At 45.7% G+C, this 60948-nt stretch overlaps 2 protein-coding genes, 2 long non-coding RNA genes and 2 other non-coding genes across 8 annotated transcripts; 5 read left to right on the top strand and 1 right to left on the bottom strand.

Annotated features, from left to right (window-relative positions):
• Positions 1-4453: 4453 nt before the first annotated feature.
• Positions 4454-28441, bottom strand: LOC113902366. Of its 2 annotated transcripts, none has more exons than XR_003513800.1 (3): positions 28303-28439; positions 24820-24931; positions 4454-4673 (listed from the first exon to the last, which is right to left on the bottom strand). It is a non-coding gene; the product is annotated as an uncharacterized LOC113902366 (long non-coding RNA). The 2 variants fall into 2 exon arrangements; XR_003513801.1 differs by lacking the exon at positions 4454-4673 and adding an exon at positions 24494-24534 and having other exon boundaries at positions 28303-28441.
• Positions 28442-28477: 36 nt separating this feature from the next.
• Positions 28478-34500, top strand: RPL21 (ribosomal protein L21). 2 transcript variants are annotated; one of them, XM_027557533.1, is made up of 6 exons: positions 28478-28766; positions 32617-32695; positions 32959-33020; positions 33489-33601; positions 34108-34258; positions 34366-34500. In XM_027557533.1, the coding sequence occupies exons 2-6, from the start codon at positions 32629-32631 to the stop codon at positions 34453-34455; spliced, it is 483 nt and encodes a 160-aa protein (XP_027413334.1). In that variant the 5' UTR covers positions 28478-28766; positions 32617-32628; the 3' UTR covers positions 34456-34500. The 2 variants fall into 2 exon arrangements, with proteins under 2 accessions (XP_027413334.1, XP_027413336.1); XM_027557535.1 differs by having other exon boundaries at positions 28740-28822.
• Positions 33318-33388, top strand: LOC113902631. The gene has a single exon (XR_003513890.1). It is a non-coding gene; the product is annotated as a small nucleolar RNA SNORD102 (small nucleolar RNA).
• Positions 33635-33761, top strand: LOC113902635. Its single transcript, XR_003513894.1, has one exon. It is a non-coding gene; the product is annotated as a small nucleolar RNA SNORA27 (small nucleolar RNA).
• Positions 34501-43470: 8970 nt separating the features above from the next.
• On the top strand, positions 43471-45968 carry RASL11A (RAS like family 11 member A). Its single transcript, XM_027557532.1, has 4 exons — positions 43471-43674; positions 44046-44102; positions 44219-44298; positions 45263-45968. The coding sequence occupies exons 1-4, from the start codon at positions 43566-43568 to the stop codon at positions 45734-45736; spliced, it is 720 nt and encodes a 239-aa protein (XP_027413333.1). The 5' UTR covers positions 43471-43565; the 3' UTR covers positions 45737-45968.
• A 5011-nt stretch (positions 45969-50979) lies between these two features.
• LOC113902363 lies at positions 50980-55079 on the top strand. The gene is made up of 3 exons (XR_003513799.1): positions 50980-51020; positions 51238-51398; positions 54875-55079. It is a non-coding gene; the product is annotated as an uncharacterized LOC113902363 (long non-coding RNA).
• The last annotated feature ends 5869 nt before the right edge of the window (positions 55080-60948 follow it).

Raw genomic sequence — 60948 nt, 5'->3', positions numbered from 1 at the left:
AGCAAGCTGCTGAAGATGGTGAAGGACAGCTTGGTGTGCTGCAGTCCATGGGGTCACAAACAGTCAGACATGACTGAGGAACTGAACAACAAAATTCATTGGCAGGACTGATGCTGAAGCTGAAGCTCCAATACTTTGACCATCTGATGCAGAGTCAACTCATTGGAAAAGATTCTGATTCTGGGAAAGATTGAAGGCAGGAGAAGAAGTGGACGACAGAGGATGAGATGTTGGATGGCATCACTGTCTCAATGGACATGAGTTTGAGCAAGCTCCTGGAGACAGTGAAGGATGAGAAGCCTGGAGTGCTGCAGTCCATGGAGTTGCAAAGAGTTGGATATGACTGAGTGACTGAACAACAACAAACTGTCCAGCATGCTAAGTTGCTTCAGTCGTGCCAACTCTCTACAACCCTATGGATTGTAGCCTGCCAGCTCCTCTGTCCATGGGATTTCCCAGGCAAGAAAACTTGAGTGGGTTGCCATGCTCTCCTTCAGGGGATCTTCCTGACCCAGGTATCGAACCCACGTCTCTAACGTCTGCTGCACTGGCAGGCAGGTTCTTTACCACTAGTGCCACCTGGGAAGCCCCCCCATAATTTAATCAAAACAATGATGTTCTTTTGTTGGTCAATCAACAAATCAGTGACTGTCTTTTCAAGGCTGATTTCTAATTCAGACGAATGAAGTTGAACCATATGCTCTATGGATATACAACTCTATTTTGCTGGGCAGCATGGCATTGTAGCTAATATATCTAAAACTTTGTCATTGTTTAAATCTAGGTCTTCAAATAGAGGGCCAAAGGCACAGCCCCTTTATACTCTATTTAAAACTGAAAAAAATTAGTTCATTCCTTAAAACCAATATCAACTGGTCATCTACTGACCAATTTAAGAGAAATCTGTGGCCTCAGGAGTACATGGTCCTTTGGGGACGAACAGGTGAGTTTTACGGAAAACGAGCTGAGAGAGTGAAGCATGTCTGCCTGCAGGAGGGACGAGCTGAGACCAGCTTCACAACCTGGGAGAACAGGATGAACAGGGGTGAGGGAAGGGACCACAGAGGACACCCATCTGAGCCTGAGGCTCGTCTAAGGCTGGGGCACTGAGTGGTCCATGGTATCTGTGGAGATGAGGGTGGAGTGTTAAGGGGATGCAATCCAACCTACAATGACCAGCAAGGGCTATGGTCTCTGGAACCTCTATGGCTATCTCCATCCTTACTAAATGGGAGAAGCAGCCTACTCCACTGTTTCCTGGGACTTCCCTGGTGGTCCAGTGGCTAAGACTCCATGCTCCTGATGCAGGGGGCCCTGGGTTTGATCCCTGGTGAGGGAACTAGATCCCACATACTGCAACTACAACCTGGAGCAGCCAAGTAAATAAATACATGGACACATGTATATGTATGGCTGAGTCCCTTTGCTGTTCACCTGAAACCATCACAACATCATTAACTGGCTATAGTGGTACCCCAATACAAAATGAACTGTTTAATAAAAATAAATAAATATTAAAAAAGAGAGAAACCTGTTTCTCGTCCTTCCTATTCTCTATTTGGATTCTTCATCCTGCCGTTTTTGAGCCTAAACACGGTAGAGAATCTCAAGGAGACACCAAACTAACTGATCTGTAACTGGGGAGAAAAACCGTGACTTCTGGTGAGCACAGCGGTAACCCAGAATGGTTTGTTCAGTGCTTGGCTCCTTACTAAGCAGGGCCTGACTGTGGGAGGCTGGGGAGAAAACTGGGGAGCATCCTAGCTGATTAGAAAAAGTGCAAAAGCTGCTGAGTGTGACTTGAGAAGTGGATATGTTTTCAAATGGTTTCAATCAGCCACTCTATCTCCTGTGAAAAGGGGGGAACACAGAGAGAGAGCCAACCTTGGATACAAATGTGAGCCATTCCAGTCATACGATTACTCAACTTTGTGCTTCTGAATTGCAGTTTTTTAGTGACACGTATCTGTTGAATACTTCCGACACTTCAGGAACAAAAAGCTTGCTCCTTCGAGAAGCTTGCCATCTAGTTGAGAGAGAAGACGTGTACACAAACCACTTTAAGTCAGCTAAGTACCAACTGTGTGATTTGTAGCATTATCATTGTGCAGAGAAGAAGGTGCTTGTTTCTTCTTTAGGTCATCCAGAATTCTACCACTTACTGGAGAGTAGGGTCATCTGATCCAAAGGGAAAAATTGGAAAATCTCAGAGTAACATAATTATATCTTTTAAGTAACACTCACCTCCATCTTCTTCCTCAAACACCAACGAGCTCCAAGCCATTTCTGAGCCTCTGTACTGGCCATTCCTTCTCCCAGGAACACTCTCCTCCTTTACATGGTCACCTTCTCCAGGAGGCCCACTCTGATGCCACTGTGTGTAAATCTGTGATAACTGGAACCCTGTCTGTTTTAGAGCTATCCCCAAGGCCTGAGAAAGAACAGTTAAGTGTTCAGTGAATAAACGTCAGTGAATGAACAGAAACTGATAAACACCTACTCTTTAAGCATGTCCCCTCCAGAGCAGGTAGAACTGATTTATGCTGAATAATCCATGCAGTGAATGTGAAGTCTCTGAAAGCACTCAGAGACACTCCAGTGCTTCTCTGAGTCTCTTCCGTCTGGAGTTTCGCATTTTCATTTCAGCATTTGCTCAGCTCTTGTAAGAAAGTGCATCAGGAAAAAAAAAAGAGAGAAAATGCACTTTGTGGACTCTGAGAGTCTGAAGCACCTACATCTAACTTCCCCAATCATGACTCTGACTTTCTTGATTGTGCCTTTAGGATTTTTCTGTGGAGGCAGCATCTTACTTCATCCTGACCTCTCCTTATGACTTACTTCTCAAAAATGTCAGGGCAGTTTTTCTCTATGATTCACCAGAATTTAACCATGTACTTGGAGTTTGTATTGTAAACGTTTGCCTCTGACCTGTGATTTTATTGCCATTTTTGCATCTTACCACCCACCGGGCCTCCTGTGCACTTGACTTTGAGGAGCCTGCCAAGGGCACCTAGTATGGGGCAGTGTAGCCCCCGGGGGTTTCCTGAGACGCGCAAGCTCTGTCATCACTTGAGACAGACAGGCGTGACACCCACTTCTTCTTTTTAGAAGAATCTTCTATTAAAATAGCCGAGCATAGTGATGTTAGACAAAGGCAAAAATTCCAAAGTATATTTAGCATACAGAAACTCTTGTTGAACATACAGGAAACTGTTCATGGTGATTTCCCAGGACTGAGGAAGTGGGAATGGGTGCAAACTCTTTATGCTTTTTGAGTTTGGGAATATGCAAAAGTATGTCAATTTCAAACGTTGAGTAAATTGAATTTTTTTAAACCAAAAGATGTAGTTATGTGACAATATTTTAAAATTATTGGGCACAATCTAAATTTTTTTTTTTATTTTAAGTAACTTGTCAGTGGGAGCCTAGTTCAGTCTGGTCCATCTCTGCCTAAATAGAACACACATTTGACGTCTGACACTACCTCCTGTAAGACTCTGGACTCTTCTGTCTACACTAGCTCAGACTCTGTGAGTTAAGAAAGATAGCAGTCTCTTTACAGAAGGGCAAGCTTTTGTCTGCCTGCCTCAAGAGGGCTAGCCATGGGTATTTCTCCTGCTCTGGTGGCTCAGAGGTTAAAGCGTCTACCTGCAATGCGGGAGATGCGGGTTCGATCCCTGAGCTGGGAAGATCCCCTGGAGAAGGAAATGGCAACCCACTCCAGTATTCTTGCCTGGAGAATCCCATGGAGGGAAGAGCCTAGTAGGCTACAATCCACAGGGTCGCAAAGAGTCGGACACAACTGAGCTACTTCACTTTCACTTTCACTTTCTGTCAAAAGGAAGAGGTCATGGAGGAAATGAGAGATGGGAAGAAAGGAGGTGAACACAGAAAACCCTGTCTGTTCTCCTGTTCCTGGTGCTCCATCCTCAAGGCCCAAGTGGAAAAGAGATGATATTTCTTTTCATCTCTTTTGAGATCACCCTCATGTGATCATATAACCAATGAACCAACGACCACCATCACGTGACCTCCTGCCTGACACCTGTCCAGGAAACAATCCGGTGCTTTTCTCCAGAAGAGTGCTCATCCTCCCAGACACTTCTGCATCTTAACCTTTTCTAGGTGTTTTTGTAGGACTTTTTTTTTTTTTTTTTGCTTTAGCCCTTCCCAATTCCCTCTGGCCAATTCTACTAAGCATAGTGTGTGTGTGTGTGTGTGTGTGTGTGTGTCTGTGTTAGTCGCTCAGTCGTGTCCGACTCTGTGATTCTATGGACTGTAGCCCACCAGGCTCCTCTGTCCATGGAAGTCTCCAGGTCAGAATACTAGAGTGGGTAGCCATTCCCTTCTCCAGGGGATCTTCCCAACCCAGAGGTCAAAGTCAGGTCTCCTGCATTGCAGGCCAATTCTTTACTGTCTGAGCCACCAGAGAAGCTCACCAAGCATAGTAGAAAATTTATTTCTCTTTTGAACAACAGTTACACACTGGAGCAGATATATCTGCTTACTGGCACAAAGCTTAAGCAAAAATGACAGATGATACCAGAATTTCTTTCAACAGGTCTTCCAGGGAACAGGGAAACGCACGCCCATCTGTTCAAGGCTCAAGCCAGGGGCTGCTGCTTCTGACAAACTGGCCACACCTGGTCCCACTGCTCCCTCATCTTCGCTGCCTGCAAGCGGCAAGGAGCTTTTTAAGGCTTCAATAGTTAATCATTCGTAAGAAATAGGAAACAGACATCGAAAATAATAAATAAGGGAAAAACAAAATTGTATAAAACTCTCTGGTAGTTAGCAGTGGTCGACTTCTGAAATACTAGAGGGTTTCAACTTAAAATTAGGGCGTCTCAGACTTCCCTGGTGGTACAGTGGATAGGAATCCGGCTGCCAACGCAGGGAACGTGGGCTCAATCTCTGGTCTGGGAAGATCCCACGTACCTCGGAGCAATGAAGCCCATGTACCACAACTGCCGAGCCCACATGCCCCCAAGCCTGTGCTCCGCAGGAAGAGAAGCCACTGCAGTGAGAAGCCCACACACTCAACGAAGAGAACCCGCTCACCGCAACTAGAGAAAGCCCTCGAGTGTCAATGAAGACCCCATGTAGCCAATAGTAAGTAAATAAATTTTTTTTAAAAGTATTTGGGTGTCACCTTGGTTGGATCCCTCCCCTTCACCCCCACAGGGTGTCCAGTTTGTGATCCTGAACAAACTCTTCACCCTCTAAGCTCCAGTTTCCTCTTTATTGCAAAGGGGAAGACCCTGACGTCATCAGCTTGTTGGGGAGATTAAACGAGATACTGCATGTAAGGACTGGCCTCTGCTGGCCCCCAGGCTGAGTGACATAAGAGAGTGCATGACCGTTCTCATGAATTCTTTCCGCTTTTCTCTTCAACAAGATGATTCAGTCAGAACAGTGTGTGGTTGCTTGATTCGAAGAGCAATGAATTCACAGTAGCCAGAGGTGGAAACAACCCGTGTCCATCAATGGATGAATGGATAAACAAACTATAGCAAATACACATAATGGAATATTATTTGGCCTGGAAAAGGAACAACGTTCTGATGCATACTACAGCATGGAAGTGCTTTGAGGCCATGATGCTAAGTGAAATAAGCCAGTCACAAAAGGCCATAATGTATAATTCCGCTCACATGAAGTACCTAAATGCTCAGAGGCTTCCCTGGCAGTCCAATGGTTAAGACTCTGTGCTTCCACTGCAGTGGCACAGGTTCAATCCCTGGCCAAGGAATTAAGATCCCATGTGCCATGGAATGTGGCCAATAAATAAATAATAAAATGGGTTGAATGCATAGAGACAAGGAGAATGGTGGCTGCCAGGGGACAGGGAGGAGGGAAATGGAGAGTTAGTGTTTAATGAGTACAGAGTCTCTATCAAGGATGATGAAAAGGTCTGGGGTATGGACAATGGTGATGGCGCACAGCAACATGAACACATTTAATGCCATTGGACTTTGTACTTAATAATGTTAATATGGTAAATTTTATGCTATGGATTATACACTTCACCAAAATAAAAAATAATCACGAAAAATACTCCCCAAGGACTTATACACAGACAGGGTCAATGCATTCATTTAGACTGAGTTCCTTCGCCCTTTGGGCCCCACACTGACCTGCCTACAGCTTCTCTTCTGCCACCCCGTATGCCTCCCCGCCCTAAGGCCTGCCTTCGAGTGCCCCCATGAGTCTGCCCAGGCGTCCCCGCTCCTTTCTGAATCACTACTAGGATGCGGAGGCTACAAACACACCAGGCACACCTGTGGCTCAGTGTAAAACCAGGCCTCTCTCGGTTCCTGCCCCACTGCCCATCTGCTTCAGCACTTCTCTTTCACGGGCTTCCCTGGGCCCCGTGAGTCACCTGGACTCCTCTTTTCCACCTGTGCTGACCCCTTGGATGGAGTGACTCAGCCCTTGGATTGCCCGCTTGGCTGGGCACTTGGCCTTGTGAGGTTCAGCTTCCTGTGTCAGTTCCCTGATGACTCTTCAGAGTCTGCCAAGCAGCTGAAGTCATTCTCTGCTTGTCTCCAGCAGAAGCCACCGGGCTCTGAGGCTAGGAACATGAGCGTCACCCATTTCTGCCTTCCCTCCTCTGCCCCTCCATCAGGGCCACCTCAGGAGTACCTAGTCTTTGGAACACGCCCTTGCATCCTGCTAGAAGCCTCTGCGTGCACCTCTGGTCTGGCTCCATCCTCCAGTCTGGTGTGCCCCCTCTATTCTGTGTTCCTCCTCCAGTCTTGTCTCTCTCCTCTGGTCTGTGTCCCTCCTCTGGTCTGGTCTCCCTCCTCTGATCTGTGTCCCTCCTCTGGTCTGGTCTCTCTCCTCTGGTCTGGTCTCACTCCTCTGGTCTGTGTCCCTCCAGACCTTTCTCCCCATCATGGCCAGAGCTGTTGTCCCAAACGCAGATCTGGTCATGCTGCTCTCCTGCCAAGAAGCCCCACAGGCCCCAACCCTGGAGGACACGCCTGGGCTCCTTGCTCACCAGAATACACCCCTCACACAGGCACCTGCCATACCAGCCCAGCCCCTCCCTCACCACAACACACAAACATCTCCCCATCCCTGAGGGCTTCCGCCAAGGCACACATAGCATGGTTTGCCCAGAGCGGTCTCTGCTTACACCTGTTGTTCGGTGTAATTATGAATAGCCTTCTTTTTACTCTCCACAGTGTCCTGGTTTGGGCAACAAGGTACGTGGTCACTGCATTTGCCCTAATTCTTCATCCTTCATGATCTGCTCCCTGTTGGAGGTGTGGGAAGCCTTGCCCACTCGGCTTTCTCTGTGTGACTTCATGACAGTGTTCACCGTGGTGCATTGTTAGGGAACTGTCTGTCTTCCCTGCTAGACTCCTTGATCTTAGGTGTGCTCAGTCACTCAGTCATGTCCAACTCTTCATGACCCCACGGACAGTAGCCCGCCAGGATCCTCTGTCCACGGGATTTCCCAGACAAGAATACTGGAGTGGGTTGCCATTTCCTCCTCCAGGGGATCTTCCCGACACAGGGATCAAACCTGTGTCTCTGATGTCTCCTGCATTGGCAGGTGGATTCTTTACCACCAAGCCACCTGGGAAGCCCATCCTTAAGTCTTGTATATCTTCTCGTCCCCAGCACTCAGAAGAATCCCTGACATAAAGTAGGTGGGCAATTAAACTTTGCCAAAGAGGAATGGAAAAGATGAATTCATTCATTAAGTGAGAATTCTGTGCCCAACACTGTTCCAGGTTCTTGGCAAAGCAGGTGACCATCCACATTCTCGTGGAGTTCCTCCACATTTAAGTGGAGAAAACAGACACAAGTAAGTTTCTGAGCAGATCACTGGCAGGGTACAGGTGTGGAATTTGCTGGGTGACTAAGCAGGCTCGCCCCCAGACCTGCTCTGTAGGTCAGCTCTCCTTGAGGCATGAGACTGTCTGGGGGATGAGGGCCACCCTGGCCAAAGCAAGCATTCGGTCAGAAGGGAAGAAGCAAAATGTGATGACGAGAGGGGGTTCACGGAGATGCTAGGATGCTGGCTTTGACGATGGTAGAAGGGGATAAGCCAAGGAATGTGGATGGTCCCTTGAAGCTGGAAAAGACAAGGAAATGACCCCTCCCTAGAGTGTCCAGAAAGGAATTCAGCCTGGCCCAGACTTTGAGTTTAGCCCAGTGAGGCATGTGTCAGACTTCTGATCTTCAGAACCAGAAGACAAAACATTTAAGCTCTAAAAAACAGGGAGAAGAGAAGAAGCAAGGAAGAGAGGCTAGGTAAATGTGTCCACTGGGAGTAGGACTGGGGGAACGATCCACCTCCAGGCCAGAGCTGCCTCCAGTAGTGTCTTCTTTCCACCCTGTCAGCGTACTTCTGGGACAGTGCATTTAACGGTATGTTTGAATGTTACTCAGAGTGTTATTGTAAAGCTCTGGGTGAATACCCTGCCTTCCTGCCCAGGCACATGCCATGTTAGAACCTGTTCACACTAGTTACATGCTCAGGACCTGCCAACCTTGTCCTGAAAACTTTCCTCGACCATCCCTGCTCCCTAACTCTTACATCAAACACCACTCATTGTCATTTTTAGTAATTAGAATACCAGATCTTCAGGAAAATACCCCCAGAGAGATTGCTCCCATTCAAATATAAAAATGAAAACAACTCAACAGACATGAAAAAGGCAATACCGTCTGTTCTGTCGACATAGTTCGAACAGAAGAAGCCACCCAGGGAAAGAGTCAAGGTACCAGATCTCTAGGATTAAGCATACCCTGGAAAGCCCTAAATATCCTTCCTCCTGGTTCTACTATGAAATGGTCTGAGAAAGTCTCAACCCTAAAACCAAAGCACATCAAAGAAAATTTCTTCTGTTTTCTTTTTTTCTTCCCTTGAGAGATGGTGGAGTAGCAGTTCTGTGGATGAGAATATCAAGCAGGCATTTTGATGATGCAGGTAATGAAGCTGGTTGGAGAAAATGGGAACTGCACTGGAAAATACCAAATGAATTCTTTTGTGTTCTCCTGTTCTAATGCCTGGGTCAAAGCAACCCAAACCAACCGCAGTTCTGCAACACCAGGTGAGTGTTCCAGGGAGGCCAAATCCTGCTCCATCCAGCAATCCATCACCTGTTTGAACCTAAAAGATCTCACTCTTTATCTTTCTGCCTTCTTTCCATGCCACTACTCTAATTTAAATAATTTCCCTGCTGCCAAGACTGCAGTAGATTCTTCTTTCCTTTTTGCTTTTTGTTATGAAAATTTTCAAATATATTAAAAAAGCAGAGGGAATAGTAACCCAACTTACCCATTGAATAAACAACCCAATTTACTCATCATCCAATTTTTCTACAGAAAATTTGCATGTAGTAAAATGCATGGATTTTAAGTGTACAATATGCTTTAATAAATCATATGCTTGTTTGAGGCTTCCCTGTGGTACAGTGGTAAAGAATCTGCCTGCCAATGCAGGAGACGCAGGAGATTTGGATTCAATCCCTGGGTTGTAAATATCCTCTGGAGTAGGAAATGGCAACCCCTTCCAGTATTCTTGCCTGGAAAATTCCATGGACAGAGGAGTCTGGTGAGCTACAGTCCATGGGGTTGCATAGAGTTGGACAAAAAACTCAGCATGCATGCATATACTTGTTTGACTGCCACACCCTATCAATATAAAGAATTTTCCCATCACCCCAGAAAGTTCCTTTGCCATCACCCAGTTTGGCAGTTATCAATACAAAGCCGCGCTTGTTTCATCTGTACCCCTACTCCTGGACATCTCAGGATGACTTTGAAGAAAATCCAGATATCTTCTTACTTTATCTGTAAATATTTCTTTGTATTTCTTTGAGATCACCAAACTATTATTATCACACCTGAAAGAACAATAATTGTTTAACATTGTCAAATACCCAGTCTGCATCTATATTCCCCCAATTATCTTTTAATAGATTTACACTTGGTTCTTCATCTTTGGTCTATTTCATTGATTTTGAAAACCACTTCAGGTGAACATTTCCAGTCCACCATGGTGATTATCTTCTGTGTGCTCCTTAGTCTAGCATACTTGGACTTGACAGATAACTTTCCCATTTAAATTCCAATGCTCCTCTTCATGCAGCTTATCCTCCTACCAAAGAAAACTAGGTTTTATATGAATAAACCTGTTTCCTCATGGCTGGGAATTTGATTATGTGTCTCTTCCCTTTACCCTGCCCACAAACGTTTGTTAAATGTTTTCTGGACACCTACTAAGAACCAGGAACGAGCTTATAGCGAGGGAATCAGTAGGGAACAAGATAAACCTAATTCCTACCCTCTGGGAAATCATGGCTTCCTCCCCTCTCTGCCTGTTGGAACTTCAGTTACTTTAAGTGCTCGTTGTTCAGTAGTGTCTGACTTTTCGGGACTGCATAGACTGTAGCCCACCAGGCTTCTCTGTCCATGGGATCTCCCAGGCAAGAATACTCCAGTGGGTTGACACTTCCTCCTCCAGGGGATTTTCCCGATCCAGGGATCCAACCCTCGTCTCTTGCATCTCCTGCATTGGCAGCATGGTCTCTGTCTCCTCTGTTCTGTTCCTCACTGATGACTCTCGCTCTGTTTCTTCTTTCCTACACTGGGCTCTATTTCTTACTCCACTGAACGCAGATTTGTGGGCTTGTGACCCTAATTTAAGTCTTCCCTCAGTCTCTGGTCCCCCAATCATGTCCCTGGTCAGGATCTCAGAGCCCTGTCACTTCAAATCCATTCATCTCACATCTTTGACCCTGAAGCCAGAGTCCTGGACCAGAACTGATCTTTATCATACTTCCCACCCACCCCCCCCCCTCCTGCACTTACAAGCATTAAAAAGCCTCTGCAAATTGAAAAGGAATGGTTGCATATTATTCTTTTATGTTCAGCCATAATTGTCTTAACCATTGTCCTAATACTGACCTTACATTAGTTTTCAGTTTGTCACTGTTATGAATAACATTTCAGTGAATATCTTTGTAAATAAATCTTTAGGCATATATCAGGTGACTGTCTTAGGTCTGGTTTGTGGAAGCAAAAGTACTGACATAAAATATGGCACAGGGACTTTGCTGGTGGTCCAGGGTTTAGGAATCAAGCTTCCACTGCAAGCAGTTCGATCCCAGGTCCAGAACTAAGATCCCTCATGCCCCAGGGTGTGGCCAAAGAAAAAAAAATTAAACATACAGCATATAGATTTGATACATAGTGCTAACTTGATTTTAGAGACAGTGTGCAAACATACACTCCCACAGCAGAGAATCTATGTCTGTCTTGTGACATTGTTGCTAACCTTGGGCATTGTTGGCAAACTAGAGAACAAAAGGGAATTTTGGAATAAAAAGGAGCTTTTTCAACAGGATCAAGAGTATCTACAAAAAATATACAACTAGCATCATAGTTAATGGATTCAGACCAAAGGGTTTCTCCCTAAGATCAGAACAAAGCAAGAATGTGCACTCCAACCAAATCTATTTAACAGAGCATTACTTTAAAATGTTTGCTAAGGTGAGATATTTTAAATCAATGTGTATTTTAATTTGTATCTCTTTGTTTTTGAGAATAACTTTTGTTATATTTATTAGCTGTTTGTACCTCTTCTTTCATGAATTTTGTATCCGTAGTCTTTCCCTATGCTTCTGTTGGTGTCCTATGGTTTTTTAAGTTATTTTTGTGAGCTCTCTATATTTTTGTCTGGTATATTTAGTTTTACAAATCTGTAGTTTGCTTTTTTGAATGCCACATTTTTGCAATACAGAATTTTATTTTTTTAATAGTAATCAAAACTATGGAGTTTGTCTCTTTTTAAGTGGTTTGGAAAAGACCCCCATGCTGGAAAAGATTGAGAGCAAGAGGAGAAGAGGGCAGCAGAGGTTAAGTTGGTTGGATGGCATCATTGACTCAATGGACATAAGTTTGAGCAAACTCCAGGAGACAGTGAAGGACAGGGAAGCCTGGAGTGCTGCAGTCCATGGGGTCGAAAAGAGTCAGACACAACTGAGTGACTGAACAACAAGGAGTGGTTTTTATGCTTCACCATTTGTTCTTACAGTACTGCACGATACTATAGAAACTCTACTGCTCCCATATTCAAGTACTAGTTGGGTAGTTCAAAGCTATAACTAATTTAGCTATGAAAAATAGCTTTTATATCCTGCAGCTGATATTATTTGTATCATTACAGTGCATCAGCATGAAAAAAAAATGGCTCAGAGAATCTAATTTGCAATATTGGTTCAAAGTTACAATGTGTAGGATTTATACTCATGAGTCACACTTTCATATGTGGCTCTCAATTAAAAAGATGGTGAGATCGATTATTCAAGAAGCAGAGGAGCATAAAAATGTATGACAGAATTTCATGGGGAAAGATAGCTTAATTTGGACTGAAAGTTCACCTTACTAATTGTTCAAAATGCAAATGGAGAAGAGTTTTCTCCTGTTAAAGAATAGCTAAAGGAGAATTAAAAAAGAATGGTTATTTTCACATGCCATCAATCAATAGTTTATTGAGTATATTGAGTATTGAATTTTCCCAAGGTTATTAGTCTAAAAGGGGATGATTTTTAAATGTTAGTTTATTAAGTGACATCGAAGAATCTTTTATTTGACTTTATTTGTAGCTTAAGTCATGTATAATATCTGCAGGTTAATAGCTGAGAAATTACTGTATTTTTATTATACTTCGTGTTCTTTTGTCTCGTGATGAGTTTGGATATGAGTCAGTAAGACAAGTACAAGAGTAAGTACTTTCCAGAATTAATCTAAGCATTTGATGAATAAGATTTGTATGATATCAGTATTCTCAACATAAAACAAAGGGAGAGTCCAGATGAAGCAATTTAAGAGAATAATTTAGACAGAAGTACAAGAAAGAATCGTGGATTACTGAACTTCAAAAAGAATGCATCTATCAATCACAATTTCAAAATACATCAGTGGAAAGAGAGGAAAATTATGCTACCCAGCACTGTTGAAAGGTGCTCTGATGTTGGAAACACGCACCATTCAGGCCCCTGGCTGCCTTGCTCGCTCTGCTTCCCCTCTGCCCAGTTCAGTCCAGGCTTTCTAGAATTTGCTTTCTGTCTCAGCAGTGTGCCTGCATGGAGCAGGGACTCAGTGAATGGTAGCTATTACGAACACCTTTTTGATAGGTCCTTGGGGAACAGAATCCACATTCATATAAAGTACCAAGACGGTGGGCTCTGGGGCCAGGCTGTTGGATGCAAATCCTGTATCCACTCTTAACCAACTGTGTGACCTTGAGCATGTTATTTACCTCTCGGTGTCAGTGTACTTTCATTGAAAAAGAAAATAAAAGCAGCATCATACTAGCATGTATATCAGGATTAATATCAAGGCATACCAAATACCTGCTAGAGAGTAAGCATTTAGTGGTGCGTCCATGCTCAGTCATGTCCGACTCTTTGTGACCCCATGGACTGTAGTCCACCAGGATCCTCTGCCCATGGGATTCTCCAGGCAAGAATGCTGGAGAGAGTTGCCATTTCCTCCTCCAGGGGATCTTCCCAATCCAGGGATCGAACCCTCATCTCCTGCGTCTCCTACATTGGCAGGCAGATTCTTTACCACTCAGCCACCTGGGAAGCCCAGTAAGCATTTGGTACACTTGAGCTATTCTTACACAGAGGAGAGGAAAACATAACCAGCTAGATAGTCTCTGTATCATTCTCTGCCAGTGAAACAAAACAAAACATATACAAACACCTCCTAAGGCCATTGAGTCAAGTTTAGCTGTGTGAAATAAATACATACTCTTGCCACTACATACACACACACAGATACACACACACACACAAAAGGCTTATGAAAATAGAAATGAATATCTCTCACACACAAAACAAGCCAGAAGGTAGGCAGCCCAGGCTGCTCTAACATGATCGTCTGGATCCAGGCCAATAGTTGTACAGGTCTCTCTCCGCAGACAGCATCCTCATGGCCCCTAAAGGTGCTTGGTCCCTACCATCTCATCTCCTTTTCCAGCAAGGAGAAGGGAGAAAGGGTCGCAGGGCCTGCGCTTACCCTTTAAAATTATTTGTCAGTAGTCACATGCAACACTTCCAAAATCATTCCGCTGATCACAGCCCCATTGAGCTAGGAAGGAGCCTGAGAAAGAGTCCCTACTCTGAGGGGTCACTTGTCCAGCCAGTAACTGGGGGTTTGATTACAAAGGAGAAAATGGACATCAGGGAGGACAGCAGCCTATCAGGTAAGGACCTGGTTCAGAGCAAGAAACATAATGGGAATATTTGAGAGAAATGAGGGTAATCCCCCAACTGTGTATTTGCATCCTTATTTGTCAGGACACAGTTGTCAGTGGTTTACTTCATTGTGTTTTATGTTTTAATCCTAAGAATTATGAAAAGGATTATGGTCTCATCCCTCCTGGAAATGCTCTGCAGAAGAGTATCCAACTCATTCGGACCTCAACTTTTAGAGAGGAAAAGCACTTAGGGAGGATTTCAAAGAAAAGCCATCTGATGACTAAGATGACTAACCGCTCAGAATGATAAAACCGAGGTCGGACCTTTAAGAAAGGGGTGTGAGTCATCCAGGGAGAGAAATGGCTCCAGAGTGACTAAAGAATGATCTCCTGCTACAAAAGGACTCTGCTCCCGAGGAGAGGGGAGGGGAGGAGGGGAGCAAGGATGGCCAGCCAGCTGTTCATTTCCATTGAGACTGGAGAGACACAAAGGAGAAGCAAAAGTGACTTAGGGTGACCCATAAGGAGAAGTGTGCTGACAAGGCGGCATTAAATACTGCAAGTATTTAATACCTCGGCATGTGCTCCTCCCCCCAGAAGGGGCTGGCGGCAGGTAGAGACAGTAGGTGAACCCCCTGAACATCAAAGGTCTTCTCTCCCATGCCTGTTTCCCTCATGGTATAACTATGTTTCAGAGCTCAGAAAAGGGATACTATGATGATCTGAAAGGTAATGTCTGGTTTTGCCTGTGCATGAAAAGTAAGAACAACACAATGTCAGTGTATTGCAGAACAGACCCTATAAGGAGAAAGGAATGAATCTCCCATAATTTAAGATACAAATTATAATAATAATGTTTGGCTTTCCAGTCAGGATGCACTTCATCCTCTGCATGTGTTAAGCAATGCCAAACAAAATATACACAGAGAAAAGAAAAACAGATAGAACATAGCTCAGAAATAAGACAATTACTTATGAGGGCAAGAAAGAGAAAAGAGTTAGAGCCGAGTGGGACCTGGGTCATGGGTCTCAAAACAGGCAGTGGCAACTGGGAGTCTCCTCTATCCATGGGATTCTCCAAGCAAGAATACTGGAGTGGGTAGCCGTTCCCTTCTCCAAGGGATCTTTCCAATCCAGGGATCCAACCTGGGTCTCCTGTATCGCAGGCAGGTTCTTTACCACTGAGCCCCCAGAGAAGCCCTTAACATCAGAATCCAATTATTCACTCGTTTATCAAGTGTGCACTATGTCATGCTGGTTTCCATTTGCATCTCTGACCCCGTCTCTGCTTTCTCTGCTCTGCCTCCTGCCCCACGGTCTAACCTGTAGGACTGGGTTTTATTTGGATTTGAGTACCTGGAGGCACCAGCAGGAGCTTGGAGACTGGCTGGCGTGTTTATAACCCTGGCTTCCTCTTCAGGGTTGCTGTGGGTTGGCTGCTCCAAAGGCAACACTTTCTGGCACCTCAGTTCAGTTCAGTTGCTCAGTCATGTCCAACTCTTTGAGATCCCAAGGACTGTAGCATGCTAGGCTTCCCTGCCCATCACCAACTCCCAGAGCTTGCTCAAACTCATGTCCATTGAGTTGGTGATGCCATCCAACCATCTCATCTTCCGTCCTCCCCTTCTCCTCCTGCCTTCAATCTTTCCCAGCATCAAGGTCAGTTGGGAGCTAACCCCCTGGGAAGTCCAGGGGCTGCTGCATCATTGATGGTCCCAGGGGCCTGGGGCATGCTGGGTTGTCTTCTTCTGCAAGTGGGAGATAGCTGCTGTGCCCCGCCCCACACCCCCTGGGAGACACGGCACCGAGATATTAGAGGCGACTTCAACCACGTGTTGCTGTGTGCCCCTCTGACCGACTCACCAGGTAACCTACCAGGCTGCCCATTTTGAATGGGCACAGGGTATGAAAGGTTCTGAAACAAATCCAGGCTGTGTTACAAGCCCTGTGAGCTGCAGACCCAGTGGCCTGGGAGAATCTGTGGCAGACGGAGATGCTATGGGGGTGGGGTTGGGGGTGGGGAGGGCCTGGGAAGACCCAATAAGAGCCAAGTAAAGCCAACTGCTGATAAATAATTTTTTTCAGTAATTTTTTTGTTTTTACTTGCACTGATTCTTCATTGCTGTGAGCGGATACTTTCTCTAGTTTCAATGAGTGGGTGCTACTCTTTGTTGCAATGAGTGGGCTTCTCAGTGCAGTGGCTTCTCTTATTGCTGAACACAGGCTCTAGGCTCACAGGCTGCAGTACTTATGGTGCATGGGCTTAGTTACTCCTCAGCATGTTGGATCTTCCTGGACCACGGATCGAAGCCATATCCCCTGCACTGGCAGACGAATTCTTAACCAGTGGACCACCAGGGAAGTAGTCCTGCTGATAACTATTTTCGCAGTTGAAAAGCAGCTCCTGGACAGTTTGAGGGCCCCAGAGGGACTGACCATTTGACCCCTCACACCCAGGGCATGCCCAGCAGTGTGCTGTGAGTGATGCACTGAGACCAGGCTCTGCAGGTCTAGAAACCTCAAATCGGGCGGTCCACGCTCCGTGGCACCTCTTCCTACAGCTTGACTGCTCCCCTCTCAACACACACTGGTGGACCGATGGAAAGTTCCTTGCAGCCGCTTGCAAAGAAGGAGAAATTGGCTGGATTTATTCATGGATGTACATGGTAGGATGGAGCCAGACAGCAGGGATGAGCCAACGAGTAGGGGTGGCCTGAAAGAAGGGAGGATGGGGCGCGTCCTCCTGCTTTACTGTAGAAAAGAGAAGGAGGTCTGAGGAATGATCACCTGACTCATGGGCAGTGGTAGCGGGTTCACCACATGATCGGGGATTTGGAAAAAATAGTTTAGTGGCGGGAGGGCGTGGGAGAGACGTGTGGCTGGAATGTGTTTTGGAATGTGTACAGAATCTGTACAGGTGGCCAGATTACAATTCCACAGCCTGGCAGGCTTAGACAACAGCCATTTCTTTCTCCATGTTGTGGAGGCTAAAAGTCCCAACAGCAAGGTGCCATGAGGGCTGGTTTCCGTGAAGACTCTCTTCCTGGTTAAGAGAAGGCGGTCTTCTCTCGGTCCTCACCAGGCCTCTCCACTGAGCGCCAGTGGTGAGAGAGCTCTTTGAGGTCTCCTCGTCTTTTTTTCCCCTTTGTTCCTCATTTTTGTTTATTCAAATTTTTCCCAGCTTTACTGAGCTATAATGAACATTTAGCCTTCCTCCTCTTCTAAGGACAACAGTCCTGTTGGATTAGTGCCCCCTCTGTAGGGCCTCATTTAACTTGAATCACCTCCTTAAGGGAGAAGGCAATGGCACCCCACTCCAGTACTCTTGCCTGGAAAATCCCACGGACGGAGGAGCCTGGTAGGCTGCAGTCCATGGGGTCGCTAAGAGTCGGACACGACTGAGCGACTTCACTTTCACTTTTCACTTTCATGCATTGGAGAAGGAAATGGCAACCCACTCCAGTGTTCTTGCCTGGAGAATCCAAGGGACAGGGGAGCCTGGTGGGCTGCCGTCTATGGGGTCGCACAGAGTCGGACATGACTGAAGCAACTTAGCAGCAGCAGCAGCAGCAGCAGCATCTCCTTAAGGGGCCTCCCTGGTGGTTCAGATGGTAAAGAATCCTCCTGCCAATGCAGGAGATGTGAGTTCCATCCCTGGGTCGGGAAGATCCCCTGGAAAAGGAAATACCAACCACTTCAGTATTCGTGCCTGGAGAATCCCCATAGACAGAGCAGCCTGGTGGGCTACAGTCCACGGGGTCACAAAGAATAGGACACGACTTACTGGGTAAACAACAACAACAATCTCCCTTAAGGCCCTTCTCCAAATACATAAACTCATGGATATGAGGAGGGGAAACCTAGCCCCTAGCAGTAATCAGGTGGTCAAGTTGATCCACCCTGTGGACCCGTGGCAGTCTTTCCTCGTCACCCTCGAGCCTGATCCAGGGGCTCATGAACAAAGGACATAGGAGGCAGGGTGGAAGCTGTACACGCCAGTAGCTTATTCCCTTTCCAACTCTGGTCTGGCTTCTTCAGGGGCTGAATGTCCAACCTGCTGGCATCTGATCAACACTGAGACCCTGAGATGGCACCGTGCCCCAAGGAGTCGGCAAGAGACCCCTCCAGCAGAATCAGCCTCAGTGGGATAGATCTTTGCTCCAATCATGTGCTTGCCTTCCCTGCCCCCCAGGAGTTCCACCAGCACTAGCATTCCCGAACTCAGAGACTGTCTTCTCTATCACCACAATGTTGTAAAGAGATGCATTTACAGAGGCTGTCATTTGCCAGTGGGATCTTGACCAAGGAACTCACTGGCTTTATCACATGCTTCATTCTCTAGGACAAAAAAAATCTAAGTCACTCAGTCGTATCCGACTCTTTGTGACCCCACGGACTGTAGCAAGCCAGGCTCCTCTCTCGATGAGATTTCCCAGGCAAGATTACTGGAGTGGGTATCCATTTCCTTCTCAACCCAGGGATTGAACCCAGCATTCCAGGCAGATTCTTTACCATCTGAGTCACTAGGGAAGCCCTTAGAGGAATATTTTTAGGACCAGGTGACATAATTGATTACTTCCAATTCATTAATGATGTATTTTGAATCACCCATTCATTCAATTATCCATTCAATCTCCAACTCAATGACTTTAGAGAAATTATGTCTATGAATTCTTCATTTTTCAAATAGTTTTCAGCATCTTCTAGAAGTATCTACATTCTTCCTGCTGGATTTTCACAGGGCTACTACATAATGGCATTAAACTCTGAATAGCAGCCTTCCCACAAATTTCACATGAAGCTGCTCCTTTTGAAACTAGACAAAATAGCAAAGGAGAACAAAATTAAACAGTCTAGACAATGAAGGAAAAAAATCTGTTTTCAGTTTATATTTTATTAGAGGTGACCTGCCAGTCTGATGCCATGTTAAAATTACCCAGAGTAAAAAAGGAATGTGTAGTTCTATGAAAATCTTCTGTTTATTTTTAAGCAGTTCCCTAATGAGTTATTCATATAACTAAAATTCTAGGTCACTTCATCCACAGAGATAGACTCTGCATCTATTCAATGCTTGCAGAAAAGGAGGTGGAAACACCATTTTCATCCTGCTATGAATGTCCTTATGGATGTCTCCTTGTGTTCATGTACAGAAGCAGTTGTAGGGTACTTACTGATAGAATTGCTGAGTTATACAGGGAATGGGAACATTCACCTAGCAAAGTGTTATCAAGTTCTGCCCAGGGACTGCCCTGGTGATCTATTGGTTAAGAATCTGCCTTCCAATGAAGCGGAAGCGGGTTCAATCCCTAGTTGGAGAACTAAGATTCCACATACTGTGGGACAACTAAGCCCACCAGGCGACAGCTACTGAGCCTGCTGACCCCAAGGAAGATCCCACGTGCAACAACTAAGACCTGATGCGGCCAAATAATCAGTATTTTTAAAAATTACCCATAGTAACACTGAACCAATTGGGCTATTTTATTGCTCCCATCCAGTTCCATTTTTTCCATCTCTATTTCCAATTATTTCTTGAGCATTTACTTGAGCTTTGCTGGTGGCTCAGGTGGTAAAGCATCTGCCTGCAATGCGGGAGACCCGGGTTCAATCCCTGGGTTGGGAAGATCTACTGGAGAAGGAAATGGCAACTCACTCCAGTATTCTCGCCTGGAGAATCCCACGGCCGGAGGAGCACGGTAGGCTACAGTCCATGGGGTTGCAAAGAGTCGGACACGACTGAATCACCTTCATGTTCCACTCTCTAAGCAGTAGATACAAAGTGACTAAGTCCTTACCCTTACGAAACCTACATTTAAATTTTTTGGAATCCACTGTGCCAAAGAAATCAGACCACTACCCTAAGAAGTTTCCTATCCAGTTTATTCTCCAGTTTCAAATATCTTCTCCTAGATCAACTAAAAATAAATAGAATTTTACCAAATTATTTAAATTGAGCCTTACCAATTTCGTGTACCTAAATCAGCTTTCAAATACTACAGAAACCAACTGTTAAGTATCACAGATGCTTGAAAACTAGTTTGAAGAAAATAGTTGGCAGTGGGATTGCATTTGCAAAATGTGAAAGCTTTGTGAAAATTAGGAGCACTAAAATAATGTCTGACAAAGATTGTTCACATAACACTTTTTGCTTCAGCTACAAACTCCAGCGCTAAAATTTTTTCAAAACCACTTTGTATCAGTCATTTTGCAGGAGCATTTTGATGTCATTGTAGTTCATTACAATGGTTAAAGTTACTGTCAGTTTTCCAAAAAATTCTATTTCGGAAATTCCTGGCATTATGAAACTGGAGCCCAAGTAATTTTTCTAATGGCTAAAAAGGTTTCAGTCTTTTGTCAGCAAGTACTGTAGTCAAAATATTTCAACCACAAACTCTTCTTTATTCCCTGAGAGTACAGCCAAGGACCTGAATGATAGCAGAGAGGTGGAGACAGGACATGGCCAGTCAGCAGAAAATTCTGAGTCTACTCAGAGGACCAAAGCCTAATTGCTCACCTATTTCACTTGACAACCAAAAAGGCTGTTTTGAGAAAACTTGTGTGGCTTTCTTTTTAAAGTGTCTCCAAGAGAAATTTTAACAAGTCTCATCAAGTGCTAGTTCCATATTTATGTGATTTTCCCAGAAATTTGACCTAACAAGCAGTTTCACTGGAAATTTACAGACATAACAGAATAATAGTGAAGCAAAATTAGCCTAATTACAGTATAAATTAAAAATCCAAGTCAGTTCAAGGCAATTCAGCAGCTGTACAGTTGCCACTGGAATTCTGGTAGGAATTGCATTTAATCTATAGCTTGCTTCAAATAGTTTGGACACTTTAACAGTATTAATTTCATTTCAATCCTTGAAAATGGACTTTTTTTCCACTTATGTGTGCCTTCATCAGTTTATTTCCTTAATGTGGTATAGTTTTCAGTATACAGGTTTTCATTTCCTTGGTTAAAACTATTAAGAATTTTATTCTTTTTGATGTAGTTAAAAGTGGGAATTTTCCTTAATTTCTCTGATAGTTAGCAATGTAGATATATAGAAATATACCAGACTTTTATGTATTGATTTTGTATCCTGCAAACTTATTGAATTCATTTATAAGTTCTAACAGTTTATTGATATATCTTTAGGGTTTATTTGTATATACACACACATATTGAAAAAAATATGTATTACTTACTAAAATATAGAGTATTACTCAGCCATAAAAAAAGAAAGAATTCTTACCATTTGCGACAACATGGATGACCTTGAGGGCATTAAGCTAAGTGAAAGTCAGAGAAGTACTGCCTGATCTCTCTTATATGTGGACTCTAAAATTTTAAATTAAAAAAAAAAGACAAGATATAGGGAACAGATTGGTTGCCAGAGATGGAGGGGGATGAAGGATGGGAGAAATGGGTGAAAGGAGTCAAAATGTCACATTTTCTTTCAACTTTTTTGGTCAGCCATGCAGCATGTGGGATTTTTGTTTCCTGACCAGGGATCGAACCTGGACCCCCTACAGTGGAAGTGCAGCATCTTAAGGGCTGGACCGCCAGGGAAGCCCCCAAAGTGCAACATTTTTCTAAATAAATAGGAAATGAAATAAATTAAGGATAACTTAATCCATTGTGCTTGATTCATTTACACTTAACTCATCCAAATGCATTCTGTAAGACCCATTTATCATCCAGGAAATCTTTTGAACCTTTCTAAGACAAAGTCTTTTGTCTCTGAACCAGTAAGTTCTAATTTTCCACATGAATGAAGCCTGGGCCTTGAGAGACCGATTGATTTTCAACTTAGATTCTTGAAATTTGAAGTGAAATAAAGACTCAATATTATGTTTATTGCTTTGAGCATTGAATAAGGTCATTAAAAAAAAGAAGAAGAAATTTCTCAATGCAGGCCCAGGTACCCATAGTCAATAAGGGCTAACAATAGACATGAAATTGGTCTATCAGCCCTACTCAAAATTATTATGAAGCAAGAATACGGGATCAGAGGGATAGTCTCTTTCTTCCTTCTCTACAAATACAAAAAGTAAGTTTGCCTGGAAGAGATGGGAATGGCTCCAAGTGATGGTGTTACGTGGAAAAACTAATGTAATCGTTAGGAATAAGTTGACTCCAACTGACTAGTTTTCTCCTTGAATTTATTACAAGTCTGACAATCTCCTAGATGCTTCCTGCAAACTAGAAAACCCTACATTGTATCTGTTTCCACACTTCCAAGCTGTGCCTTACTGTCAAAGCATAACTAGGTCTCCATAAATCACTGCAATGGCTTTCCCAGCTTTCCTTTCAATACACTTTCTGCCTCAAGGCTCCTGATATCTGATTCAGTTCTTCCTCATGGTGCTCTGGCCTTAGCGTCTACGGCAGTTGAAGATATTTTAGAAGCTGGAGGAAGTAGGATTTGGGAACAGAAAAATCTGGATGCAGATAAAGTAGATCTGAGTTAGGGAGTTGAGATTCAGTTTAAATGCCTAATCCCATGGACACACGCTTGTTTATGCCTTTTTCATGGAGAGAATCAAATTCTGAAAGGGTATACTCTGTCTTACTTGATTTTTAAAAATTAATCAATATTTATTTTTGGCTTCCCTGAGTCTTCGGTACTGTGTGGGCGTTCTGTGGTTGTGGCGAACAGGGGGCTTCTCTTGTTGCAGAGCACGGGCTCTAGGCAGGCAGGCTTCAGTAGATGCAGCATGTCAGCTCAGGAGTTGTGGCACACAGCCTCAGCTGCCCTGCAGCATGTGGGATCTTCCCAGACCAGGAATCGAACCTATGTCCCCTGCACTGGCAGGCAGACTCCCAACCACTGGACTACCAGGGAAGTCCTGTCTTACTTGATTTCTTTTTTTTTTTTTAAAGAGTTTCTCTTGTTCATATTTTTTTTTTTTTGCTTCTTCTCAAGATCTCAAATGAAAATTTTAATGGAAAAAAGATTATTTTGCATAATTATTCTTCACCATGTGTTTTTCAATTATTCATGGTATTTCTGCCTCATTACTTTGGCTATCATACAGTGACATTCTCCCGGAGACAAGAATTCTCATTATATGATTTTTATACTAGAAACTCATCAGTTCTTGAAATTGTCCTTGTGCCAATCCACCAAGACAAAGGCAAATTCGATGGAGGTTACTGATACTCAAGTGGAGTCTTCAACTAGAGTCTCACACATAAGAGAACACATCCATGTTTCTCCTAGCTTAGAAAATTTGCCTTGCTGGAGTTAAACTGCCAGTGTCTTCTGAAAACCCAAATAAACCAAATGTACACTTGGCTAATATCTTCACACAGGAAGGAAATAGAGACATAAGCTATTTTATTATTCTTATTATTTAGTGAGCCACGCACCATGAGGGATCTTAGTTCCCCAGTTTAGTTCAGTCGCTCAGTCGTGTCCGACTCTTTGCAACCCCATAGACTGCAGCACACCAGGCCTCCCTGTCCATCACCAACTCCCAGAGCTTGCTCAAACTCATGTCCATTGAGTTAGTGATGCCATCCAACCATCTCATCTTCTGTCCTCCCCTTCTCCTCCTGCCTTCAATCTTTTCCAGCATCAGGGTCTTTTCTAATGAGTCAGTTCTTCACATCAGGTGGCCAAAGTATTGGAGTTTCAGCTTCAGCATCAGTCCTTCCATTCAGGACTGATTTTCTTTAGCATTGACTGGTTGGATTTCCTTGCAGTCCAAGGGACTCTCAAGCATCTTCTCCAACACCACAGTTCAAAAGCATCAATTCTTCAGTGCTCAGCTTTCTTTATAGTCCAGCTCTCACATCCATACATGACTACTGGAAAAACCATAGCTTTGACTAGATGGACCCTTGTAGGCAATGTCTCTGCTTTTTAATATGCTGTCTAGATTGGTCAGGGATCAAACCCATGCTCCCTGCATTGGAGTGTGGAGTTTTTTAACCACTGGACCACTAGGGAAGACCCATGAACTTACTTTAATGAGCAAACTTATGAATTTTGCTTAGTATCTTACTCAAGCCTGGTGCAAAATCACAAAATTGGCTCCATTTAATAATTTTTTAAAAATAATTTTATTTATTTATTTTCAGCTGTGCTGGGTCTTCGTTGCTGCACGTGGGTTTTCTCTAGTTGCAACCAGCGGGGGCTCCACTTCGTCGCGGTGCACGGGCTTCTCACTGCAGTGGTTTCTCCTGTTGCAGAGCGTGGGCTCTAGAGTGCGAGCTCAGTAGTTATGGCACAGGTGCTTAGTTGCTCCACAGCACGTGGGATCTTCCGGGCCCAGGGATCAAACCCGTGTCCCCTGCGTTGACAGGCAGACTCCTGTCCACCACACCACAAGGGAAGTCCAAAACTGGTTTCATTTTAATGTCACACTCCTGTTCGTTTGTTGACCTTATTTTCTAAAGCTATTGGGTGACTTTCATTTCTGAGTTTTTAAAGTTATTATCCATCTGTATGCCTTTACAGAAGCAGTGATACTTTCAGCCTAAAATACCCTTGCTACTTGTTCTCTGGTCAAAGAGTGCCTCCTTCATTATATTCAGCCTTCTCTGCGAAGCTTCCTTTCTCACCCAGGGACTCTTCTATCCCACCCCTTCCGCTCACCTTGGCGCAGTGGATCAGCCACAGAACTCCTGTGTTGCTCACACTCTGTGTCCTCTGCTAGTCCACCTAGAACAGTCTGTGGCCTTCCTCTTCCACCAAGCTCTTTGGAGTCCTTGAAGGCAAGGATCATGTTTTATTCATTTTTATGGTCCCATCCCTCAGAATGGTACCTGTTTTAATCTAGATGCTTATAAATATTAAATGAATTTTGAGTTTTCCTACTTTCTACATTTAATTTACTTCACATTTCTTTTTAAGTTTCAAGCCTTTTCTTACTCTTTTTACAGTTAATGATCTCAAATGGGATAAACTGACCATCAGACATTTAGGAAACCACTTTGGTTTTCAGATCTGTACAATGGAGCTAATGACACAAACCTACTTTAAAAGCCTGTGTTAAAAATAAATGCTGTAGTCTCTCTTCAGAGGAAAATGCTAAATAAATAAAATAAGGGTTCACTTTGGAAAACCATCTGGCAATTTTCTCCAAAGTTAGACATACCTTATGATCAAGCAATGCTCTCAGTATTTACTCAAGAGAAATGAAAACATATCCTCAAGAATATTTCAGTTCAGTCACTCAGTTGTGTCCGACTCTTTGCAACCCCAAGGACTGCAGCACACCAGGCCTCCCTGTCCATCACCAACTCCCAGAGTTTACTTAGACTCATGTTCATTGATACGATCCAACCATCTCATCCTCTGTCGTCTTTTTCTTCCCACCTTCGATCTTTCCTAGCATCAGACCTGGGTTCAATCCCTGGGTCAGGCAGATCCCCTGGAGAAGGGAAGGGCAAGTATTCTTGCCTAGAAAATTCCATGGACGGGGAGCTTGGCGGGCTACAGTCCACGGGGTCACAAAGGGTCGGATACAACTGAGTGACTAAAACTTATTCATACAGCATAAAATCAAGGGGAAAAAAAACAACAACCAAATTTCCATTAAAAGAATGTATAAACAAACTGTGGTATATTCATACAGTGGACTACTACTTAGCAATAAAAAATAAATTCAACTGCTGATACCAGCAACAACATAATTGAAACTCAGAAACACTAAGCTGAAAAAAAAAAAAAAGAGTCAGACAACAAAGAGTACATACTGTACATACATTTCCATTTATGTGAAATTTAAGAATAGGTAAAACTAATCTATGGTTATAAAAATCAGAATACTGGATTATTCTAGTTGGGGAGGGGATTACCTGGGAAGAAACACAGGCAATGTTCTAATCTTGCTTGGAGATATTGGTTATAAGATTGTATATATTAGTATATATACTGATTGTATATATAGATTGTATATATATTAGCATATTGTATATATACTAATTGTATATAGTAGATTGTATATATTAGTCAAAAATCATCCAAATGAACACTTAGGATCTGTGCATTTCAGGGTATATATATTTAAAAATTCTATCTCAATTTCTCCCTCCCTACCCAAATATATGTATATAGACAGATATATATATAATACACACATCCATATGTACACACATATGTACAAAGATATACAATATACACATGCTGCTGCTACTGCTAAGTCACTTCAGTTGTGTCCGACTCTGTGTGACCCCATAGACGGCAGCCCACCAGGCTCCCCCGTCCCTGGGATTCTCCAGACAAGAACACAGGAGTGGGTTGCCATTTCCTTCTCCAATGCATGAAAGTGAAAAAATAAAGTGAAGTCATATCTGACTCCTAGCGACCCCATGGACTGCAGCCTACCAGGCTCCTCCGTCCATGGGATTTTCCAGGCAAGAGTACTGGAGTGGGGTGCCATTGCCTTCTCCGATAATATACACATACATATGCACAAATACATATGTACAAAGTCTAAAACGGTAGGCCACAGCAAGAACACATTTAATTTTGGAATTTATCTTGTTATACTATTATTTTCATACTAATTATGTTTTTCTTAGGATAAGAGTAATAACCATGTTACCCTTAGTCCAGATACACTGATGAGTGAGATAAATAACAGGATCTGCTAAAAAATAGAAATTTGATATAGAACAATTTTACTATGACAAGTAAGGTTTTTTGTTTGTTTTTTACTTCGCAGCTTGCAGGATCTTTTCATACTGTTCATGGGGTTCTCAAGGCAAGAATACTGAAGTGGTTTGTCATTCTCTTCTCCAGTGGACCACGTTTTGTCAGAACTTTTGAACTGTGGTGTTGGAGAAAACTCTTGAGAGTCCCTTGGACTGCAAGGAGATCAAACCAGCCAATCCTTAAGGAAATCTACCCTGAATGTTCATTGAAAGGACTGATGCTGAAGCTGAAGCTCCAATATTTGGGCCACCTGATGTGAAGAACTGACTCCTTGGAAAAGACCCTGATGCTGGGAAAGATTGAAGGTGGGAAGAGAAGTGGACGGCAGAGGATAAGATGGTTGGATGGCATCACTGACTTGATGGACGTGAGTTTGAGCAAGCTCTGAGAGTTGGTGATGGACAGGGAAGCCTGGAGTGCTGCAGTTCATCGGGTATCAAAGAACTGGACATGACTGAACTGAAGTGCAGGATCTTAGTTTCCAGACCAAGGTTCGAATCCATGCCCCCTGCAGTGGCCTCAGAGTCCTAACCACTGGACCACCAGGAAATTCCCAGCTTTTTTTTTTTTAACTAAAATCGTGTGTATGTGTGTGCACGCGTGTGCTAGTCGCTCAGTAGTGTTCGACTCTCAGTTGTGACCCTATGGACTCTAGTCCGCCATGGGATTCCCTAGGCAAGGATACTGGAGTGGGTTGCCATGCCCTCCTCCTGGGCATCTTCCCCACCCAGCGATCGAACCCAGGTCTCCCGCATTGCAGGCGGATTCCAGGCAGATTCCTTACCATCTGAGCCACGTGGCTTAACACTGCTATCTGTTGAAGAAAACAAAGTCCATGCGCGCAAACTACAGCCCAGATATGACTTATTATAGTGACTGCAGTTAGCCTGTGTGCAGCTGAGGACGACGCTCAGCTGTGGAGATGCTGTCAGGGAGAAGGCAGAGCCTCCGTTTATCCAAGGAGCCTTAGCAAGGAGAATCCTAAGAAAGGAAAGATGACCTGTGGGAGCTGGAAGGTAGTGATTGTAACGGCCAACAACTAAAAATGCCAGAGTCTGGTATTTTTAAGACTTCTTTATTTGCCCCCCGCCCCCCCCCCCACCCCCCATCTTAGGGCCTTAGCTGCAGCAAGCAGGATCCTTATTGAAACCTGCGGAATCTTTAGTTGCAACACAAGATGCGGCAGACAGGAATCTAGATCCTCCACCAGGGATGGAACCAGGGACCCCTGCATTGGGAAAGCGGGGTCCCAGCCACTGGACCGTCAGGGAAATCCCCGGAATCTGATTATTCGTACATCTTCCGTTTCACTAGATTTTGCCCTGTGGCTTTCCAAAGTGGTTGTAACACGCACGAACCTACCAGGAAGTGTGTACTATGCTTTTACGCATTGAGAAAAAAAAGGTTTGAAACACGTACAAACCGGACAACACGCTTTCTTCACTACAGCCTGGCTTTTCGGCCCACATAGCCATCCCCGTTGACTGCAGCAGCGAGAACAGACCCGTAACCTCGCGCGCCCGGATGCTGCCCGAGGACGCACGCACACACCCGCACCCGGCGTGGCGTCTGACGCAGGCGCTGACGTCAACACGCTCGGGTCGTCGGCGCCCGTTGGACGCCCTTGAAGGCCCCTTTCCGGGCTGTTTGGCAAGAGCCAAGTGTCAGCCTGTGTCGGTCGATTACCTCGCCCTCTTTTTCGCAAGAAATGACAGTATCCTCACAGGCTCTCCTCGTCCTCAGAGACAATAACCTCACCCCTCAGGAAAGAAAGGCTGTCGGTCGGCGTTTCTTCAGGCAGCGCCGTGGGCAGCCCACAGGGCCTTGAAAGGCGCATGCGCGGCCCCGCCTCTTTCTTTTCGGCCGGAACCGCCATCTTCCAGGTAAAGGCCAGCGCGTGGCTCCCGCCGCCTCTCGTCTCTTTCCCGGCCCCTCAGGCGTGAGTTTCAACCCTGTAGCGGCTGAGGCCGCGCATGAAGCCCTAGAAAGGCTGTCTAGCTTTTCCGGGGGCCGCTGGCTCGAGTGGTGGGGCCGTGTCCCTCCAGACCCGGGACCGCGGGCGCGGGGCTGGGCCGAGGCCGCGACCTGCTGAGGGGAAGAGCCCCGGAGAAGCGGGGCCGCGGCCCCTGGGTGACGTGACTCGGGTCTGTCGGAGCAAGGGTACTGGTCCCACCTGCGCTTGCACGGCTTCAGCCCTGCTGACCTGGGATTCCTCGGACCGGCTCTGGGGCCGCGTGACCCTTTCTTTTCGAATGCCTTCAGGGTGGCATCCTTATTCTCGTTGCAGAAGCTGAAGTATATATGCTGCGGGCTAGGGGCTTCAGGGTGGTAGGAACGGGTTGGCGAGGTGTGTGTGTGAGCCTGGGGTCCTGGTCGGAGAACCGCAGAGGTGCCCAGAGTCCACCTGGACTAAGAAACGAGGCCGTTAGTCGTTCATACAGAGGGAGTGATTTCGGGTCGTTTAAATGTTGTCTTGGAGCCCCAGTTGGACAAAGGGAAAATGCTTTTGTTGGCTACGGGTGTATTAATGCAGGGCAACAAGTGTTAAGTACAGGGATTTCTGAATAGTTCTGTCTGATTTAGAAGTTTGGGGCGGGGAGGGGAGTTAAGTAAGAAACCGCTTAGCCTTAGTTTTTGCGTTCTTCTGTCCAGTTTGTGGACTTCCGCTGGTGGCTCAGACGGAGAAGCGTCTGCCTACCATGCGGGATACCCGGGTTGAATCCCTAGGTCCGGAAGATCTGGAGAAGGAAATGGCAACCCACTCCAGTACTCTTGCCTGGGAAATCCCAGGACAGAGGACGCTGGCAGGCTAGTTTGTAGCAGCTGCCAGAGTTGCCCAAACTGCGAGATGTGCTCCGTCAGTTCAGTTCAGTCGCTCAGTCGTGTCCGACTCTTTGCGACACCATGAATCGCAGCACGCCAGGCCTCCCTGTCCATCACCAACTCCCGGAGTTCACTCAAACTCAAGTCCGTAGAGTCAGTAATGCCATCCAGCCATCTCATCCTCTGTCGTCCCCTTCTCCTGCCCCCAATCCCTCCCAGCATCAGAGTCTTTTCCAATGAGTCAATTCTTCGCATGAGGTGGCCAAAGTACTGGAGTTTCAGCTTTAACATCATTCCTTCCAAAGAAATCCCAGGGCTGATCTCCTTCAGAATGGACTGGTTGGATCTCCTTGCAGTCCAAGGGACTCTCAAGAGTCTTCTCCAACACCACAGTTCAAAAGCATCAATTCTTCGGCGCTCAGCTTTCTTCACAGTCCAACTCTCACATCCATATATGACCACAGGAAAAACCATAGCCTTGACTAGACGGACCTTTTGTTGGCAAAGTAATGTCTCTGCTTTTGAATATGCTATCTAAGTTGGTCATAACTTTCCTTCCAAGGAGTAAGCATCTTTTAATTTCCTGGCTGCAGTCACCATCTGCAGTGATTTTTGGAGCCCCCAAAAATAAAGTCTGACACTGTTTCCCCCTCTATTTCCCATGAAGTGATGGGACCAGATGCCTCATCTTCGTTTTCTGAATGTTGAGTTTTAAGCCAGCTTTTTCACTGTCCTCTTTCACCTTCATCAAGAGGCTTTTTAGTTCCTCTTCACTTTCTGCCATAAGGGTGGTGTCATCTGCATATCTGAGGTTACTGGTATTTCTCATGGCGATCTTGATTCCAGCTTGTGTTTCTTCCAGCCCAGCATTTCTCATGATGTACTCTGCATATAAGTTAAATAAGCTGGGTGACAATATACAGCCTTGACGTACTTTTCCTATTTGGAACCAGTCTGTTGTTCCATGTCCAGTTCTAACTGTTGCTTCCTGACCTGCATACAGGTTTCTCAAGAGGCAGGTCAGGTGGTCTGGTATTCCCATCTCTTTCAGAATTTTCCACAGTTTATTGTGATCCACACAGTCAAAGGCTTTGGCATAGTCAAGAAAGCAGAAATAGATGTTTTCCTGGAACTCTCTTGCTTTTTTCCATGATCCAGTGGATGTTGGCAATTTGATCTCTGGTTCCTCTGCCTTTTCTAAAACCAGCTTGAACAACTGGAAGTTCACGGTTCACGTGTTGCTGAAGCCTGGCTTGGAGAATTTTGAGCATTACTTTACTAGTGTGTGAGATGAGTGCAATTGTGCAGTAGTTTGAGCATTATTTGGCATTGCTTTTCTTTGGGATTGGCATAAAAACTGACCTTTTCTGGTACTGTGGGCACTGCTGAGTTTTCCAAATTAGCTGGCATATTGAGTGCAGCACTTTCACAGCATCATCTTTCAGGATTTGAAATTGCTCAACTGGAATTCCATCACCTCCACTAGCTTTGTTCGTAGTGATGCTTTCTAAGGCCCACTTGTCTTCACATTTCAGGATGTCTGGCTCTAGGTCAGTGATCACACCAACATGATTACCTGGATCGTGATATCTTTTTTGCACACTTCTTCTGTGTATTCGTGCCACCTCTTCTTAATATCTTCTGCTTCTGTTAGGTCCATACCATTTCTGTCCTTTATCGAGCCCATCTTTGCATGAAATGTTCCTTTGGTATCTCTGATTTTCTTGAAGAGATCTCTAATCTTTCCCATTATGTTGTTTTCCTCTATTTCTTTGCAAAAGGCAAGTCATGTGTCTTCGATTGTGAATGGATTTCTAACTAGTGGGCTCAGTAGTCAAGAAATGACTTACTGATACCCACAGAGCATGTCTCCTTGTTTATGAACGTAAGGCGAGTTTATATGAAGTTAGTACAAATGTAGAGTTGAGAATTGAAGCAGTATTTAGGCTTGATAGATTATTCTTGCCTTTCTTTTTTGTTGTGGATATTTTTTAAAAAGTTTTTATAGGCATATAGTCAGTCAATTTACAATGTTAGTTTGTAGAGTACAGCAGAGTGAATCATTTATACATAAGTCTTTCTTTTTTTTAATATTCTTTTCCCATATAGACCATTACAGAGTAATTAGTAGAATGTGAAGTAAGAGTGTGCACAGTGGTTTAACTTTGATGGGTTAGCTAAAACATTCTGTTTCCTTGCCAGACAAGTCATATGAAAAAGATTCTTGGGAGTCACTTCTTTTGAAGATATGGTAACATATTGAGAGATTGATTTAGGTTAGAACACTGTGTTCTAACTTGTGATCTCCTTGTGGTAGGAGTCGTTGCCAGTAATGGTAGTTCTCTTGGGTGATCTGAGGCAATTAAAACCATTATTTTGAGCTTTTGGGAAACAAAGTGAAAAGTTTTAACAGTGTAGATAAACCTTACATTTCCTGGTAAACAACTGAGTAATTAGATATGTGAAGTGAGTTAGAGATTTTTGATAAGTTAATAGATGCTGTATAAGAGAAACCTGTAGGTTGAAAGGGGGGGTACCCAATATGCAAAAATAAAAGACTGAGTTTTGTGCTTTGCCTTCTAGTAATTCCAGGGCTCTTGGCAGTCTCAGAAATAGTATGCCAGGGTCCTGTTGTGTTTTTATATTCTCATAGGGAAAGTGCTGGTTTGGATTCTGAAATCCATTTCTGCTTCTTAGACTTTTTAGGTGATTTTGACAAAAATCTTGGTAAAATTACTGCTTTTTCCCCTTTTATAAGAGCTATTGATTGGTGAGCCAGCCTTGTAGATTGTTGCCTAATTCTGATGTTGCTACTGAAATGAGTGCATTTGTAATTACATATTTTTTGGTTAAAGGAGAAGATGACACTGTTGACACTGTGTTTGAGTGTTCTGTGCTTTCTGGTTTCAGTGATTCGCCAAGATGACCAACACAAAGGGAAAGAGGCGGGGCACCCGCTACATGTTCTCCAGGCCTTTCAGAAAACATGGTGAGTGGAGCTGCCCTCCTCCTGGTTTATTGCCTGTGTGTTGCGGTTCATACAGTGTGTTGTTAATAAATGACACTGATTAATCAGCATCTGCCTTTTAATAAATATAAAACATGCATTTTATATATAATTTCTAAATTGTTGGCTATCAAGATAAAGTACTTCTAACAGCCAAAAAGTGTGTTGAAGGCTAGTAAGTATTTCTTTTACTCTCGATATTGACTGTTTTGTGTGTTGTTTTTTTTTTCTTTTTCTTTTTGCAGGAGTTGTTCCTTTGGCCACATACATGCGAATCTACAGGAAGGGTGATATTGTAGATATCAAGGTAAATTATAAAACTGGAGAATTAACCATGGAGTAACATTGGAAGTTAGAAAAGTTGTGTTGAAATTTGAACAGTGTGTATTCCATCTTTTTGTCTTCCTAATTGAGGGGAAATCCATTTACTGAGGAGGAGCTTCTTAGAGTGTGGAATGGCTATTGTAATTTTACTTTGAAAAACAAGCTTTTAAAATGCTATTTTTGAGTCTTAAGAATTTTCTCATTACTTGTTTTTAATAGCTAGTGGAAAAGTTAGGGGGGACATCATAAGAACTTAAGTGTATGTGTCCTGGCACTCCAGAGCTTAATGATGATTGTCTTTTTGATTGCTTAAAGCAACGTGAAAATGACATTTCACCGGCTCTGAGAGCTCTTGAGTTGCCTTTTAAAGAAAAAAAATTAAAATATCTTACTTTGGGTTTAAAAGGAGGGGGGAAATTGCTGGCATAACATTGATTTCCTTTCTAAACAGGGAATGGGTACTGTTCAAAAAGGAATGCCCCACAAATGTTACCATGGCAAAACTGGAAGAGTCTACAATGTCACCCAGCATGCTGTTGGCATCATTGTAAACAAACAAGTTAAGTAAGTAAGGTCTAATTCTTTGTATATTGCCTCACACCCCCTTTCACTTTGCCAATTGGACTTATGTCTTTATTGGTCATTCAAGTGGGGCAAAGGAAATAACCTTTTAAAACTCAGGCAAACTGGGTGTTTGTCTTGTAACCTGTCAGAGGAAACATTGTAATAAACTTAGTTTGCACCTTACAATGTTAAAGCCTTATGGAGTATATTAACTAAGTAGTTATAGTTTTCAGAAAGTAAGAAGTTTAATAAGTTGTACATTTTATTAGTGGTCTGGTTTTGCTTAAATTATTTGGTACTTCAGAGTCTCATCTCACAGAAGAGAGCTTATGAATGGGGATGTTTGCCTCAACACCCAGTTCAGCAAGATTTAATAAATGATTGTAAATTTGCTGTCATCTTGTCTCTGGGTAGAGGTTCATGGTTTAAAGTAAAACCCATGAAAGGATTCTCTGAATTTAGGCTGTGTTTTTGATGAAGCACTTACAAGGCTCTTTTTTCTCCAGGGGCAAGATTCTTGCCAAGAGAATTAATGTGCGTATCGAGCATATTAAGCACTCTAAGAGCCGAGATAGCTTCCTGAAACGTGTGAAGGAAAATGATCAGAAAAAGAAGGAAGCCAAAGAGAAAGGGACTTGGGTTCAGCTGAAGCGCCAGGTGAGTGCTTGGCAGGGTTTCTTGGTGTTGAGTGTGTTATTGGTTCTGGGAACAGTTTGAAATTGAGTTACAGTACTTTATATAATTACTCCCTTGTGTTTTTTTAGCCTGCTCCACCCAGAGAAGCACACTTTGTGAGGACCAATGGAAAGGAACCCGAACTGTTGGAGCCCATTCCCTATGAATTCATGGCCTGATGGGTGTAAAAATAAAGACCTGGACTGTGTAAATGATTCTCTTAATTGAGTAGAGGTGTTGTGTCCAAATTGAGTGGGTGATGTCTTTTCAAATTTAGTTTTTTCTTCCTGAAAGGTGTAAGATAGTTTGTTGTTCAGTATGCTCCATTTTTTAATACACTGCCAGATATTATTTATAAAGTATTTTTACTTCTTGGAAAATAGCCTATTAAATCCCTGTTTTGGGGGGGGATGTAATGAATGAAAGATTATCTGTTGCATTATAGTTGAGTTCAGGAAAAGTTGATTACTCTTAATTGCATCATAAATAGATATGTTTTGAGGATCAGGAACTTAACTTTGAAGCCTGAGCTGTTTAGACCATTCATGCAGCAGTGCTCAGCAGAGTGTTAAAAACCAGAGGACCTTTTTTATTTAAACTGATGTGGCCTTCTAAGCACTTAAAAAAATGTACTCAAAAAATTTGGAATAAGTTCAGTTTTGCCCATTCTGCGTGAAAGGAAGCAGAGGCACAAGTCAAGTAAGGTGCCAAGGTTATGAGGGGAGAGAGTTGGGCAAGGATTTATTGCTTCATAGTAATAATATTTTAAAGCTACTTAGTGTATTTGGAGCACATTTTGGGTTCTGTTACTTCCTGGGTATTTTTAATTGGATGTGGTAAACACCCAGTAGGGCCTTGATCCCATCCCACTCCCCTGCCTTCAGGATTCTGTGGTAGTACCTGTAGCGAGCTTGTTTAAAGGGTGTTCTCTCCCCACTGTTAGAGACAAGAACCTGTGTATTATGTTGGTAAATGCTGTGAATGAGTGAAACCCTGGTGTTGGCGGCCTTCAGTTTTATCTGGGGTGGCGGGATGGTCGTAGGTCTGCTTTGGAGTCCAGCAGACCTGGCACTGAGTCTTGGATTCCTAACCTAACACAGTGAGTGTGGTTGGTTATTAATTGCCCTTAAAGATGCACACCTAGTGGTGGAGGGTTATGTTTAAACATGACTGTTGGGCAAAAGAAATTGTTTACCACCACTGCAGAAAAGGAGAACCGTAATGAATTGCATCTGTTTGCATTCCCGTTCTGTGTTTTTCAAGGTAAGTTGATGGTGCCACTTATGCACCAGTTGAAGTCACTGCCTACTTGAAATTCTGTTCTATGAATGTCACAGCCATTTCTTCACTCCAGCCTTTTTAGTCACTTTCTCTTCATTTCTTGTAGCTACTGTTAGAGTAGCTTCAAGACTTCCCACTTACTGATCCTCTTGTAATGCACACTGCTTAGCCTGTGTTTGCTTCTGCTGCCTTTGCAAAGCGGAAAGCTGTTCAGGTTTGATTGGAAGCCAAGTAAAACACACAACATGGTGTCACACAGTGTTTGGTGACAACATCGTGATCTGTTGAGTTTGCAGTTTTCATCCAGGGCAGGAATATTAAAACAGCTGTCTGTAACTCTGAAGTCCAGGTCCTACTAAATATTCTTTTCCTACATGATGGCTCTATTAGGAAAATTCTGTGCATTGCCCAAGTTCTGCACATACACTTGCCTTGGCCCAAAACACCCATACTTGGCTTTCTTCATTTGACGGAATTTCTGCTTGTCCTTCATTTACCTGGAATCATAGATGAACCATCCCTGATAAAAGCATGTTAAGGAAGGGTATGAAAGTGCTTGGAATCAGATGACATCTGGTTTAGGTTGATGGAATGAAATCCACTCTCCCCGCCGCCCCCCCCCCCCCCCCCCAAAAAAAAACTTCCCAAGACAGGTGTTCGATCCCTGGGTTGGGAAGATCCCGTGGAGAAGGGAAAAGCTACCAGCTTAAGTATTCTGGCCTGGAGAACTCCATGGACTACTGCTGAGCGATTTTCACTTCCTTTACCAGCTGAGCCACCAGGGAAGCCCAAGAAGACGAGTGGGAAGCCTATCCCTTCTCCAGCTGATCTTTCCAACCCAGGAACCAGGATCTCCTGCATTGCAGGTGGATTCTTAACCAACTGAGCTATGTATGAGGGAAGCCCCTGGCACATAAGTCCTTGATAAATGCTCTTGGATGAGAAAAGCAGTGCCTTTTTTTTTTTTTTTTTTAAGTAGACATCTACTTTAGGTGGTTTTATTTTCCTGTGGACTTTATAAACTACAGGAAAATAACCTAAAGTAGATGCCTACTTGTTTTAAAAGGCAGTGCTTTCTCATTCAAGAGCATTTATTGACTACAGTGACTGTTACAAACTACAGTGTTTCTGAATTTTGAGGGCTAACCAACCACGTTGCTCAGGAGTAATGAGATTAAATATTTCATGTAATGTGGAAACATTAAGATACTTCAAACCTTTGTTCATTCTCCAGCAAGTCATGCTAACCTTGTTTTGTGTTGCTCCTGTAAAATGAGGATTGTCTGCAAGTCTGACAGATTGGACCAAAGGATTTTCTACAAGTCCTTTGTGCGCTTGGAGTGATTCCACGTTTAACTCACTAAATGAAGTGTAACTTGACTTGTCAAAAAGGAAATGGATCATAGGACACAGTGCTGGAGGGCTGCTGAGGCTAGACCAGAGAAAGAGCTGCAGATGGGCCTGGCCACGCAGAGGGGAGGTCACCAGGAAATGGGAACTCCTCTGTCTGGTGTGCAGTACAGCAGTTTTATAAATTGCTATCATTGGTGAGACTATGAATCTGCATCCTCAGGCACAGTACTGAATTTCAGATTCTTGATATTGATTGCTTTCCTAAAGGGTTGTACCAGTCTGTACTCTGTGAGTGAGTGAAAATGCTTGTCTTTTCACTCTCCCCAGTTGTTGCTCATTTGTTGCTGCTTAGTCACTCAGTTGTGTCACTCTGTGACCCCATAGACTATAGCCCGCCAGGCTCCTCTGTCCACAGGGATTCTCCAGGCCAGAATAGTGGACTGGGTTGCCATTTCCTTCTCCAGGGGATCTTCCTGACCCAGGAATCAAACCCAGGTCTCCAGCATTGCAGGAGTATTCTTTACTGTCTGAGCCACCAGGGAAGCGCATTATAATTTAGTCCTTGCTAATCTGGTGGAAGAAAATGTTGAATTACTGAATTGGGCTTTCGTTAGCTTCTGGGCCACTTACCTGGTTTCCTTTTGCCTCCACTGCCATCTCTGCTGAACCTTCCTGTGTTTCTGACCTTTATTCTCACATTCAAAGCCCTGTATCATCTGGCCTCTACCTGCCTTTCTGACATCTTGTACCACTTCCAGCCAAAGTCAGATTCAGTAAGTTAGGAGATGGTTACTGTCACTTCCCCTACTTTACCCTGAAAGGAGGTTAAGCACCCTTAAGGAAGTTACAACCTAGGAGAAGGAGTCCAATCAGAAATCCTATTTAAATTAAGGCAAAATAAGGCTTCGAGAGGTGCATTGACACTACACTGCCCTTGTTTTCACCAATTATTCTTGCTTTCTCTTGTTTGCTTGACCCTTTCCACTACTGCTGCCTTCATTTCAGCTTATGGACTGCTGAGAGCCAGCAAATGAAACAAACAGCTTCTCCTGTGTCTCATTTCTTTTGTAGCTTCAACTCCCAGTCTCCCACTCAAATCTGGCTTCCACCTACACCACTCTAATGAAACTACTCCTACAGGTCACCAAACACCCTGCTAATTAAATCTGGAGACTTTTCCAATTTGGCTTCATCTCCCTAGTATTTGTCAGGGCCAGGAAATTGTTTTCCTTTCAAAGGCTTCGGCCGTCATGCACGTGTGTATCTCCTGCATTGGCAGGTGGGTTCTTTCCCACGATGCCACCTGGGAAGGCCCTTCTGCCATCATCCTTTCACCAAATTCCCTGCCTGTCTAACTCCCTCGGCCACTTTATTTTGGATCTTCCTTGAGGTTCCACGTCTGTCCCTCCTAAGTTCTTTCTAGGAGCAGTGGTTCTTCAAGTATGGTGCCCCAGAGGCAGCATCCACGTCTAGGAACTTGTTTAAAATGCAAACCTACCCCAGAGCCACTGAGTCAGAAATTCTGCCAGTCAAGCCTGGCACTTGAAACAAGCTCCCTGGATGATTGAGAAGCATTCTCAAATGTGAGATCCGCTAGATTTATCTTTAGCCATCTCTAATAAACTTGAGACTCAATTTCAGAGCTCACTTTCTCTGAAGCTCTACATCTGTATTTCCAACTCTTGGGCATCTCTTGTTTAGTGCAACTGTTTTGCAGATGATCTTGGAAGGTTTTATTAGTGGAGAGATGAATTAAATTGAAACCCTTGAGCTTTGTGTGTGCTGATAAAAGTATGTGCCTGCCTTGAAATGCAGGTCCTTTAATTAGTAACCATCACAAAGTATGCATTTATAAATGAATCCCTTACTGTACAATTCCCTTTTTTCCACACATCCCAATGAGAATGAAGAAAAATATTCTATCTATAAAACTTTTCACCCTGTTCTTAATAAGAGCCACAATCGTGATTGAAGCTGTGTGGCTTCTTGGACTTTCTCTTCTGATCTAGCCAGGTATCACTGAAGGCCTTATGTTCGTGTTCAGCTGAAGCCAATCTGAAGGGTTGAATAAGCTACATCTCTGAAATTTCCTTCTAAATGTTTGGCAAAACAAAAAAACCTCAGTTTCATATCTCTTCTATATTCCCATTAGCGTAGATTTGCATTTTTTTTTCTGTACTAGGATAGGAAAGATTCTAAAATATAAACAATTGCTAAAATTTAGCAATAGGCATCACTATAACAGGTTTATCTTATTTTTTTGAGCAAGGAGAATTTCAAGCTGAATTTGATTTGTTTGGGATATGAGTGTTTATAGCATATTCATCCCAGCCCTATTTAAAAGGGAAAAATTAGTATTGTTCGAGTGAGAAATCTTCATAGAATCTTAGGCAGATTGCTTGGTTATGAAAAGAGTGAGGCAGAAACTGCAGCTATTATGCTAAGATGGAGAATGTACAAAGGCATGAATAACCATCCAAGACTCTACTGTGGGTCTTTTCAAACAGCAGGAGCCATGTGGTGAGGAGCCACGGATGGGCCATCTCTCAGAGTCCTGCATAAAAAAAGCATAGAGAATCCTCACAGAACTTTCTCAGCAAGAGTGCAGTTTATGGAAATCATTTGGTTTAGAAAAGGGATGCCATGGGGTACTCTTTGCTGTCTATCAAATGAGATGATGGCTTAGCTTAAGGGGAGATGTGATTGAGTGTCTGCTCCTGAGAAAGAACAAGAGTTCCGATTAATTTCTCACAGGAGATGAATAAGCAAACAGCTTGAAGATGCTTGACAGCAGAGATGTCGCCTGTCCTTTGCATACTGACAGCACTGGCACTTGCATGTACTAGGGGTCGCCTCCTCAGAGACAGGTCAGGGGTGTTCAGGAGCCCCCAGATGAAGCCACAGTATGGCCTTCACTACCACCCGCAGTCTGCTCCCCAACATTTGGGGTCGTTTTACTGTTCAATTGCTAAGTCATGTCCAACTCTTTACGACCCCATGGACTGCAGCACTACAGGCTTCCCTGTTCTTCACTATGTCCCGGAGTTTGTTCAGATTAATGTCCATTGAGTCTGTGATGCCATCCAGCCATCTCATCCTCTGTTGGCCCCTATTCTCCTCTTGCCACCAATCTTTCCCAGCATCAGGGTCTACTGCATCTGATCTGAGACTATGTGCCACACACGTCCTACCTTCCTGGTTTTGCTCATGCTGCTCTCCCAGCTAGATAAGACCTGTCTCTACCCTTGTGTTTCCATCTATCCAATATGCCCAGAGACCAGTCTTTTCTCCCTGTAGCTTTCCCTGATAACCTGACCCCCACCTCATATTTCTAACATAAGGTCAAGGTATGCAGCATTATAAACCAGCGTCTTGTGTACATTGCAAAGTGATCACCGCCAAAGCTACAGTTAACATACAGGTGGTCCCCTTCACTCTTTTCACTTCCCTTCCAACCTTCCCCTCCGGTACCCACCTGTCTTGCTCTCTGTATCCGTGAGTTTGTTTTTAAGTATAGCTGACTTATATTAAGTGCACAGCATAGTGTTTCAATACTTATAAAGATTATACTCCATTAAAAGTTATTAAAGGGACTTCCCTGGCTGTCCCATTGGTTAAGACCCTGTGCTTCCACTGCAGGGGGTGTAGGTTTGATCCCTGATCAGGGAACTAGATCCCACATGCCTCTCAGGGTGGCCAAAAAGTTAAAAAAAAATTTTTTTTTTTTTTACCCATTTCACAGGATTAAGATTAAGGGAGAATTAAGATAATTGAAAATTCTTTTGTAAACTCAAGAATAATATATAAATGATAATTGGATAATTATTGTAATTAACTTCACAAAGGGGATGTCTGTGAAGGCAGGTGAGAGTGTCTTACACATTATTGTCCTCTCAGTAAATGTTTGATAATAGAAAGCTGTTCTCTGTGTTCTGTACCAGCGCTTAGCAGCTTTGCTGAGAGTAGATTTTCAATCATTTGATTGCTGAACTGAAATAAAGTAGGGAGTGGGTAGAGAACAGAGCCTAATTTTTATACTGGGGAATTTAGGATACACAGGAAAGGTAGCTGACATTGAGTGATGGTGCTGGAAGAGATGTTCTTGAAGTCCAGGAGGATCCCTGGCAAAGTTTTGTCTAGGGCTGGAAATCAAACTCCTTCCTGTGGTTGGTGAAGGTTAATAGAGTCCGGAGCCTGCTATTTGCGTATTACCAAATCTACTCTTCACACTTCTAAACACCCACAGATCTGTATATTCATATCTACGCCTACACACTTCTATTATCTTTTTAAAACCACTTCAGCATGCCTGTGATATGTTGCTTGCACAGCCATATTACATAACTCTGGATACAAAGAAATTCAAATGAAATAGAAGACAAGCACCTACAGTTTAGGCAAGGCTATTTATAATTCTACCGTTCAGGTACACACCTGCATTGAAAGGTCATGGGTGATCTTGTGTGTTTGCAAATGCAAAGAGCTTTCCAAGGAGAATGGAGGAGTAACGTTTCGAGCTCTCTGAGCAAAGGTGCAGTGTAAGTACAGACAGAACATAACGACACCAGGCAGAGAACAGTTTTAGGGATCTTCCCTATGGGGTGACCTTAACCTACAATGATCGTATATACGTGAGAACGTAAGAAAGTCAGGTGAGGAGACACGCCCACGATTCAGCCAAGAAAGGGCTCTCTTGCCCCTTGTAAATACTACGTTTTAGCCTCAGGAGAGTGAGGGTGTGTGGACAGAGCCCATGACTGCTGCTCAGCACGCGTCCCCTCTTCCACCACTGGGCTCCTAGCATAGTAGTGATTTGTGTCACCTCCAGGAGGAGCTGACTCGAGCTCGTCCTGGTCTTTTCTGCTGGGCATTGGAAACACTTGTTCCCAGCTTCTCAGTTCTGGCCACTGGGACGTAAGAGAGCCTGCTGGGTTCTTCTGAGAGTTACTTTATTTCATAATAAAAAGAGACAGAGGGTTCCCTCCTTCCCTTCTGGCTTGGATGAGTACTTGATGTTTGGTGAAGCAGGAGCCATTCTGTGCTCAAGAAGCAGAGGCCAAGAGAAACCTGAAAGGCAGAAGCCCAGGTCCCTGTCACTGAACCTGGTGATTTCAAGGTGGTTCTGTAAGTCACCACCATCTCTGTGGGATTTTTCCCTGGTCAGGGAAGGAGGGTCTGGGCTTCACGTCTCTCCGGTCAGACTGAGGCTGCACAGAAAGGGACTGCTTGTGCAAAACCAAAAGCCAGTTCAGCTGACATAAGGCGATCCCTCTCAGGGTGTTTCTTGGAACACTTTCTCCTGAGAGCAAGTTAATCTCAAAACCAGGGTTTGGGGAACGAGGTTACACATGTGACTTCTGTCTTCTCCAGTTTACACAGTGAAGACCCCATTCATTCAGAAAGTCAGTCAGTGAACTCACATTTATTAACAGCCTCCTAAGATACCACTATGTGCTGGGCATCCAAGACCAAGCTAGAGGCCCTGCATTCCGGGAGACAGACATGAAATAAACACTCTACCAGGCAGTAATGACAGCTGGGGGTCAGTGCTGCCAAGGGTGCCCTGAGAGTGCATCACTGGGTACAAGGCTGAGGATGACAGAGATCAGAGGAAGCGACCCCGGGGGAGGGGGAAGGAAACCAGTCCACTCCCAGATTCTTCAGGCAAGAAGCCAGGCGAGCAGGAGGGAGGGAGCCGAGGAGACCCCAGGAGACTGAGGCAGAAGAAATGAGGGAACTTGGCGATTAACCCATGTGGATGTGAGAGGGGTCAGAGTCAAGGCCTTTAAGGGCGAGAACTGAGAGCCAGGCTGTTTAGCCTGGCCACTGTGAGCTCGGAAACTCAAGACAGGCGCCCTTTTGCTTTTGTGTCCTCTTCCTCCCCCTTCCACGCCCACCCTAAACTCCACTTTACACCTAGAAGTAAGCACTTGTATAACGAAGCAAACGAGTGACTCAGGTCCTAGGACGGGATCTGATGGAGAATTAGTCCGGAGGCAGAGCTCTCAGTGGATGGGATGCTGATTAAGTGTCGCTAAAGAGTCAGTTCAGCCGGCGTCAGCAGCCAGGCTGGGTCTGGAGGCTGAGCTGTGAACGACCACTTCCCCAAGGGGCCTTCACAAATCTGGAGCGAGGTCACACTGACCGCGCCTCCCTTCCACTAACAGTCAGGGCACTTCTCCTTAATAATGCCGCCCCTCAGCATCTTTCAACGATACAAATGGCAACATTGGACAGGAGTTTATCCTTCCCATTGATGCGGAAACATCTGGCCGATCGCCTTTTTCCTCTTCCTTTCGTCCCCCAGCTCGTAACTCTGATCTCAGATTCACCCACTGGTCTAGTGACCCAGGGCTCGCCTCTGAGGGATGCAGGGGCCGCCCGGGCAATGCTGGCGCAGTGGAGGCGGGGTCTCCAGGGCCCGGGGGCTGGCGTGAAGCGTCAGGCAGCGACGCGGTGGTGACGGTCGCCCGGGCCCTCCGGCTCCGCCCCCTGCCCGCCGCTGCGGGAAGGGGCGGGAAGAGGAGGCGGCCGCAGCGCCCCCAGCGCGCCCAGCCCTTTAAAAGCCGCGGGCCTGGCCAGCCGCGCCGGCCGCCGCGGTCCCCGCGCACCAGTGTCCCCGCGCTCCGGAGTGCGCTCCGTGCGGCCGCCCACCATGTCCGGGCACTTTCTCCTCGCCCCCATCCCCGAGTCCTCCTCCGACTACCTCTTGCCCAAGGACATCAAACTGGCCGTGCTGGGCGCCGGCCGCGTGGGCAAGAGCGGTGAGTGCTCCGGGGACAAGGCGGGCTCTCCGCGGAGCGGGGGAGGGCAGGGGAGACCCACTCGTGTCCGCGCGCTTGCTGGCCTGCCGCCTGCCCCGCTCACCTGGCTTCCCGCGGCTTCCCCCGGAGCATCCAGGCCCGGGCCCTAGCCAGTGGGCACCTGTGTGGTGCCAGGTGCGGCCGTAGCACACCCACGGCTGCACCCGCCTCAAAACTTGCGGAGGCCACGGCCGCGCCCTGGGCTCTGCGGAGCCTTGAGGATGCGCGCGGTACCAGCGGCTCCGCGGCCGGTCACGCCCTCTTTCCTGAGCAGGTCGGCTTTGGCAGTCTCGTCCTAGTCCTGCAGCTGAATTTTCCTCTTTTCTTTTCAGCGATGATCGTGCGCTTCCTGACCAAGAGATTCATCGGCGATTATGAGCCGAATACAGGTTAGATTCCTCTCGCGCTGTTGGGGCTGCGTGCTCGGATATTTGTTTCTTTCTTTTTTTTTTTTTTTCTGATGAGAGTATGAGAATTTAAAACCCAAGTCTCCTTAATCCTCCAGGCAAGTTGTACTCGCGGCTTGTGTACGTGGAGGGAGACCAGGTCTCCCTGCAGATCCAGGACACCCCCGGGGGCATCCAGGTAAGGACTGAAGGGAGCCGGCGGCCCACGCGCTTGCGGACGCCGGAGCCAGGTTATGCACTGAGATGCAGGGGCCTTCCCAGGTGGCGCTAGTGGTAAAGAATCCGCCTACCATGGCAGGAGATGGAGGGGGTGGGCCGTCCCAGGTAGGGCCCAGTCGTTGGAGTGTTAGAAACCGGCCACGATAGGAGGAGGGGACGGGGAGAGGAGGTCATTAGAGGCCGCCCCCTCCTGTCAGCCACCTCGGAAACTGGGAGTCAGGCTTACCTTCTCTCTGCAGCAGCAGCCCGGGCATCACTGGTTACAGGGATCCCAGGAATTCTGTAAGAGCTCAGCCTTGGAGCCTGAACAAAACTATGGGGTGGGACTCCGGAGAGGGTCTTCTCTCCAGGAAGACCCCCGAAGCGCTCCCGTTTCTAGCTGTTTCTGCAGTACCTGCATTCAGATAACCCCTGGGCAAGCTGTCAGGAATGTAACTTGATTAACAAGTTACTAATTGCTCTCTGTTCTAGGGAGGGAAGATCTGAAAGAAGGAATTTGTTTCTGTAACATTCTCAAGAAGGACACGCTAAAAATATTTTTATGGGTTTGGGAATAGATATTTATCTTGGCTTATGCTCAAAGGTTTGTTTGTTCGAAGTTAGTTCCCTAAAAATTGCGCCATCCTGAGTTGAAAGTTCTCACTGAAGTCCTTCTTCAGTCAGTCCTACAGGGCTCATCACAGACAACCTGCCAAGCTTAAAAGTGATGCATAGGTAACAGCTCAGAAATAACCCAGGCCGGGACCCTGCCTGAGAATCGGGTCTTTCCATGTTAAAAGCCTCCTGCAGAAGCTGGGTAGCATCTGAAAACTATATTTAGTGATTTCTCTTTCTAACGTTTTTTTCCAAGGGTGGCTTTGATATTCTCTTGGTGCCTTCCCACCGAGGCCTTCCTAGATCCGGGCTCTTTTCGCTCTTTTCAGGTCCAGGACAGCCTCATGCAGGCGGGTGACCCCTTGTCCAAGTGCGTGCAGTGGGCAGAGGGCTTCCTGTTGGTCTATTCCATCACGGACTACGACAGCTACCTGGCCATCCGCCCCCTGCACCAGCACATCCGAAAGGTCCACCCTGACTCCAGAGCCCCCATCGTCATCGTGGGCAACAAGGGGGACCTGCTGCATGCCCGGCAGGTGCAGACCCGAGAGGGCGTCCAGCTGGCCAACGAGCTGGGCAGCCTGTTCCTGGAAGTTTCCACCAGCGAGAACTACGAAGACGTGTGTGATGCGTTCCGGCATCTGTGCAGAGAAGTAAGCAAGCTGCACAACCTGGGGTCAGAGAGGAGGAGAGCGTCCGTCGTCCCGAGGCCGCGCTCTCCCAACATGCAGGATCTCAAGAGGCGCTTCAAGCAGGCTCTGTCCTCCAAGGCCAAGGCCCCCTCTGCCCCCGCCCTGGGGTAGACACAGCACCACGGCTGCTTGACTCATCTCCTTTTAACCCATGCATTCGTGCTACTGAGAAGACTGCGGGGGGTGGGTCCCCCTTTTTAATCCGACACTCAGAGTTTATTTTTATACAGACTGTTGGTTTTCAAGTGTATATGTATTTCTGAAAATTCAAACGGTGATTGTCTAGAAGTTGTATAAAGATTGTTGTTTTTTTTTTTTAAATAAAAGGTTTTTAAAAAACTAACGGCTAGCCACTTTTCCATTAAAGGCAAATGGTAACCTTGCTCCTTGTTTTTAAATGTCTTTTTATAGAAATCATACTTGCACCAGAGCCCAGAACTGCTCTGAGCTTGCCCTGGGTCTGAACTCTGATTGGTGGCTTCCGCAGTGAGGGGTTGGTTTAGAAGGAATTTGTGGGAGAAACAAGAGTCTGTGGAGGAGGAATGGGATTTGGATAGCTGCAGGATGGCTCATCTGGGAAAGAACCTGCCTGCCCATGCAGGAGATGCAAAAGACTCGAGTTCAATTCCTGGATCAGGAAGATTCCCTGGAGAAGGAAATGGCATCCCACTCCAGTATTCTTGCCTAGAGAATCCCATGGACAGAGGGGCCTGGAGGGCTGCAGTCCATGGGTTCGAAAAGAGTTGAACTTGACTGAGCCTGCGCTCCCACACGCATCTTTAATTAGGGCACTTTCCCCAGGCATGAAATTGACACCAGGTAATTTTCTAGGGGAGAAGTTCCTTGCACATAGATGCTAAAAACTTATAACATGAATAACATTATCATTTATCGATTCAAATGGAAGTTTACCCTCTCCTTCATATTAGAGAAGCAATCTCCCTTTGAGTATTGCTATTGTCAGCAAGTGCACCCTCCCTGGAGTTGCTTGAAAATTCTCCACCCCTCTCTGTCTCCCTTACCCTCACCAGTGGGGCACTTGGTCTGTCTGTTCTCCTATTTTTTTCTCTAAAGCATCCCTTTGTCTTAATCTAGGCCTTTGCAGCTCTTGCCTGGATTGGCAGGCAAGCATGTGGACAAGACTCTGGTTTCTTGGCAGAATGGTTTCTTTCTTTGCACCCAAACTTACTAAAAGCAAACCTGATCATCTTATTTCTGTGATTGAAAAAACAGCTAGTTTTCCCCTATCTACTGGATAAAATATTAATGAGGCATAGAATCAGGATTATTTACCACCTCTCAAGATTCATTACTCCCTCCTCCCAAAACCCTTGCCCCCACTACACACACACACACACACACACACACACACACACACACAGAGCTGACAATCCATTCCAACAGAACACTCTGCCTTTCTCACTCTTCACCAGGTTCTTTCATGCCTCCCTGCCTTGGCACAAATTACTGCCTTGAATGTTTTGTCCTATTCTCCACCTAAAAGGTCTTTCAAGTCCCATGCTATATTCAACTCCCGGGGCGCTCTCTCGGAGTCTTCCTGTAGCATTTGTGTTATAACCCAACCTGCTTGAGGGCAGTCACGTGTTTTATGACTTTGCACTCCAGTGCTGCTAGCCCAGTGCTTTCATATAGGCTGGCGGGGGGCGCGGGGTTGCAGTAAATATTTGATGAATGAATGAGTGACGACATTATTTCTGGTGCCCAGGACAATCAAGGCAGATGATGATGAAACAACTTGTCACTTCTGCAGAATGAGGGCAGGAGGTTCAGAGTAGTTGAAGGTTCTTTATTAGCGGTGGCAGGAAATATTGCTGACGATGGTAGAACTCCTGAAACGTTTGGCAGAATGTTGAAAACTTGGGTGGCTGAGGACAGGACAGTCTATGCACATTCGTAAGGTTTGCCTTACCTCCAAAGTGTCATCATCAGTCTGGGGGGGCCACCTCCATCCTCACGAGGGAGGAGGAACTAAGCATCCTTGGTCCTTCTTCACCCCTCCCATCATCACTCTGTCTTGAAATTCCTGGCTCTTTCTCTATCCACTAATCATCCTCCTTCTGGTCAAGCTTCGACTTTAATTCTGCCCTTAAACTGCAGAATGATTTAATTAACATGCCTATCAGTGAGGTTCTGGAGGACTGGACAGGGTCCAAATGGCTAAGTGGTACATCCTGCAAACATTCTGTACTTGACATGCGACCTACGAAAAAAGCAAACTTGAAAGATGGGAAGATAAATCAATTAGAACAGAAGAAAATAAATTTGTTTTGCTCGTATTGAGATGAAGAGCACCACAGAAGTTCTGGAGTTTATTAATATCCTTTTCAAGAAAATGGATTAAAGTAAATAGCCATGGAAGGCGGCACTGAACAAAAGAGCAAGTAGGAGAGACCAGATGACTGTTTAGTCAAAAATGTGGGGCTTGAGTAGCTTTTTTCCCTTGTATGTGTTGTAATTTTAACTGCTCATGATGCAAAGTTACCAATTAAAATTTACAATGTGAAGATACTTTGTGTGGTTAATAGTTTATCCTTACCATTCGATCTGTCTCCAAAAGGAGACTTGGAAAGACTTGGCTGAAATTTGTCTCAAGCTACTTTGAAAGATGTGATCTAGGGGGAAAATCCCCAATGATTTTTCAAACACCATTAAGTTAGCCAGGGCTCAAGGCGAGTGAACGGACGAAAGTGATGACTGGGTTGTGAGAGCAGACATTTCAGCAGAGTAGAAATTTGCCGGTCCCAAATGAAACGTAGTCATCTCCTGTTTGAATGAGATGCCTCCACCCCAGTAGAAAATCAGGTGCCTCCACCCCAGTAGAAAATCAGCTTTCTCAGGACTGGACGGGTCATCATCATTGAATTCAGCCCCACAGCACCTATAAGGGTCTCCCGTGCATAACAGCACCGCCCCCCCCAAAAGGTATTTTGGGCACCCTCCATCAAACTGTCAGACGTGGCTCTTCTCCTGGTGAATTGGAAAGAAAATGTTCTCCAGAGCAGGTCTGCTGCTAAGTCACTTCAGTCGTGTCCAACTCTGTGCAACCCCATAGACGGCAGCCCACCAGGCTCCCCCGTCCCCGGGATTCTCCAGGCAAGAACACTGGAGTGGGTTGCCATTTCCTTCCAGAGCAGGTCTACTTGGACAAAATAGGTATCATCCATTTAAAAAAAAGTTTTACTTTTTTTAATTGAAGTATAGTGGATTTACATTGTGTGCTAAGGCTCTTCGGTTGTGTCTGACTGTGTGCAATCCTATGGACTGTAGCCTGCCAGCCTCTTCCGTCCATGGGATTCTCCAGGCAAGAAAACTGGAGTGGGTCGCCATACCCTCCTCCAGGGGATCTTCCTGAGCAAGGAACTGAACCCAGGGCTCCTGCATTGCAGGCAGATTCTTTACTATCTGAGCCACTAGGGAAGTGTTGTGTTGATTTTTGCTGTACAACAAAGTTATTCTGTTACACACATACATACATTCTTTTTCATGTTCTTTTCCACTATGGTTTATCACAGGATTTATTTTTTTTAAAGATTTCTTTTGATGTGGACCATTTTTAAAGTCTTTTATTGACTTTGTTACAATATTGCTTCTGTTTTTTTGTAGTTTGCTGTTTTGGTCCAGAGGGTGAGGCATGTGGGATCTTTGATCCCTGATTAGGGATCGAACCTGAGGCCCTGGCACTGAAAGACCAAGTCTTACCCACTGGACCACCAGGGAAGTCCCATTATCACAAGATACTGAATATACAGTAGGACCTTGTTGTTTATCTACCCTATATATTGGGTTGGGCAAAAAGTTCATTCAAAAATTCAACTGGCTCCAGTTTTCTTGCCTAGAGAATTCAGTGGACAGAGCAGCCTGGTGGGCTAAAGTCCATGGGGTCACAAAGAGTCGCACACGACTGAGTGACTAAGATTTTCATCTTCTATGAGCATCATTTCATGTTCCATGAAGATTAATGCGTAAAGTTGTAAAAACACTTGCTACCATTTCTTACCAGCACTCTCTATTTACATTAGAAGAACGGTGGTAAAAACAGCAGAGATTACTTTGCCTGGGAACACTCACATGGATTTTTAACTCCGGAAAAGTTGGGAAGATTTAGGAGCTCCTGCCAAAGAACAGTTACCAAGCTGCTTAAGGAGGCCGCAAAGGTGGGCTCCTGAGTGAGACCAACTTCACACCCTGCCTTGTCGTCAATCCCCTGTGAACTTGGGCAAAGTGAAAAAAAGACGAGTTTCCTTATCTTAAAATGAAGCTAACACTACCCGTCAAGCAGAATTGTTGTCAGAGTCTGACACACACGAGGTACTCAGTTGTGGTTGTTGTTGTGTTGTTGTTGTTTTAATTTTTAAAAAACACTTATTTTATTTATTTATTTGACCGTGTGCCATGCAGGATCTTTGTTGCATCCTGCCTGATCTTTCATGGCAGCAGTGCTTGGACTCTCTCGAGCTGTGGTCCTCAGGCTCAAGCGTCGTGCAGGCTTGGTTGCTCTGTGGCAGGTGGAATCTTAGTTTCCAGACTGGAGATCGAACCTGCATCCTCTGCGTTGCAAGATGGATTCTTTTTCTTTTTAAATTTTAATTAATTCAATTTTTCAATTGAAGGATAATTGCTTTACAGAATTTTGTTGCTTTCTGTCAAACCTTCAAAAAGGAGGGGATATATGTATACCTATGGCTGATTCATGTTGAGGTTTGCAAGATGGATTCTTAACCAGCGGACCACCAGGGAAGTTCCCTGTCACTACTAATATTTTGAAGTTGTTTTAGGAAAGGGCATACTTGAACACTCTACAAGGTATAAGTAGTTGCTTTGAATGATGTGATTTTTCCCACTTCACATCTGGGAAAAAGAAGGTTTGCTGAGGGGCAGTTATTCAATCAATAATAATACCTAACAATTCTTGATCTTTTACCATATGCTAGCACCTTAATTTTCTCCACAATCCTCTGGGTACCGTTACGATCATTCCCATCTTTCAGATGAGGAAACTGAGGCTCAGAGAAGTCACACAGTGGCCTCAGTTCATTTAAGCCAGGAACCAGGAAGCCTGGCTCCAGGAAGAAGAAAGAATTTGGGAAGCTGCTTCCCTGGCCTTCCGTAGGGCCTGCCATCACCTCTGAGGGAATCCCTGGGACCCTGTTGCTAGTATTTGAGCCCTGGAGGAGGAATCTGCATTTTCACGAGCACCCTGAAGTCCTGAGGCTGTCTCCTGTTTGAAAGTTCTGAATAAGATCCCAGTCCGGACTCCTGGACTCCACCCCAGGCTTCCTGTTTAACCAGGGAAGTCAGACTTGTAGGGGGGAAGGCAGGGGTGTCACACGAGCAAGGGGCCTGGACTGGCCTGGTGCTGTGGCTGGTGAGGCAGGTGAGGCTGGTGCTGCATCCAGGTGGCAGGGCTGCCCTTCCCTGAGAGCTCCTGCCTTTGAAGGCTATGGGGGTGGGGGTGGGGGTTCGGGCCGTGGGTGGGAGCTGGGGTGATGGGCATGGCCAACATGTGCAGGCCCCAGACTCTTCTCTGATGGGCACCTGGAGGAGATACCTCCACAGCAGCCCTGGTGATTCATGTGCTTTCTTTTCTCCAGGAGGCGGGAGGTTAGCACCTTGCAGGGGAGGAGGGGGCGAGCTGCAGGTCAGCTTCCAGAGGCTGTGGCAGTGAGCAGGTCACTGCAGAGTGGTTTACTGCTGGAGCAGAGCTTCACAGAGCACAGTGGGGGCTAAGAGTGCCTCCCCGCCCCAGCTCAGGGTGAGTGTACTTGCTGGGGTCGGGGGCAAGAGAGAGGGAAAAGAAAAAGGTTTAAAAAGAAAGGCCAATGAATTTCTCCAGATGGAGAAAATATGAGGCTTCTGCCCCAATGTTTGAGAGGCCATTGGTGATCTGTGTGCTGGTTATATCTTTGTAGCATGATAATAAGATAATAAACAACAATTACCTACCATAACTACTGAATATGCACTGTGTTCCATGTATTACGGTTTTAGAGTTCTCCAGAAAAACAGAACCAAGATAAAGATGTATTTGTATTTATTATCATTACTTTAAATATTTATTTATTTGGGTCTTAGTTATGGCACAGGATCTTTACCTGTGGCATGCAAGCTCTGAGTTGCAGCATGTGAGATCTAGTTCCCTGACCAGGGATCCAGCCCAGGCCCCCTGTACCAGGAGCATGGTGTCTTAGCCACTGGACCACCAGGGAAGTCCCTCTTATGACTATTATTACAAGGAACTGACTCATGTAATCACGGAGACTGAGAAGTTCTGCCATCAGCGAGTTGGGACCCCAGCAGTGCTGACGGTGTGTTTCCAGTCTGAAGCAGCCAGTCTCAAGATCCAAGAGCAAGTGTTTCAGTCTGAGTTCAGAGGCAGGAAAAGATGAATGTCCCAGCTCCAGGCAGTCAGGCTGGAAGGAGTTCCCTCTTACTTAAGGAAGGGTCAGCCTTTCTAGTCTATTTAGGCCTTGACTAATTGGATGAGGCCCACCCACACCAGGGAGGGCAATCTGCTTTCCTGAATCACATGTTAATCTCATGTAGGAACACCCTCCCAGACACGCCCAGTATAACGTTGGAGCAAATATTTGGATACGCCATGGCCTGGTCAAGTTGACACATGAGTAATTTAGCCAATCACATATAGTAATTTAGGTGCACTCACTCATTTAATCCTCCCAATGATTCTATTAGAGTAACTCATTGTTTTCATCCCCATTTGACAAATGAGGAAAATGAGGCTCAGAGAGGTTCATTAACTTTCTCATAAGCCTCTCAGCAGGTAGAGTGGCACAGTTGAGAGTCAAGTCCAAGTCTTTCTGATATGAAAACCACTGTACTGTACTTCTTTCCAAGCCAATCATCCCCCTGCAGGCACCCCTGGAAGCTGCTACCATTCTCCTGATGAAGCATTTGACCTTGACTATTGCATGGTACACCTGTCAAGGTTTTCATTTACAAACAATAGAAAAGACTCTGGCTGATTGAAAAAAACAAAGGTGACAGGGGTTTATTAAAAGGCTTTTAAGTAAGCCACAGAATCACTGGGTGAGCTAGAGAACAACCGTGGGGGCTGCACAGTTAGACAGAGGCCAAGAAAATATCTGACATTTTCAGCATCTGCTTTGGCAGGTGGTCCCTGCCTCCCACCCAGAACTTTGAGGTGAAGGCTCACTCCAAACGTTGGTAGGGGTTCTGACACCAAGGTGGCAAAAGCCACTGCACCCACTGAATGGTGACTGCGTGGTGCAGAGGGTTGTTTCCCACCCTAAAGGTAAATGTGACGATGGCCAAGGCCATATTTATTTATTTATTTGGCTGTGCCGGGTCTTACTTGTGGCATGTAGGATCTAGTTGCAGCATGTGGGATCTAGTTCCTAGACCAGGGATTGAACCCAGGTCCCCTGCATTGGGAGTATGGTGTGTTAGCCATTGGACTGCTAGGGAAGTTCCAGCAATGACTGTCTTAATCCATACTTTCTCTTGCACGTGGCTGCATGGCTGTGGTGACGTCTGCCTTCAAAGCTGCCAGCTTGCCTCCAGAGGAGCCACCTATGGTTAGTGGGACCCTCGCTGACCATGCAGGGCACACTGTGCGAGAGAGGGCACATGAGCCTGTGAGAGCTGATCAGGAGGGTGCAGTTCTAGAGAAGGTCCCCAGGAAGATTTGACTTCTGCTTTGACCTGACAGCTGGCCCCGGGCAACTGGAGGTCCTTCACCCTGCCCCCTGTCCTTGGAATGTGCCCTTTGCTTGTCCTCCCTGCTCCAAGAAGTTGCAGGGGACTTAGGCTTGAGACAGTGATGTGTCCAGACCATCTGGACTGTGCGTCTGACTGCACCCAGCTGAGGCCTCTGGGTAAGCTTTCAAGATTCTCGAGGGCGGGGCGGAGATCTTGTTGTCTTGCAGCCGCTCCAGACGCCACGTGAGTTCCCTTGCTTATTAAACCTGCTGCCTACCAGTCTGAGGTGTCTGTCTCTTTCTTCCGATTTCACCCAGGAAGCTCCTGAAGAGGCGTGTGAACCGACAGGGCAGAGGCCTCTCATTGTGACACTGACGAGGATGCAGTTAGCGTCCAGTCATGTTCTTTACGGCGTCTTTTCCCTGTGGCAGGAGATCCAGTCGCATCATGTTATTCAGCTGTCATGTCTTGCCCGTCTCCTTTAACCCAGCTGTAATATTTTTAGGTTCTTTTGTCCAAAGCCCAACCTTTATTGGCAAAGTCACTTTTAGAAAATAACATACTTCATTCGCATTTCAGACTCTCAACATGACCACCTGAACAGCATCATTGAATCTTTCTGAAGGCGTGGTTCCTTTGGCACAAAGCAGGCCACTTTTTTTTTTTTTTTTAATTTCATGCTTCAGAAGGTTAAAAAAAAATGAACATTTTACAAGATTCCCTTTTCTCTTTCTCGGGTGCGCTGAAAACCCTGAGTGCCACGAACAAGCAAGAAGGAGGCACCTGACCAACGATTTTGGGGTTGCTTGAATGACCGGCTGTATCAGACGATTAGGACCGAGGACAGTTTAACTCATGAGTCTTCACGACACCCCATGGGGTGCAGTCCGGGAGCACCCCTTCCTCAGTCCCCCTCTTCATTGTCCCCATTCCCCAGTGCACTTTAAGAAGCCAGCATGCTCACCTGTGATTGCATTTTAGGAGGAGGAGCCTGTAACAGACGCTCAGGTCTCAGAGGCCTATTACTGGCCCCAGAGTCAGCTTCTTTCTTCTCCCAGCCATCCGGGTATTTGAAAGGAGTATCTGTGTGAGTAATATCAATACTCATTCCATGAAGGGATTCCAAGTGAAGTCATTCAACTGCTGACAGATTTAGATGCTCGAAAACAGGCATTCACGTCACTTCCCTCACACTGACACGCACATCCGAACGCCCACTGGAAGGATGGTCAGGATCCGGAGCCATGGAAGACTCCAAGTGGGGGAAAACTTGTGCAGACGGTCGGAGCAGCCCATCAGCATTGTTCTTCCCCCTCGTCCCTCCACCCTCTCCTCTGGAAGGAAGGCCGCTGCGCCTCCCTGCTTGATCTCTGCAGGTCGACTTCAAGCCTGTTGGAGGCGGTGGGATCCTCCCTTGTCAGTCATGGTCGAGTCTTACCTGCCCGTCTAGAGTGGCAGTATGCGTTTCCCGACACACTCTTCTCTTGGTTCCTACCAGACCTCGTGCATTCATCGACCCTAAACACGGTTTGTCTGTTCTGTCTCCAGGCCCACATTCGTGTGCTCCTTCCACATGGAACTCCTGCCCGTCAAGCTCCTAGCCTGCCTGCAAGAGCAGATGCACATTCTCCTTCCTCCATGGAGCCTCCTCTGACCCCTTCATGCCTCTTCCCTGGGCCCCAAGCACATAGTAGGTGCTTGGTTGTTACTCTGAAGTGAGTTGAGTAAATGAAGGGGAAAACCCCAAACTGCTCATTGCCTCTATTACTCTTAGTAACGCTGATTAGAGTCACAGAAATTATAGCACAAGTGGGCTAAGGGACTATCCAGGTCACAGGAGAGTGGATGGTTGCCAAGGATCGGATTCAATTAATTTGAATTTTATGTGTTCTTTTTCTGTTTGTGCTGGGAGGCTGGACATAGAGATGAGTGCACGAGGCCACTTGGCCCTGACAAGAATGTGATCTTGCTGATGCTGAGTTTGTCCGGGAACCAGAAGTCTGATGTTTGTAAATATTCCTTTAAATGCAAGCATTAAGGGTAGAGGTTGTTTGTTTAAGTTCTTCCGGAAGAGGGTTGACAATCCCAGTGTTACATGCTTGTGGCAGAGGCCAAACTGACCTGCTCGGATCCCATGAGGCCCTACCTTGCAGGGTCCATGTCACTGGGGCCACTCCACCTCCCACCACTCCCCTACCCCCGCAGCTGGTTGAACGTTCTGTGCCATCCGTGGTCTTGTTTCATCCCTCCTTGCTGACCGCGGGGCAGGAGAGGAGGGGAGCAGGAGCCTCAAGACTGACGGAGCTGGGCTCCCGTGTCATTGACCCGCTGCCCACGTGGCAGCTCCTTAGAAGCAAAGGAATTTCTGTTAGTAACTGACCTTTGCTTTGGTGTAGCTTTCTGGAGCCTGCACACATTTTTCATGGCTGCTGCCTCATTCAGCCATCGAGGGAGCCTGTAAATTAGGCAGTGAAGCTATTATTTCCACTTTTCGGAGGAAACCGAGGCTCAGAAAGACTACCAGCTTTGACCACATAACTAGAGTGTGGCAGCACGGGAATCAGAGCCTTGTTTTAATGACTGCTCCCGCGCGCTCTCCACTCTACACACCACCTCGTGCAAACATTAAGAGTTTTGTGCCGTCCGATGTTCAGTCATTGGCGTTAAGCTGGTTATTGGGTGATATAATGTAATGATAGCGGTGTATCATGCATCTGCATGCTAAATTGCTTCAGGCATGTCTGACTCTTTGCGACCCTATGGGCTGTAATCTGCCAGGCTCCTCTGTCCACGGGATTCTCTAGGAAAGAACACTGGAATGGGTTGCCAGTTCCTCCTCCCGGGGATCTTCCCAACCAGATTGAACCCGTGTCTCTTATGTCTCCTGCATTGGCAAGTGGATTCTTTACCACTATCACCGCATCTGTGTAGATGGCCAGAGTCAAATATACCTGGTGGAGCAGAATTTTCCAGTTTTATTTTTTTGAAACAGGTGTATTATGTAGTTCAGAAAAATGTAAAACTATAAAAAGGCGTAAAGTGGAAATCTGGAAATCTTCACTTCGTTCTGTCCCTATCCACCCCGTTTCACCCACATACCCAAAGGTAGCTCACTGCTTGTGCTACTTTACAAGCTGTTTCGAATGTTTTCCTCAGACCAAGGTTGATTTGAGTCTTTTCTCTTCTGGAAGATGGACTCATTCGACAATGTGGAGTCGTTTAATCATGTGTCTTTGTTTGTGTGGCTGGGTCAGGTCTTAGCTGCAGCAGGCGAGTTCTGGTCCCCTGACCAGGGACTGACACTGGGCCCCTGCACTGGGAGCACACGGTGTTAGCCACTGGAGCACCGGGGACATCCCAGTGTCACATGGCTTAGCACGAAAAACTTACCTATCGAGTCCAGAATCTGACTTTGAGTTCAAACCAAAGGTCTTTTAAAAAAATAACTTTATTTATTTAGTTTTGGTTGTGCTGGGTCTTTGTCGCTGCCCATGGGCTTTCTCTAGCCGCAGTGGGTGGGCTGCTCACCGCAGTGGCTTCTTTTACTGTGAAGCACGAGCTCCAGGGCGCACGGGCTTCAGCAGTTGCAGCTCCCGGCTCAGTGGTTGGGCACACGGGCTTAGTTACCCCACGGCATGTGGGATCTTCCTGGATTAGGGATCAAACCTATGTCTCCTGCATTGGCAGGTGGATCCTTTACCACTGAAACCAAAGATCTTATGGTAAACCCCAGAGTAGTATTTGTGTATAGTTACAGAATTGGGTTCTTCTTTTTTACTCAGTTGGGAAAGCAATTCCAAAATATTCAAGTGTTGGCAGTGTTCAAACAGCCTTGTGAACAAGCTGAATTCACCCAAGAAATAGCCATGCCTCCTGGCTCAGTCCCTTGAGGACTCTGACCCAGTAGACATCTTCCTGTTGTATTGCCAAGGGGTGTTTAGCGGGTCCACATTAGGATTCAGTAAAGTGCATGAAATGTGATGTGGTGTTCAAGCTCCCAGCTGGTTTGAGTCAGGGCGTCACTGTTCTGGTGCAAACTGACAAGGACTATGGTGAAACAGGGACCCGTGGGCAAAACATCTTCTACCGTCCCAGATCAATGCCTGTAACAGGAGCACCTCAAGTAATTTAATTCTGGCTATTTAGTTTCACAAAAGAGGAATTTCAATAGTGCTGAAAGTGACTGGGGAGATATCAGCAAACATGTCACATGAAGGAAAGGAATAGCACCCACAATGTACCAAAAACACAGCTAACAATGGGTTATAACCAGTGCTGAGACCTCTTCCTCGCTGTAATGTCCAGCGGAGGGTGTGGGTTGCAGTGGAGTTGAGAACCATGTTGAGGGGCAGCATAAGCAGCTGATGGACCCCAAGGCATCAGCATAGCATAGAAGCAGGATCCCCAAAGTGTGTGCACACATGTGCACATGTGTGTGCATGCATATGTGTGCACAGGTGCATGCGTGTGCTGCCACCTCCCACTGCAGATGGCAGGGATATGAACAGTCCTCACCCTGGAAGCTGAGGAGCTGACTCTCTGCAGGCTGACATGAGAGAGGGTCAAGGCGGAGAGGGCGTCTAGTCTGTGTCTTTTTGGTATCTTGGAAAGCCCTCCCCCGACCTCTGTTTTGTTCTAGGATAAACAGGATTAGAGGTGACTCCTCGGTCCTCAGTCTGCAATTACGTACAAGTCCTTTGTAGCTAGCTCCTCTCAGTCTGCATGAATGACCAGTGGGGGCTGACTGGGGTGCCCCTCACAAAGGAGAAAGCACATATCACATAAAATCCCACTGAGAAGGCAGGGGGAGAGATGGCACAGAGAAGTCAGTGGAAATGAAGCCTCCAGGACAGAATCACAAGGGGTGGGAAACATTTGTCCTTTTTCAATCATGGAAGCCGGAGTGGGTGGACAGGCAATAGTTAGCAGCAGAGGGACCCTGAAAGTTGGGGGGCCCTGTGCCATCACGTCCTGAACATCATCTGGATGGTTTGACCACTCTGAATCAGGAGGACAGCTGTCTACATTTTCATTGGAGTCTGGAGAAATAGCAATTTGAAATTTTCATCACTGGCAGGTTCCAGAAATTCTCAACTTGGATCCATGGACCCCCAACACCAGATATTCTCATTCATTAGATGTGCTCTTTTTTTTAACTTAAAAAAGTATTAATTTTCATTTTTGGCTGCGCTGGGTCTGCTGCTGCATGTGGTCTTTCTCTAGTTGGGGTGCACTAGCTTCTCATTGCAGTGGCTCCTATTGCTGAGGAGCACGGATTCCAGAGCACAAGCTCAGGAGTTGTGACACAGGCTTAGGTGCATGTGGGACCCTCCTGGACCAGGGATCAAACCCGTGTCTTTTGCATTGGCAGGCAGATTCTTTTCCACTGTGCTCCCAGGGAAGCTCCATTTGATATGCTTTTGGAGAATCCCATGGACAGAGGAGCTGGCAGGCTACAGTTGATGGGATCACAAGAGTCGGACATGACTTAGCTATCTTTCTTTTCCTTTCCTTAACAAGCATCCCAGTTGTCTCCTCTGTAGACAGTCTCTGGATACTTGGAGCACAGAGTCGATCAGAGTGAGACTGAGCCAGGAAAGTCCCTGTGTTCCGTGGGCCTCTTGCTGGTTTCAGTCACTCAGCAACTAGCCCACATTCGGATTAGATAAATCTGGGCTGGAATTCCCACTCCACCACTTTATAACTTGATCAAAGAACCCAGCCTCTCCACCCTCAGTTCACGCAATTTGTGTGAGGGGTAAGGGAAGTGACGTGTAAATGCACAGGCATCTGGCACAAAATAGGCGCCCAGGAAATTTGCATTTTTATTGTTGTTGAGATTAACTCTTAAATAATTCCTGTTTCTCTTCATATCTATTATTTATGCTCTACTGTGTTTTATCCCTTGGCTGTCGTGTAGAGCTTAATCAAATAGAATAGGACATTGATAAATGATGGTGAATCCCTTCCAAGAGTGCCTGCTCTCATTTGGCACCCTTTTCCCTCCTTGCTGGGAAAAGTCTTGCAGAGACGTGCCAGTGTTATTTTCCCAAATATTTTACCTGTTGCTCTTCCTTGCCTTATATAGACACACTGTTGGTTCCAGGATGATATAGGACAATGGTCTGAGGTTCCGGAGGGTTGGGCAGCCAGCATGGAAGCTGGTTGGAGAGGAAAGTGGCCCCAGTTCATGCTGGACTCAACAAGCCAACCTCTGAGATTAAACAGAGGTTGAGATCCAGAGTGTGGCCTGAATCGGTGCGGTCAGGTGTGACAGGTGAGACGAGGATGGGAGGTGGGGCCAGGTAAGCCAGTGGAAGCGAGGCCAGGAGTAAACACTCGAGGGGAGATGGTACCAGTCAGAGCTGGAGAGGTGCCCAGGGTCTGAAGGGTTGGGGGTTATGAGCTGGAGAAGAAACGAGAAGCACCAGCACCTAGAAGTCAGGGAGGTCATCCCTCGGCCAGGTAAGAAGCCAAGGACTCCTCCCTGAACGACAGGAACCATTAGACACAACTGGGCTGGAGCCAAGAAGGAGAAGAAACAGGAAGACCTGCCTACCTGGCAAGTGACCTGCCAGAGGGCGAGCAGGTGCTCCAGGAAACCACTATTCAGTGCCTTGCACAGGTGAGGATTACAGCAGAAGAAACGTGCCCACCCAACCCACAACTGTGCAAGGCATGTGGTAGATAAGGGGCAGACACTGGCTAGATTAGTTCTCGACCAGTTAGGAAAATACATTTCAGGGCTCCTTTTCACTTGACTTCTTCCCTGAGGTGAGGAATCCAGGTTTGGAGAATGCAAGTCATCTTTTTTTGTCCTGGTTATGATTTAGTGAAGTTTTTGGTGGCTCAGATGGTAAAGAATCTGCCTGCCTGAGTCGGGAAAATCCCCTGGAGGAGAGTGTGGCAACCCACTCCAGTAGTCTTGCCTGGAGAAGCCCATGGACAGAGGAGCCTGGCGGGCTACAGTCCATGGGGTCACAAAGAGTCAGATGCAACTGAGTGACTCACACTTCACTTTTGCCCCAGGAGGGTAAGCAGGACTTGTTGTTTCATCACGGGATTCCTTTGAAGTCCCCTCCGCACAAACCTCCCTCCCCACAAGTTTCTGCTGAACTGGGATTCTAAGATTAGCTGTTTCCTCCCTCCTCCCCCAGGCAGAGTTGGGGCCTAGAGACACTGTGCGCAGGGGGACGGCCTGGCTGGGAGGGGCTGCACAGGTTTAGCTGGAACTTGGTTGAGTCTTTCTTAAAATGGAAGCATGTCTGTTAGGACTACTACTTTTGGCTACAATAGAAACTCCAAGATGACAGCGGCTTCAATAAACAGGAAGTTTCTTCTCATATTTAAAAAGTCCCTTAGAAGCAATCCGGCATCTTTTATGAGATGAATGGATAAACTGTGGTTCATCCAGGCTGCTGCTGCTGCTGCTGCTAAGTCGCTTCAGTCGTGTCCAACCCTGTGTGACCCCATAGACGGCAGCCCACCAGGCTCCCCCATCCCTGGGATTCTCCAGGCAAGAACACTGGAGTGGGTTGCCATTTCCTTCTCCAATGCATGAAAGTGAAAAGTGAAAGTGAAGTCGCTCAGTCTTGTCCGACTCTTAGCAACCCCATGGACTG

This window comes from Bos indicus x Bos taurus, chromosome 12 (genome assembly GCF_003369695.1).
Source record: "Bos indicus x Bos taurus breed Angus x Brahman F1 hybrid chromosome 12, Bos_hybrid_MaternalHap_v2.0, whole genome shotgun sequence".
Taxonomy (NCBI): Eukaryota; Metazoa; Chordata; class Mammalia; order Artiodactyla; family Bovidae; genus Bos; species Bos indicus x Bos taurus.
Note: the sequence above shows the minus strand (reverse complement) of the source record. Positions and strands in the feature narration are given on the sequence as shown.

Coding starts and splice junctions, on each gene's coding strand:
- RPL21 (XM_027557533.1), top strand. CDS start 32,629: ATGACCAACACAAAGGGAAAGAGGCGGGGCACCCGCTACATGTTCTCC. Junction 33,602..34,107: donor ATTGTAAACAAACAAGTTAA/GTAAGTAAGGTC, acceptor TTTTTTCTCCAG/GGGCAAGATTCTTGCCAAGA. Junction 34,259..34,365: donor GGGTTCAGCTGAAGCGCCAG/GTGAGTGCTTGG, acceptor GTGTTTTTTTAG/CCTGCTCCACCCAGAGAAGC.
- RASL11A (XM_027557532.1), top strand. CDS start 43,566: ATGTCCGGGCACTTTCTCCTCGCCCCCATCCCCGAGTCCTCCTCCGAC. Junction 44,103..44,218: donor CGATTATGAGCCGAATACAG/GTTAGATTCCTC, acceptor TTAATCCTCCAG/GCAAGTTGTACTCGCGGCTT. Junction 44,299..45,262: donor ACACCCCCGGGGGCATCCAG/GTAAGGACTGAA, acceptor CGCTCTTTTCAG/GTCCAGGACAGCCTCATGCA.